The 71,904-nt window shown below is 38.4% G+C and overlaps 5 protein-coding genes across 13 annotated transcripts; 3 read left to right on the forward strand and 2 right to left on the reverse strand.

Annotated features, from left to right (window-relative positions):
* Positions 1-430: 430 nt before the first annotated feature.
* On the reverse strand, positions 431-2,480 carry LOC144628235 (neuromedin-U receptor 2-like). The gene is made up of 2 exons (XM_078486304.1): positions 2,362-2,480; positions 431-1,659 (listed from the first exon to the last, which is right to left on the reverse strand). Exon 2 carries the CDS (start codon positions 1,563-1,565, stop codon positions 543-545), a length of 1,023 nt encoding a protein of 340 aa, XP_078342430.1. The 5' UTR covers positions 1,566-1,659; positions 2,362-2,480; the 3' UTR covers positions 431-542.
* Positions 2,481-8,377: 5,897 nt separating this feature from the next.
* On the forward strand, positions 8,378-12,552 carry LOC144628221 (beta-2 adrenergic receptor-like). 2 transcript variants are annotated; one of them, XM_078486291.1, is made up of 2 exons: positions 8,378-8,475; positions 11,128-12,552. In XM_078486291.1, exon 2 carries the CDS (start codon positions 11,273-11,275, stop codon positions 12,335-12,337), a length of 1,065 nt encoding a protein of 354 aa, XP_078342417.1. In that variant the 5' UTR covers positions 8,378-8,475; positions 11,128-11,272; the 3' UTR covers positions 12,338-12,552. The 2 variants fall into 2 exon arrangements, with proteins under 2 accessions (XP_078342417.1, XP_078342415.1); XM_078486289.1 differs by having other exon boundaries at positions 8,388-8,475; positions 10,977-12,552.
* A 5,174-nt stretch (positions 12,553-17,726) lies between these two features.
* LOC144628012 (adenosine receptor A3-like) lies at positions 17,727-24,431 on the forward strand. 6 transcript variants are annotated; one of them, XM_078486064.1, is made up of 3 exons: positions 17,727-17,823; positions 17,922-17,970; positions 21,759-24,431. In XM_078486064.1, the coding sequence occupies exon 3, from the start codon at positions 21,899-21,901 to the stop codon at positions 23,024-23,026; it is 1,128 nt and encodes a 375-aa protein (XP_078342190.1). In that variant the 5' UTR covers positions 17,727-17,823; positions 17,922-17,970; positions 21,759-21,898; the 3' UTR covers positions 23,027-24,431. The 6 variants fall into 6 exon arrangements, with proteins under 6 accessions (XP_078342190.1, XP_078342186.1, XP_078342185.1 ...); XM_078486060.1 differs by lacking the exons at positions 17,727-17,823; positions 17,922-17,970 and adding an exon at positions 19,075-21,507; XM_078486059.1 differs by lacking the exons at positions 17,727-17,823; positions 17,922-17,970 and adding an exon at positions 19,075-20,285 and having other exon boundaries at positions 21,419-24,431.
* An 8,905-nt stretch (positions 24,432-33,336) lies between these two features.
* On the forward strand, positions 33,337-46,809 carry LOC144627990 (uncharacterized). 3 transcript variants are annotated; one of them, XM_078486022.1, is made up of 17 exons: positions 33,337-33,449; positions 33,638-33,836; positions 36,058-36,194; positions 36,447-36,725; positions 37,587-37,702; positions 38,322-38,407; positions 39,418-39,685; positions 40,620-40,814; positions 42,152-42,443; positions 42,933-43,130; positions 43,611-43,682; positions 44,336-44,392; positions 44,958-44,998; positions 45,174-45,213; positions 45,759-45,818; positions 46,204-46,260; positions 46,627-46,809. In XM_078486022.1, exons 2-17 carry the CDS (start codon positions 33,712-33,714, stop codon positions 46,656-46,658), a joined length of 2,055 nt encoding a protein of 684 aa, XP_078342148.1. In that variant the 5' UTR covers positions 33,337-33,449; positions 33,638-33,711; the 3' UTR covers positions 46,659-46,809. The 3 variants fall into 3 exon arrangements, with proteins under 3 accessions (XP_078342148.1, XP_078342150.1, XP_078342149.1); XM_078486023.1 differs by having other exon boundaries at positions 33,356-33,449; positions 33,642-33,836; XM_078486024.1 differs by lacking the exons at positions 43,611-43,682; positions 44,336-44,392 and having other exon boundaries at positions 33,349-33,836.
* A 14,374-nt stretch (positions 46,810-61,183) lies between these two features.
* Positions 61,184-63,184, reverse strand: LOC144627924 (neuromedin-U receptor 2-like). The gene has a single exon (XM_078485949.1). The coding sequence runs from the start codon at positions 63,016-63,018 to the stop codon at positions 61,972-61,974; it is 1,047 nt and encodes a 348-aa protein (XP_078342075.1). The 5' UTR covers positions 63,019-63,184; the 3' UTR covers positions 61,184-61,971.
* Between the last annotated feature and the right edge of the window lie 8,720 nt (positions 63,185-71,904).

Here is a 71,904-nt window from a genome sequence, read left to right on the forward strand (position 1 = left end):
AATCTCTCTGATAAGAGTTATTTCAGTTAAAGCAAATGAAAGTTGGTCACGCGAAGTAAAACTGTTATGTTTATACATCCTCGCATGATAGTATCGTATTGTATTTAATTTCAACATTTTATGCCTTCAGGAGATAAGTAAGTAGTATTATCTTATAAACATGTATCTTGGTCAGTAATGTTAAAGGAGCTATATACGTCACGGGCAACTCAACTTTAACAAAATGGCAAATGTTTGCTCATAATCGTCAGTCGAAACCATCCTTTTTTTTCGGATCTTTATTACTCCATTGGTGTTTTCCTACCTAAGAGAACTCCTATTTAAAGGTTTCCATCAATTTGAGTATCAAAAAACGACTAAAGCAGCCTAGAGCAAGAGTCCACAAAATTATCCATGAATGAAAAAGTCAATGACGCCCTCGAGCAGTTGCTATCGAATATTAATAAAACCAACCTTAAAATCAAGCTATTGATTGAACTAGTTAGCTAGCAAACTAGATAATTACATTTTTTTTAAAGATCGTCAGCATTTTTCAAAATAACCTAATGATCAGGGCTGCTGTTCCTTGCGGTTTCCAGAACAGACAAAGACACCCGCCTTTCCTCCAACGCTCTCCTGAGAATAACTTGCTTGAATGCAGTAAAGAAGTCTCTTTTAAAGAAAGTGTACAAAACGGGATTTAGGACCGAGGTCATATAACGGACGACGGCGAATACATGGGAAACAGTCTCGTGTATTCCAGTATCATTTGAAGCGTCGAGGGAGAAGATCAAAACCAAGGAATACCATGGTAACCAACAAACCAGATACAATGTTCCCATGGTAACAAAAACCACGAGACACCTTTTTTCACTCGCTGAGCGGCCGGCTTTTTCGGATTCATTATTTTCATTCTTTACCGATTCCATTTTTTTCCTCGTTTTCTTAATTGCCTTAAACATGACAGAATATGCATAAATTATGAACGTGTATGGCAAGAGGAAAACAGCTGCTAGGCAGAAAATGGCATGCGAGATTTGAAGAATGGACGCTTTGGGTTTATTTTCATACACGTCCGACTTCCAAAAGAACGGTACAATAGCTATGATGGCCGATGCTCCCCAGACCCCGCCAAGAACTTTCCAGATTGCATTCTTTGAAATTGGACGTCGAGCATCCCATGCGAACACTAGATACCTCTCTACGGTAATGACGAGAATATGATAACCGGTGGCCACGGCTGTGAAATTGTGTAATACGGTCACCAAGTAGAACACGTCAGGTAGCTTCGCGTATGGCACTACTTGGATGAACGCCATTATGGCTAGCGGGATGTTTACGCTTCCAGTAAAGAAGTCACACAGCGCTAAGCTGAGGAGCAGGTAGTTTGCAGGGGTCCTAAGCATGCTCTTCTTTAAAAAGAGAACAAACACAAAACTGTTCGCCAAGATGATTGCAACAGAAAATGGAACAAGTTCTGGAATAGCAGCCATAAAAGGTTTGTACCTGAGCTGATCTGTAGTCGAGTTTGACTTATTGGAAATCAAAGGTGTCGCAAACGAGCCATCTATTGCTGCGTTTGACATTATCAAATTCTCTGCTGAGGGAACAATGTTCAACTGCTGCCACAATCAGTTTGCTGTCGATAACCAAGAGCTATCCATATCCCACTCTGTTTAACTGTAAACATGACAAAAAAGCATATTTTAAAGTAGAACAATGGTATCTTTCTCAAATTAAGAGCCTGAAATTCTGGCCGTTTTCTGGCATTTAGTTCACCTTGCATAAATCGACCGTTTAGTATAACGCAAACGCCTTGCCAAAATATATATCCAGTGCGAATCTCGCTGAAAATTAATTAAAATATACCCAGGCAAAATAAATATGTATATCCCTTGGGAAGCGCCCGTTTGTTCGCTAAATACATGAGATGTTTGTGAATTTCTTGGATTAATTTTTCCGTGTCCATCTTCAAAAAAGAAATTGCATGGCCTCGTCTAAAAGTTTTAACTGTGAAATGAAGAGCTCGACATTGATTGTTAATCGCGTAATGTTACCGAGTTAACGATGTAGTTTAAAATAAGATGTCAAACTAACAAAGACGCCGTCGAAAAAGGAATCTTAAAAGCAGCGTATCAAACTAAACAAAGGAAACGAAATGGAGATTTGCTCCGTGTGTTATCTGAAAAGCAAAATGGACATGCAGATATTCTTGTGCTTTTTTTGCACGAAAAAGAGAAAACTGCTTTTAAATATAAATAGACAAAAAATGACATATGAACACTTTCGAAATATTATTGTGAAGAGGCCGAACCAAAGATGATTTTATATATTGGTTTTAAATAATTATTTCGCCTTTTATCAGCAATGTTGTCGACTCACCTTCTCAAACACAAGGACTTTTCTTCAAATGAGATCCTCGTTCTCAGAATTAGCAGAAACTGAAAAAGTTTCCTGGTGCAGTTTCTTTATTCGCCGAGAAAAAAAACAGGACTGAGAAGATCATGAATTTAGATTTGTGATACAACGTAAGTGCTGTTTTAAACAAATTTTACTGAATTTGCGTCATTAAATGCCGAGCGTGAGCCAATGATATTTGAGGGAAAAAATTCAATTAGTCAGATGGAAAGTAATTTCCATTTGTTATTTGGTCGGCCGTTCCTTGATTGTCTGCTGTGAAGATTATATTTTGCTGCAATTGTACATGGCTATTAACACGAAGTAATTTACGTTTAATCGTACAAAAAGCTAAAGTGCTGTCAACTGCTTTAAACAAAATACTTCTCGTGTTTCGCTTAATGCAAAAACGTAAAAAGGCCATTAATTTAAAAAACATTTAGTCATTACACCATGGTCATATCCTCGGTAGTGGACTGGAACTGGCTTGATGGAGGCTAATGCGGTGGAACACTGTTTAATAAAGTATCGTGTTATTTAAACGATTCCCCACATTAGCCTCTATTACAAGTTACAGTGTCCAGGCCAATACCGAGAATACAAACGTGAAGTGGAAGGTTCATGAATAAACAAATTAAGAACGATTATTTTTTTTTTATTTACTTACTTACCTACAATCATTGACAAAAGTCGTTGGCCCACCCACCCCCATCCCCCCCGTTTCAGTGTTGGATAGCACAATGTGCCCAAACTCCTCGTGCAGTGCGTTTCAGTTTGCGAGAAAAAGTAGGCAGCAATTGAAGGCATTATTTTTTTGCATGCTACGCAACATTGCAAAGGGGAAGAGGGGAGATTACTTGACTTTTTTATGTTTCAAGTAAGAAAAACAGCAACTGTGCCAAGGTTTTGTCAATGATTGTACTTACTTGCCTGCCCGCCTGCCTGCCTGCCTGCCTGCCTGCCCGCCTGCCTGCCCGCCTGCCTGCCTGCTTGCTTGCCTGCCTGCCTACCTGCCTGCCATTTATACGGTGGTGCTTAAAGCATTGCTTTTATGCATTATTTTTGACAGACATGTAATTATTTATTTATTTTCTACGGGGAAGGGGTAGAGAGATGTACACCATAAAGTTTATAGACAATGTATAGATAGAGTATACTTTTGAAGCTGTGTTGTTACGGCATGTCATTATACGTTTGCAACAGTTTCTGCTTTTCTTAAATACACAATTACTATTCGGCAAGAAGACATTAATGATATTTTTGGCCTGGTAAAATTTAAAGGGGTATAGAATATTAGTTAACATTACACTTTTCATGATATATTTTACATTGAAATGTCTGAAAGCGCTTTTTTCAGTGTTAAGCTGCCATTATTTTCTCTGATAAAATGATCAAAACAACAATTTTCATATTTTTATTATTTTTGACATTTCTATTTTAAGGCCGCCAGAGAAATTACTATTATTTTCTTCATGTCGCGAATGATTTTTTATCACAAAAATCTGCTTCGAGCCATCTGAATGAAAAAGAGAAGTTCCAGGTTTTGCCCATAACAGATTACAGTAAAAACGTGGGACGATTTACATTCTATTTGTTAACAAGATTGCACTTACTGAAAAAATGTTAAACCAAATTGAAAAGATGTATGAATTATGTAGCTCTGACAGGTGACAGGTGAATGCACGGCAAGTCCGTATGGATCATTTCTACTGCTCCCTCTCTGATCAAGTAGAATTTTTAATATTTATCTTCAAGCAGACTTTCAGCGAGCTATCTTCATATTAATATAGATCCAAAACCACTTATTGTTAGAGAACATAGCTGTCGTCAAATCGACATTTGTTATTAGGTTCTACCAAAACATCACGGAAAACCTAACAGTTCCAAATATTCAGAAAAATTAGCATAATACACTGGTTACCTTTTAGCAAACTCGCAATCAAATTGGCTGCACAGGCACCAACTACAGCTCTCCTAGAACACGTGTGGTTTTTCATGCATTTTGGCCGACAAGTATTAATAAATACATAAAAGTCAATTAAACCTATCTTTAGATCAGATTAGATGGTTGTATGGTAAAATCAGTCACTGCTCGCTCTCAGCTTCACTTAGGGCTTCGGCCATAAGTACGCAGGCTTAGTCGCCAGACTTAGGCATTGCGGCAAACAACTATTCGACTTGCATTTTTCTCCACCGTGAGCATCCGAGTCTTAAAGCCAGATTTTTATTAAGGCTGAACTGAAAATAAAACTTTGATAAATTGATAAATTACAGTTTGACAAATTAAGGCTTTACTTTTGGTATGCGCTATTCAAAATACTTGCTAAATACAAACTAACGTAGGCAAACCTCCCTCAGCACAGGATGTGTTCTATTGGAAATCACTTGCGAATCTAATTGGTTTTCCCACTGTTTTCTATTCGCCGAATTAGAAAACAGTCGATATCGCGCTACGAGTAGCTCTTTGATACCATGCGTTGGTCCAAAATTTTCGCAGTGATTTTTATGCTTTAAAGTGCATTCAATATTGGAAGTACGAGTGTTTGGACTGCGGAATCCTTTAGAGTTTCCGATGTACTAAGAACAATAGTCTAATTGATCTCCACGTGAGCATTCAGTCTCAAAGAGATAGGTGGGAAATAAAACTCTATATAACAAATCACATTTGAAAATAAATAATATAAATAGAAAAGGAATGAAAATCGTACAATAAGCAGTGCTGAGAAACCGCTCACAAAGCAAATGCGGTTACTAGACGGAGGCCAGAAATAAAACCTGCCAAAAAAAACCCGATGGGAAAAAATGTGCAGGAAATCTGGGTAGGAACCAAGGCTCAGCGGGGAGCAACAGGAGGACATCAGGAAAATACAGCTGATCCTACCAAAGAATCATAGGCGTACGGGCACTTTCGGACCTGGGGGGGGGGGGGGGCGGAGATCTTATTGCCCGAAAAAAGGCATGGACTTAAAGTTGAATAAAGAGGCATGAAATGGACAACAAAAGGAGCATTAAAATAGTTGTGTACAAACCTTGCCTGCTTGCTAAAAGAAATCGATAGTTCTTTAATTAATTTCGTGGTGTTGCCCGAAGGTGTAAATGCACTGAATCCTTTTTCTTCGGAAATATTTTATTTATTCAATCTAGTTCAGCAAAAATTAAAGTATTTTTGGAGAGCCAATTAACATTGTTTTCCCCCCACTTGAAAGTTATACAAAAGCATGTGAAACATTCATGGATGAGTGGTATAAAACATGATTTTGTTGAAAGTTTTGAGCTAGCCCTGACAACTTAACATCTGAGTCAAAAGCATTAGCCTGGCATTAGCTTCATCACATTTGTAACAGGGTCTTGCACTGGATCCACCGCGCGCAAACGCTCAAGCTATGGAAAAGCTGATTGCAACTAAATCAAACTGAGGGGTCACGCAGAAATTGCGAGAAAAATCGAACATGATTATAGCAATTTGCGAGAGGAAACGAAAGCAGATGAATAAAAAATTTGGACTTTTGAACCACAAAGAACGTTAATCTCTAATACTTTTTCTGTTAGCTTCTGTTGATGTAATTCGCTATAAAAATAATGTTGAGATTTGTTGGGTTATTTTTCTTTGTTTTCTCTAGGCTCCTTGCCCAAATTCTAAGCATTTTCCCCGAAAAATTTCGGCACTGGGGGGGCTGCAGCCCCCCTCACCCCCGCCTCGTACGCCTATGCAAGGAATGGCATCTAAAAAATAAATAGAGAAAAAATTAAACGAAACAAAAACAACAAAGAACATGGGCAGGGGACCATGCTCCTGACACTTTTGGTTCTGAGGCCTAGATGACCACCACGTGCTTTGACCACGTGCTATACCCTACCTAATATACCCATGATGCCCCAGCCTTGTACCCAGGCCTTGCTGTATCCCGTGCCGACAAAGTAGTTAAAATATTTCAGTCTTCATCGCATGCTCATTCGTCATAAATAATCTGTCTCTTTCTGGTAGGCTTTTTTTCGGACATTATATACGGGGGGGAGGGGGGGGGCGCTTATCTTCGGATGGAAATTTGAGTTGTAAAAATCTTTAAGTTTGAATTTGGACGGGATTCTGTGTCTGAAAATTTCTTGGTACACTGGTAGGGTGCATGGACACTCTATAAATAAAACGATATGAAACCTAAAACCACTCGCTTCACCCATACAGCACACATATCAGTTTCTGTACATTATCGGTACACTCGGTACACTCGGTACACTCGGTACGCTCGGTACGCTCGGTACGCTCGGTACGCTCGGTACGCTCGGTACACTCGGTACGCTCGGTACGCTCGGTACACTCGGTACACTCGGTACACTCGGTACGCTCGGTACGCTCGGTACGCTCGGTACGCTCGGTACGCTCGGTACGCTCGGTACGCTCGGTACGCTCGGTACACCGCGCTCGGTCGCTCGGCCCCGGCCCCGGTGCACGGTCCTCGGTCCTCGGTCTGGTCCTCGGTATAATCGAGACACTCGCATGGTTTTTTAAGTTTGACACCTATTGATTGAACATGCAAAACAAACTATTTTTTGCTCGAGATTTGGACGCTGCGTGTCGTCTAATAAAAGTCGTACTTTCAAAATATGAATTGTAATGAAAAATGACTATTTATTGATAAAGAGCAACAACTGCGTTCTCACGTTATGTGTCATACATAACGCGAGAACGCAGTTGTACAATACAAGTTGTATTCTTAATCTCAGAAGGGCCTATTTTATCAAAAGTATACACTCAACTTGCATTAATATCTTTTTTGGGGGGAGGAGGGGGAAATATGCGAGGTGCAAGAAGGTGATTTTTGGGTGCATTACGTCAGCGTTCTTTATTCTCCTTATTAGCATTCTTCTACCGAAAATTAAATAGATTGATGGTGACTCTGCCAACTAATCTGTAGTAATTTATGAAGTATTTGAATGGAGAATTTATGCTAAAAAACCTTTACAAAGTCGTTTAACAATATAATTTCAAAAATATTGTAAAAAGTTGGTCTACGTTGCCTGTTGAATTTAAATTTTCATGCTTAAATGTTAAGGCAACAATAGCATGTTTATACTATCTTTTCCCAGCAGTGGTTGATTCCCATAGTAACTCTACAATTTTAAATGTGACTCTTTAACTAAATGAATACCAAGTGGACTTTATGTCGACAAAAAATATAAATTCGACCAAAAAGCAAAACTACTTACTACCTAGGACTTGATTGTCTGACGTCACGTGATCGCATGCAGACGTCTCTTCCGGGCAGTCATGCAAAGGAAATTGAAGACGTTTGCACCAAGGCCAGCAGATGTCAGCCATCTGGCAGCAAGGAGTTAAAGAGTCTTCGCTGTTAGAAAGGGAAAAGCAAAAGAAATAGCTACACTTTCAAAACTAAAAATGCTAGCTTATACGAGCTTCCTTTGCGGTTATTTCATTTTATAATTTTGATTTCAACGAGAACTAATCATATATCTCATCTTTCAACGAATAATGCTCGTCTAAATCAGCGCAGTAAGGTTTTTAACTGTTTGTAGATTCTAGGCTAACAATTACCGGATAGTATAATCACTATATCAACGTTAATAATTAATTAATTGCTTCTTGATATGTTGTGGAATATTGTCAGTAGCACGGCAAATATTAACTACTGTTTCCATATCTTCAATTTATTCGTTGCTGTTATCTACATGCTTATTTCAATAAATTAGTTCTTAACCATTTAAACACGAACAAAAAAAAATATTGAATTCATTTGGTAAAACTGAAAATATCAATATGTGAAGGGCTGTGCAAAATTTGGTGCTAAACAATGTATTCATATGCAGGTACACAGGTATATTTTATTGCACTCTTTGGCCAGAGATGAATTGTCGTTTCCTGCTGTGGTTTCTATGTTTAGAATATTTAGATTCGCAATTACATCAGAAGTTTGTCGGGTATATACTTGGGAAATTAGCATAACCAAGGTCATGCAAAAAATTTAACGAGTAGTTCACGAGCGATATTGGATCGGTAAAGACGCACGGAGAACTGAAACGGTGCTTGTACATTGCTGACTGTAAAAAACCTTCCCAGTTTATGAGGACATATCCAAGGGAGTGGTACGTAAATTTTTACTTATCACGGGAACCGCTTACCTTTAATCGAAATAATTCTGCTCAGAATGAAAAGTAGAAGTTTCTGGCAGGCGAAACATTGTAGGTGAATGTAGGACTAATACGTTCAGCCTCCTTAATTCGAGGAAAGCATTGGCGCAATACCATCTATATTACGAATGCAAGGACTTTTGCACAAATCGATAGAATACTACTTTTTTGTTATCATGACAATTATTTTGAAAGAAAAAGCGAATTTATTTGCAAGATATAGCGGATTGGTTTGGTTTTGCATAAAATTCATCTGCAAATACCAGGTCATTATCCCAAGAAAAATAGCAAATATGTATTTAAGCTAAGGCATTAGTTCAGTTCTCACTAGCCGCCGTTTTTTGTTAATTACTAAAAGCTAAAATAATAAGGAAAGAATGTGTTTTCTGACGTTCAAACTACACTGAATTTATTGACATTAGGTTTAGCACATGCGAAGACAACTCTACATGAAATCAGCCACACTGCGGAACTTTACGTCATTTTGTCGTTTGTCGTATCTAAAGTGCTTGGGACGCCGTTTTTCTGTCCTGTTTAATTTTATTTTATCAGAACGGTTCGGCAAATGACAAGAGCGGCGTCTAAACGGCACCAAATTTTTGAAAAGTACTGAACATATAGGTCATATAGAATTACGTCGAACAGCCGAGTGTAGACGGTAACCAGCATCAAATGTTATTTTTATTTCAATGTTTGTGTCAGATTTGTTTGGTATAGCAGCTGGGTGACTTCTACCGAATAGAACGTGTTATCACATATCGTTATGGCGGCCATATTAAAATTTTATGGTCCCTCGAGGGTATAGAGTGTTTTTATCATGCAAACACTTCGTGTTGTTTAGAGACACCAACATGGCCGCCGCAAGAAGAAAACTAAGAGAAAGGAAACCGCTTGCTTATCAGTTGATTTCTTGTTATAAGTTAACATGTGAACGCACTCATAGGAAAAATACTAACATATGATTAATTATATATTAATTTTCGGTTCTCTTCCAGCCAACCTTCACTGTAATCAAAGTACTTCCCTTTTCCTCGCTATTCGATGATTAGTGAAATGCCAGAATGGCCCACTATAATGAGAACTGACCAGGATTCAGAACACTCTTTCACGGCTTTAATCAACTTGTAGATTTTTCTTAAAAATCCGTATAGAAATAATTTGTGGGCAAATTTTCGTTTAATCATGCACGCCATCTTAAAATATTTAAAGGGCGAGTTCTGTACAAAACGCAAAACATATTTTATGACCGTGGAACAACTCTCTGTACCTTTATTCTTGCAGTCTTAGTTACGAATGCAGCCTCCACGACTTCTGTTTACATTCAAAAATCATTTTTTATTGTAAATGGAGAAGATAAAAGTTATAACTTGTCGGGAGGTTTGACTAATTTTTATCAGTTTCCACAGTCGTACAAGCGTGCTCTGCTTATGCTGAATCAACAAAATTCTTCTTGGCCTTTCGGTAATGCTTATTATTCTATTCTTATAATGTCAATTCATTGATATTGTTTGTGTGAAGTGCTAAATGTTTCTTTGTTGAATTTTGAAGAGAAGGTGACTACAATTTCCGTTTTGTTTTCGAAATTTATTACTTTTTTAAATTCAGATGGTATTCATTCCGACAACATTACATAACAGAATTGAGTTTGAGCTCTATAATTTTCCTTTCCAGCCTAGCTTGTTTAGCCGGCAGGTTTTCAAACGCGAGGTGCTTTGTTTGGCGGCAGAGGCTCTAACGAGAGCGAGGAAGCTGCATTGACAAAAACGATGTGGAGAAGTCAAGCCTTCACTCGTTTAATAATAGAGTAATTCTAGTTTTTGTGGAAACACTTCAGTGATGACCCCCTGGATGAGCCCCTCTAGCCAAATAACTGCGCGTGATACTTGGCATGATGTTGAAATGTTAGCCAATAGGAGATAGCAAGCGAGGATCATGTTGAAAAATAATTATTTAGTGAAACAAAATTTCACCGGTTTTAATTGGAGAAGTTTGAGAAACATTTAAGATTAAAAACTAGCGAAATAAGTAGCCAAAAACGCTATCCTCATGAAAGCATTTTCGAGTTCAAAATGCAAAAAGGGCAAAATTTTACACGTAGAACAATGCGCTGCCAAATTTTATACCTGTAATTACATTCATGATGCTTCATGCCATTTGCCACTGACATTTTGAACTTGACTGACGCTGTCACCAGGAAGTCGAATTGTTGTTTGGTACTAATTTCTGCTAGTTTTTAAATTAGCAAATTCGTAAAATCAATATCATGCAAACCCTTTTTTTACTACACATTCTAAGTTAGTTAATTCTAGAATGCCATGGATCAGTCGCTGATGACACACCTTTTCCCTAGCGTCCATTCCTGCTCTGAACTTGGCAGTGCCAATGGCAACTGTACATGGACTAGGAGAAGAGCATAATTATGATCTATTAAATCAATACGTTTTCTTCCTTTACAGTGTTCTGGAAGACGGATTGCACTTTCCAAGGAACAGGAGTCTAGCAAGACGTCTGAGGGTCTTGATAAAAAATAGAACGTTTGGTTACTTGGATGCATCAGTTTATCCTACACTGTATTTATTTGTTTGGTGTTCGTTACTTAGCTACCAGAATGGAAGCACAAAGCTGAAGAAAATGCTTCATCTACTCGAGCTTGCCTTCTTGATTAATAAGAAACTTCTCAATCCACTGCCAATTTACTGAAGTTTGATAAAGTACAATCGTGATTCGCCTAAACCGGATACAGGACAAAAACATGATCAATGAAACTTCACGTGAAACAAACCAAACAACTGCAGCAGGACCACTGAAAATAAACGTGACGGCGATAGCTCAACTGGCTCCTATTGCGTCAATAATCGTTGTTGTAAACATGTTGGTTTTTGTCGTGTTTCTCAAAACAAAAAAGCTACGAACACCAGCTAACTACGTTCTCTTTAGTTTGGCAATTAACGACTTCATGACCGGAGCACTGAATATTCCTCTGTTTATCACAGTGTTTTTCACGCCAGTCATTACATCAAGCACAGTGCGATTTCACCTGGGCTTCCTACTGACGGTTGTTCACACACTTACAGCAATTATATCAGTTTACCACATAGCTATCGCCACTTTGGAAAAATACTTGTCTATAATCAGGCCAATAACTCACCGTCTCATCACAAAGACAACTGTTATAAAGGTTTTGCTTATGGTTTGGTTCCTTTCAGCTGTCATTGGATTCATTCCCTTCGCCTGGATAAACAAAACTCGCCATCCTGAAGGAGCTAAATATTTTATAGGCTACGTGATATCTTGCTTTGCAGCAGTGTTTTTGCTGCCGTACAGTTTTATGATGTACGCATTTGTCAAGATTTTTAAAGCCATTTCCAAAGGCGCAGGACAATGTGGAACGAGCGACACGAGAAAAAAACACAAGAAAAAACTTGCTAGAGAGAGGAAGTGCATTATACTATTTGTTACTATGGCGACGACATTTTCTATTTGCTGGTTTCCATGGTTTTTATTGTCGTTACTGTTCTCTCTTAATTTTAACCCTGAAGCTCTTGAAGTACCATCCCATGTATTTGCTCTGGTGAGGTATATAACATCTGTCATAAACCCACTACTGTACAGTCTGTTACGACCAGATTTTTATGTTGCGATGAAAAACTTACTGAAAAGAATGGGGCAATCTCTCATGGCGAATTGTGGATCATGTCAGCAAAGGGGAGGAAGGAGACAAAGAATGGATGCTTGCCACGTTGATCATGTTTGTTCTACAGCATCTGAACAACTACAAGCCCTTTCAAATGAGCCTGAACAAGTAACAGGAAACTGATCAATGAGTACACAAGGGCGTCACTACTGGTCAAGTTAGTGGGGCAATTGTCCCATCAATAAATAGACGGCTCAAAATGACGGCGAGTGGAGATGGATAGTGCAGCAATGTCCTTTGACTCTAGTTGGTGGGGCGCGTATTTCATAAGTTGACGTCGATTTTTTTGGAATAATGCCTGAATTCTAAATTTTACAGGACAAGGGAGAAATAACATTTAATAGCAACAAAAAAAGGGAAAAATGACGGCGCTGGCATTTTGGATTGACGTGTAATGTTTGCCTAATTGTTTCATACTAAAGATCCTCCGCTTCCTAACAATAGCGACAACTATTATTTATTTATTTGTTTATAGTTTATTATATATTTATATTTATTTCACTGTTGTGTTTCTTTCCGATAGACCTACCTTTCACGGTTATGCTTTAGCAGTCACCAGCTGCTGTAACCCATTAATCGTGTGCATAGGAAGCTGCTACAGCTGCTATTGACATTGAATATTGCCTCTGTTTGTTTAACAAGTTACGTGTGACTGAACGTGCGACCACAGCGTGACACGGTCATATATTGAGTGCCGGGTTGAGTGCATTTTACAGTTTACCGTTAACTACTTCTGAGTAATGTTTGCGAGTTTGTGGCTTGATGACACTTAATTGGCTGCTCTGACGAAAAAAAAAACATATATATTACATTAAATAACATTTGAAAACATGCACGTGCGTTATCAAACAAATTTGTTACGGAAGTGATTCGCTTTGTTTTTACACGACTTTAACGACTTTAATGGGCGGTGGTTGTCATTTTTCTACCGTGTTACTATTGTCATGATAATTTCCACGAGGCCCTCAAAGCTGCACTTAAAAGCAGGATTGTTGATACAACACTTGGAATTACCACGTAAACTAACGGAGCAGCTAAATATCTATGAACTATAGTTTTGATCGGGACTCCAAAGCTAATTTGACTTATTCAGAGGTTTAACTAAAGGTAAGCTTGTTTTGCTATTGCTTGTTAAGAATGTGTTCAGTAGTTGCTCAGACTACAAGGCCAGTCGATCTGACTTTTCCCTTCCTTGTTATGGATAAATATTTACGATTTTTTTTGGACTTTACAAAGAGAAAGAAATATCTCAATTACTGTCAGTATTTGTCAGTACAAGAAGTATACCGTTTGCAACTTGAAACAAAAAATCGGGGTTCATTAGGAAGTTAATTTAAGAGTACACTAGAGGTATTTTTATTTTCTCTTTAAAGAATTGCAGAGAAGGAACTTTTTTTTTTTTTTTTTTTTTTTTTTTTTTGGTAAAAAAAAAAAAAATAAAATTTTATTTGTTTTTTTTTTTTTTTTTTTTTTTTTTTTTTCCCGTTTTTTTTTTTGGGGGGAAGGGGGTTTTTTTTTTTTTTTTTTTTTTTTTTTTTTTTTTTTTTTTTTTTTGGGATAAAAAAAAAAATAAATAAAATATATTTAAAAAAAAAAAATAAATAAAAAAAAAAAAAAAAATGAACAACGCTCACACACACGGCCTGTTCGTAAAAAAGTAAGATTATGAGCTGAAAAAAATCAAGCTTCAAGCTTTAAAGGGCGGTCCGGCAAATTTCTCTCAAACGTAAATTTCTTCTCCAACGCCTCCGAGCGTACATTTAAAACCCAGTTGGAACCGAAAGAAGCAAAATGTCTTAATCTGAAAGCTAAGGACATGCGTTTAGAACTTAACAGTTGAAGGAGAAAACGCTTTAATCTACGACACAAACAAGAACTTTTGTTATATTAATCCCGAGCCAACAATGGGAGGGGGGGGGGGTGCTTTCCAGGGGCATGCTCCCCCTGGAAAAATTTGGATTTCAATTTCTCTTAGCTAGCAACTGAAAATGCATTTGAAATTAAAAACTTAAACGTTCAGCGCTTAATTTTTTAACAAAACGTGGTGATAAAGAGACGTTGCTCGACAAAACGTTCGATAGAACTACTCACTGACCCCCCTTGTAGCCCAACCTTTTTCGATTATCCCTTACTGAAAACCGTTAAGACACTTGTCCGCATTTACTTGTTTTTTTTTTTTGTTAAGTTGAGGGCGAGTCTATTTTGGTAATAGTAACTGCTGTTACTTTCGTCCTTTTACAAACTAAATCAATAATATATCATCCAGAAACAAAATCTTTTCAGATTTTTTTGTTTGTTTTTAATTCATTGCAATTTTTTCGTGCTACTGTAAAAAAAGTGGTGGGGGGGGGAGGGGGGAAGCTAAAGTCTCCCTCTCCACGGTCCCTGAAAGGTTAGGCTGATACGAGCTCGTAGCTGCGTTATGAAAAGAATTGAACGTTTTGATCGAACCATTTCAACTTCGGCAAAGTTATTTCAGAAAGGGTAAGAAGTAAGTTTATATCGAAGCTGCGTGAAAGTGTGAGAGTTGCCTGACAAAAAGGTTTCAGCTTCAAAACTGGCAGCTGAAACGTCACCGAAACATTGAGCATAAATCTTTCCTGTATAACAATATTGACGGATAAGTCTTTTACAATAGATGATTACGTCCGGTGCGGTTGGGGCTGCAGGATACAAGAGTACTCGGTTCCTTCTAGTGAGCCCTGTGGGGAGAGGGTTTGGCTGTTACAAGACTATACATCCATGGACTGGACTTGTGTTAGTGTGACGGTTTGGCGCAGACGAAATCACCAAAATGTAGTGGCGGCACTGGACTTCTGGCAGTAGTGGTGTTTGGCTTGGGCTCGTTTGTTTGCTATAGTGTTCATTACTGATGTTGCTTGGCTTCCACGTGGCAGGGCCTGCCTGGAAGTTGGACGCGGGTCACAGGTAAAGCGTCCCATGCTTCCTTTCTGCTGGGGCTAGGGCGTGTCTATCTTGTGGGTGTTTCTGTACAGAAAGACAGCTTCGTGTAGGTTGTGTTTACCAGATTGCGTAAGAATCCTCATGACTGACTTTACCGAGGCTTCCAATCTCCCGTTGCTTTCTGTCCAATAAAGTAAACTTGTTATATGCTGGATTTGGTATTTTTGGCAGTCTTTTATACTCAGTTGCAAAGAACTGGAGGCCATTTTCAGTAATTGCAATTGTGCTGGATAAAGTGTTGCCTGGTTCATCGACTTCGATGAAATCAAAATAATGATCTGTTGTGACGAGGTAGGCAATCTTGACTGACAAACTGCCATGGTATTCATTTATTAGTTGTACCTTCATAGGTTCCTTGGCGTTCTGTGTTCAAAACTGTGCACACTTACCACAGGAGTAGCAGAGATCTGAAATGTCAGAGATGAGCGGCTTTCATTTCCTAAAGACCTCTTCACGGACAAATCTTTCCAAATAAATTGCTTTGTGAGTCTCGAAGAGTGGCTTGAAAACATCAGACAAGTTTGGACAAAAGTCTGTTACGGCTCTTATATTGTTGAGGTCAGGTTCTACACCTTGAGATATCACATGTCCCATGAATGTGATCGTTGACAGCTTGAATTGGGCTATACGCAGCTTTACAAACCATAAGCAAGTCATCAACTATGCAGTAGATATCTTGTAGGCCCTTCAGTGCTTCGTGTATAGGTTGCTGAAATTCTTCTGGGGTTCTGCTGATCCCATAAGGGAGAGGCGTAACCAGCAATATTTACCATAAGGAATGTGCATGGCGGTGCACAAGCTGGCTTTCTCTGTCAGTTTATCTGATCAAAACCATCAAGAGCATCAAAGATGGAAAAGGTCTTGGCTAGTGCTTCTTGCTTGAAAATTCTGGTGGTATCTCTTGAATAGGAGGGATTTGGTAACGTGGGATGATAATGGCCTTGTGGGATGATAATGACCTGGGTCTAGACAAAGTCGTACTACGGTAGTACCTCCTTTCTCGGACGACCATGTTACTGCACCAAACATAACGGGTGGGTTGGTCTGCTCTTTTCAGTTTCCAGCTCTTCAACATGCTATCAAGCATTGCTTTTACCTTTTCGCTTGGTATTCTGTGAATATGAGCATGGCATGAAGTGTTCTTCGGATCCAGTGTTTGGTGAAGAGGTTGACCTACAATTCCTAGGCCTCTCAAAGTTGTCCTTGTAGTGCATCCAATAAGTACTTAATAACTGGTCCCAAGGGAAACAGGGAATGCTGTTTTCCCGATACCCTCACAGAAATTGAGGTTTGAGGTTTGCGGGCTTCGCATTCATTTGCCGCGGTTTCGAGATGCACCACGTGATCACGTGCAAGTCCAAGATTGGGAATTAGTGAGTTATGAGAGTTTTGAGCTGCGTCACGTGAAACGTTCTCGTCCAATAGAAAACTGAGTTTTAGTTGAGGGGTATAACAAGAGTCTTCACTTTTTTGCTGATCACGTGCATCACCAGTTTTTAAAATCTGCCATCTGGGATACAAAATATTTTCCCAAAGTGTCAAAAGATCGGAAATAATTGCAGAGCTGAACATACATTCCTTTTACTTAATGCTTGTCTATGGTTCCATGGCTAACAAAGACTAAAAAACTAATTCCGTTAGTTACTGTGCTCAGAACTGTTTGAGAATGTTTTACGGTTCTTTTTCATTCCTTGTTTGTAGTAACTTCTGATCCTTTTAAGGATCAGAAGTTTTTCTTTCACATAAAGAAAAAGTTTTTAAAATCTTTTTCAGAATCTGGCTCAAAAACGTGTGAGATACTGAAAAAACTCGACCAATGTTCATAAACAAATGGATTATCAATCAAAGATTATCAAACCTTTTAGTGTTTTACTGAACAAATATTGGCATAAGAAAGTGCACATTTGCATAATATTTGTTTTCAATCTCTTAAACCACTTACACCTTTCATCCTGAACGGAGATGTTAATTTATTCTGAGATTTTGAAAAGAAAGCAAGTTAACATTTGTCAATATTTGACCGAAAATCGGACGAAAAGCTTATGTTTTGTTTACATTTCACAGTTTTACGAAACAGTTTCGTGACTGTTTTTCATTTTAAAACACCGCAGTAAAGCGTGTTGAACGATTCCGAATGACTAATCGGAGGGTAATAAAATAAATAAACCCCTTCTGGCTTGCTGGCCGTGTGTTGGAGGATAATGCCCTTAGCTAAAATATTGTCCTCAAAATGGCAGTTGCCATCGAAGCTTCGCTTCTCGGCCAACTGTTCATTTCTTGGACAATCTTTCAGTCTCGAGCATTGTCCTCCTGTGTTATCAGCCGCCTAAAGGTGCTTATTTACTAATTTCCAAGTAAACTGTTGATCCTTTAGTTTGTGATTTGTATTGCTTATTTGTACGTTTAATTGTGTTTTCACTAAATAGCTTTATTTTGTAATGCAAATATGTTTGTATTTTAATTCTTTTAAATATGCAAGCCAAGTTTTTCAGTATTATTAGCATTAAGAGCAAAAACATGTAATACGAACATTTTCTTTCGGCTTATTGCGGCAGCTCGCGATCGAGTAGAACTTTGTTCATAAAAATAAAACTGACGACAAATTTGTTACATGTTAACCGAACTGCGACCCATGCCAACTTCTAGTGAGATTTTCCACACAATTCATCATTTTCATAAATAATGCCGGACTTTCCGTCGGAGTGTCATACTTATTTGCTCCGCTTTATATGTTTTGAAACAGGGACAAGAGGAACTCACAGTGATTAACGGTGGTCAGACCTTATCAGCAGGTTAGTAATGAGGATCTAGTGAGAATCTCTTCTTCAGGTATATATACTTTGCTTTTATGTTCTCGTGGAATAAACCCGCATTATTTACGAATAAACAATTATTCTTCGAGATGAAGGTAAATAACCGACAATATGTACCGAGCCGTTAACTGTAAAGGTACCGTAAAGTTCTGAAAGTAACGACCCCCGAGATTAGCGACTCTCCGATTATATCTCATGGCTGTTAGCATCAATAAAAAAGCGACTCTCCAAAGGTAGGAGTATAAAGAAAAGAAAGTTAATTCCTTTAATATTGCGGAGTTTTATTCAAAAGATTATTGCTTTATTGAGATGGATAGGCCTAAATGCTTCCCGAAAGTCATGGAAGCGACCCCAATCCCTCGAATGTTGCACAGGGATAGAAAAGGCTTTTAAATCCGAAAGTAAAGAGGTAGCTTTATGGTAATTATTCTCCACTTTTCACCAGCACTTAGCAATTGCCAAACTGGATGAGTAGCCAAGGCAAGATGTGAACACTTCTCTTGGCAAATACAACGTTAAATGACAAGGTCTCGCGCAAATCGCAAGCCAGTGAATAGTGCAGGCTATTCTGGCTATTATTATGTAGCCAACGCTAAAAACATTGTCAGTGGTTTAAGTTTTCTATTTATTAATAAGTAATATAATATATATGTAGTTTAAACATCATTATTGTTTTAACCGTATTTGTTTGTTATTCACATCGCTAGTTCTAGTATATCGTTTGGGCTGTTCTCTGAATATGATACTTAGTACTTTTGCTTCGAAAAATCCTCATCTTATGAATTAAAACTATTGACAGGTGTTCTAGTTAAAGCTTTCACCGGATAAAAGAAGCGATAAACTGCGTCCAGTGTTGAAGTGGAAAAACAGTGCATCTGAATCACGATTAAATCGCTCTTCGGCTTATTGTGAGCAAGAATTTCAACCAGTATCATATAAACTTATTAAATCATTTGTTTTCTAGAACGAGCTGGTGTATGCCGGTAAAAGTAAGATAAAAAATGGGATGTGCAAAGCCAGTTTCAGAACAAAGTGGCCAATAATAAGCGCTTATCATTGAAAATTTCATGATTGGCCCTGCATCATGATAATCAAGGCGCGAATCTAGGAACAATTGTGACCGTTTTCCGATAAGACGAGCGCCGAGGGAGCAAGCCCGAAGGCACGCTGGATGTTGGCCAGTTCCCACATTATCCTGGAAGCTTACAAGTCACGTTTTTATCTTAACACTTAGAAATTTACTTGAACTCAAAAAATATATATTCAACATGAAAATCTGATTCCGTTAAGCAGTGAAAGCGGCCTGGATCCGAGCCTGTGATAGTTCAGTGACCATAAATACAAACTGAGAAATGAATTATCACAAATAAAAAAAATTGAAAAAAAACCAACACAAACAATCTACAACAAGCAAAAAAAAAAAACAAGTAAAGCATGCTAAGAAGCAAGTCAAAAAAATTTATTTAAGCAATAAGCTACTAAAATGCTACTGAAGAGATAAGTGTTCATTTAAAAAAGGTTGTGCTGGACCAGATAGGAAAAGATGCTTATAAAGTAGTTAAGATTCGGCTGTGTTGATAAGCAATAAGTCGTATTTTTGTTGTTTTGCTTGATAATTACACACCAAACATAGCTTCGCAAATTACTTTACATTTACAAAGTGATATTTCCGGTGTTTAATCATAAAAAACTGAACAGAAAACGACCATAAACTGCACGACTAAAACGCGACCAACTATTAGAAAGTGCCAAGGAAGCAATATGAATTAAAAGATTTTTGTATTTGAATTCTAGCAGATGTTTCCTGTGATCAAATTCAAATTGAAATGGGTGACATGGTGCCTTTTAAATTCCGACAAAAGATCCTTCGTTAATTAAGGCTGTCAAGATTTGGTTCAAATGAATTGCAATTATTGTCAGCTTTGAATGATAACCTTTCATTTCTGTACCTAAGTGATTTTTCACAAACATAAAACATATCAGCAACCTGCAAAGTGTTTCGATTCTCAACATCAAGCTTCCCTAAACACCCATTCTTCTTCGTACTTTGGGAAAAAAGCATTGTCGATTCAATAGTTTTGAGTATATGTGATTTAAAGATAGAAGTTTGTAGCTATTAGTAGGACTGATAGCATGTGCAGTTTTCTCTTGGAAGGTGAGGCTCAAAACAGTAAACGTTAAGCTTGAAAGGTTATCGAAAAAAAAAATCAGTGAGTGAGTTTGTTCCTGTATTATTCTCTTGGTGTTCTTCAGTCTTACTAAACGACTGCTCTGAAGTTTTCTCATCTTAACTGGTAAGTTTTGTATATTATAAAATCACAGGCGGTTGTCGCAGTTTCATGCTGGAAACTCTTTATAGTTGTAGGTTTGCCCTTTTTACAACCAAGGCGAAAACAAAACAAGAACTACACAACTGAGTAAAATTAGCGGGATCATTTTTGTAGATTTTCTTTTATAAAACTCTTTAATATTGTTCCTTTCTCCAAGCTAAGCGGTTTAGTATAATTGCAAACTCGCGATGTCTTATTCAAATAAAACGACATAGGTGCTCAGTTCCTTTAAGAAATTGTTTAACCTATAGCACTTTCATACTTAAACCCCTAAGGCGAACAATCAAAGACAAAGCATTTTCACTTCCATTAAAAGAAAACTGTCTACTTATTCAGTTGCATAAATTTTATCAGTCGGCAGTGTATTCGTACGTTAAGTGTAGAAGATAAAGAACGGCAATTATTTAAAATGATTTATTTCCCTTTTTTGAATTATTTATTATACTGGAGTGCAATGTATTAAAACTACAGTCAGTCGACCGACATGCATGGTCTCCACGAAAACCATCGAGACCTGGAAAATAACTGCAAACTAACGAAAATGAATTCGGCCAAACTAATGCTGTACATTTTTGTAACAGGACTAACATTTTTATGAATAACTACGTATTTGCATATTGTAGAGAATAGAACAAAAACGATATGTACACAGAATGTAGCTTCTTCTTTTGATCACCTAAACCAATTCGTTCGTGTTAATTTCTTAATACGCGCCAATCATGTGAGCTGGATATATAAATACACGAATAATAATAACCATATTTAATACGATCCAAATTTATTGTGTTATATCCTTTTCTCTTTATCTGCCTTATCAATTTACTCGCACGGAGACAATTTTATTTAGTGTTGCTGAATACCTTTTTTGATTGCGATGCAGACAAATAGACAAATTACAACTATGGATAAATTGGTCCTTTATTTTATATTTGTTTTCGCAGACCAGATCAAATATACTTTGTTGTTGTTTATTAAAGCCAATGTAGAAAGAAGGGTATTTATACCATTTTGCTTTTACTATAAAGCAGGTGTTTCACGTGACAAGCAGATTTTGTTATTTCATGATCATTTTCGTTTTTTTATCTTTAATATTTTAGCGAAGCTCCCGGGTGAGCGGAAACCCAACGTGAGCAGTACGCACTCAATCCCTGACGAAATCCTTAACGGAGATCAAACTTCTGGATAGGTATCGGACGTGGCTAACAGTTAACAATCTTTTAGTACTGCGAAGAGATATATTCTTTTCAAATTATCTAGTATATGAAGAAAATCGAAAATACTGAGTGTCGGATGAAGTAGTTATAACAGTTCTTCTCTCTACATTTATGTTAATGTTGTGGTTTAGTTTCTGTAATTTCTATTTTAGTCTAGTCGATAAAGCCAGATACTTCTTAACTGTTTTTGATAGATGAACAAAATGAATTGATTATCTTTCAGACCCTCAGTAGCTACCAGCATACCAAAGGGCCCAAACTGAAGCGTTACCGCACATAAAGTCAAGGCTAAATAGCGTTGTAGCCTGGTTAACATCCTTCGAAGCCACTTTGAAGGAGCTTGGTTGAATTTCCGTGTTACCAATGGATAACAATCACGAATACTCCTCTTACTTTAACGCGACCGAAAATTTAACAACTCCACCAAGTCAAGGAAATGGAAACAACCAGCCTGCCGAGACAAACTACAAGGAGATTGCAAAGCTTATATCCATTGCCACAGCTATCGTTATCGTTAATAGTTTAGTATTTTATTTGTTTCACAATAAGAGGACACTAAGAACTACTTCAAACTATCCACTTTTAAGTTTGGCTATTTGCGACTTCTTTTCTGGCTTTATCGTCATTCCTTTATTCACAATTGTTTCTTTTACGCCATTGATACAGTCCCAAAGGACAAGGTTCTATCTGGGCTTCTTAGGAACTGTTCTTCACAACTTTGTAGCCATAGCGTCAGTTTACCACATCGTCATTGTCACGGCCGAGCGTTACCTGGCGATTAAATTTCCGCTTAAACATCGAGTGCTTGACCAGAAGATTGTCAAGACAGTCTTGGCGCTTGTTTGGCTTTTCTCGCTGCTCATATCCTCTGTTCCGTTCACTTGGATCAATAAGATATATCCGGTGTTTCAGCCAGACGCTTTAAAATTCACCCTCGGTTTCACCATATTTTGCATGATATTCGTCTTGGTTGTACCTTACATCTTCTTGGTCTACGCATTTATTGGTATGTTCAAATGTGTATATGGTGACCCAAGGAATGGTCGTTGGCACAAAGACGGCTTTTTACGACACACGAAAAGTTGCAAAAGACAGTCATCTGGTGAGCGGAAATGTTTGGTGCTGTTCGTTATCATGGCGTCCGTATTTCTCATATGTTGGCTGCCTTGGTTCGTGATGTTTTTATTGCACCAGTTGCCGCTCGATTACTCTAAAATGACGGTCCCATCTCAAGTGTCTTTGCTTGTCAGATATATGACATCTGTGGTCAACCCGTTGCTTTATACTTTCCTCAAGAGGGACTTTTATCAAGCTGTGAAATTTGTCTTCAGAAGACGCAGGCAAGTTTCCTCATCATTCACCGGTCCCAGTAGAGGATCAGTGCAATCACACTGCAGCCAGCTGTCCACCGAACGTCAACAGACGCCTGCTGTGGCCGTATTAAGCACCATAGAAGAACGCGAGGAGTATCTATACGAGAGTGCGTTATAAGTACCACTGGCGAAAGTGAACGAAACTTAAGAAAGGATATTTACTTAAAAAAAAAATGGGTTAATATAGCTTGTTACGCAAGTCTTTACCAACGTCAGGTAGAATTCCCTCCAACTATCACTTCCGGTTACATTTTCGCGGGCTCTTAGGTGAAGAAGGCGCGGTTACATCGCCTTTTCGCTAATGGCTCTCAACGTGTGAATAGTAGTGTTGTCTTTTATCATCCCAGCAAACCGAGCTTTGCCAAAGCAACACATACAAACTTGTTTATATACATGGAATCTAATCTAGGAGGACAGTATACACAAAAATGCTTATGCACTTGACAGTGCACTTAATTCAGACGACTCCAGTTGCAAGGAATCTCTAAGAAAAAGTGTACCGTTAAGAAACAATGTTTTCATTTTTCGATTACCCAAAAAGCAAGCCAAATACAATGACTTCTACAAACAATTTCTTTAGAAAACACAGGTTTACTTATGCAATTCAGAGACATATAAAGTTGTGTTTGAACAATACTATGGCAACAGCAACAATGACAACAATTGATTTGGAAAGTAAATTTAACTGAATCATGCAGTCGCAAAGTAATATAATGTAGTAACCTTATTGGTGTTAAACCAGTTAGCTGACTTAACAACCTCTATTGTAAGAGTTCTTAGCGCTTTTTATCTTTTTATCGTTGTAACAATTTAGCAATTTAATTTATTTTTAGCGATATGTTTAGCGTTTTTACCTTAATATAGTTTAATGTTTTTATCTACTAGTATTAATGACACGACCCCACAAGCTATGAAGCTTTTTTACTCCATCGTGTCTAAATAAAGGTTTTGATAGATTGATTGATTGAAATATAATTGATTGAATACATAGCGCTGAGATTTGCCCCCAAATTTAAGAAAATGTATGGTCTAAAAAAAGAACATCCTCAGGCTCAGCCAAATTGTACGCGTTCTTATAAAATAGAGTGTACTTCAAGGTGTTTTGAAACAGATTTTGGGGGACCAATACCTAGCTTTTAACTTTTTTTTAACTCCTATTCGGATCAATGTGAAGCTTACTTCTGTTATTGGTCTTGGGTTTATGATATACCTTGCGGTAAAATCGATATTATCACGACAAGGGTAAATATGAAATTAGTAAAACGTAACTTCTGCGCAATCCAGAATTTATCTAGAAAAGCAAGTAGTAACATCTTAAAATATAGGTTATGCCAAGTAAATACGTATCTTTGATTGCGAATGAATCGCGAGAACATTTCAAAACTTAGTTTAGACCGATAGATGAACACTGTTTAATAAAAGATAAACACTCAAAATGACATTTTTTTTTATTGTTTGTATGTTTCTTTAGTTTATATATTGTGCAGTGAAAATGGCTTAAATTAAATTAAAAATTAATATTATACCACTGAAAATGTGTCGAGCTTTTATATATTAATCTCTTTGTTTGAACAGTGCATTGGGGATTTAGACAATTCTTTCATTCTCTGCCATGTTTTGTTAAACAGTGTTGTGTGAATTTTTCATAGGAAGTGTTAACATGATACCGGCTGTACCGGGGCGACTTTCGTACTTGCACAAGTTCATTTCGGTTTCCTTTTGTGGCTCGTATTCATTTACATGATACAACCATAAAATGTCATTTTCTGCTATGGCCCTGCGTTCCGCCACAGAGAAAACGTTTATGTTCTAACAAGCAGTAAAACTACAGACACACTGATGTACGAATGACACGACCAGTTGTGTTTATTGGAGACGACAAATGACAAGGCTTACATACAAGCAATAACATAGTAAGTGGCGAAGAAAACGATTGATCAAAAGAAAATGACAGTGACACGGTAACCTAAGAAACAAAATGCAAACAAAGTACGAAAAACAATTATGCTTGGTAAGGTGCAATCGCGAAAAGTGGTTGTGTCGAGTGACTATGCGCGACAAGAGTTAAATACCATAAACGAAGAACAAACATTCGCTTCGGTATAAAATCGCCTCCCGGTGGACCGAAATGGGTAGCGCATGCGTAAATTATGTCAACCCTCGAAGACTTCGTCAGGTTGGACATGTGACGAGGAAAAAACAGATGCATTTCTTCTGGCATTTAAAAATTCTCGCAAGTTGCCCAAATTTTTACGAAGCAGTCAAGAAGAAATAAGGGTCATACGATGAACTAGCATAGGCTTTCAAATTAAGTGAAAAATTGTTACATAAGAATCTATCGTATGAGCTCAAAAAATACGTTAAAAGAAATAGCTGTCTCTACCATTTCGACGGCCGAAGATGTCAGCAATACGATCCATGTCACTGTTGACTACAAATTTGGAATATGCCTTTTTAATGCTAATAAGTGCGATGACAAGTAATAATTTAGGCCAAGTAAAAAACACATGTTTCTCTTCCGGATTTCTATAAAAGAGAGAGCGGGCGGGCTCATTTTTTGTTATTATTTTTATTATTATTATTTTGTTGCATTCCATACCTGTGTTGTTCGAATATCGATGTTTTATCCTACATCGTCAAATTCTCTAGGCCAGAAAATAAATCCTGCAAGGTAATTGACCTATCCAGTACGGACCTAGCGTAACACGGGTTTAATTTTTTTTTGTTTTTTCCAACTTTTCCAAAAACAAATAATAAAAAAAGAGAGGCGGCCCCAAAAAATGAAGCGGGCGGGGACAAAAACAGTTGTTTTGTTTTTTTACTTGGCCATACTGAAACGTTGTCGCCCCATCAGGTGCTGTGGAGGTAAGTTTTCAATCTGCGCAACGCACTGAATGATCGTTCTGCAGAACACGATGTAGCGGGTATCAGTGCATGGATGTGAACCACGTAAGGAAACTCTGAAAATTTATCAAATAGATCATTCTCTTGCATTGTCTCCAGCATTTCTGAAACAGTTATGTAGCCTAATCCACGTACACGACGAAAACTCGCGCACATTTTCTGCTCGGCTTCCAGAATCTCGCCGTCGATTTTGTAAAATTTAGCAACGCGGAGAAGCTTTTTTTATCAGGTGTTTCACTGTGACAGATATTTGCAGTACAGTGCCCAACAGTAAAAAAAAACTACAAATATGTATATCAACAAATGGTCCCTTTCACTACTAACCAGAAACTCATCAGGTGCTAAGCAACTACTGTCTCATGTGAATTTAGTTTACTGGCTTTAACACGCCGTCTTCAGGTTAAAATAGAAAATATCTATCACTTCGAAAAAAAAAACTTCTTAAAAAACGGCTTTGCCCAAATTTTCTCTTGCTGCCCAAAAAATCTGAGTTGCCCAAAATTTGGGGGGGCTGCAGCCCCCCCTGCCCCCCCGGCCCGTACGCCTATGCACCCCCAGATCCAAACTATGACCCACTCCAATAGAAAATGGTATCTCTTTCACATATTATTTCGTAATTTAATAGCCCCTAAATCGCTCCATCGCTCCATTCTGTTAAACTATTAATTATGCATTAAACCTGAATTAATCCAATTCGTTCATGAGCTGGCTCTTGTTGTCTCTTGTTGCAGGGACAAGTCGTAAGGACTTGTTTTGGAATTATGTACCTAAGCCTGACGTTGCGTGCTTTTCCCTGAGTTAGGATTCTTTTAGACTCCGTGGCGCAAAGTTAAAACCATAAATTAAATAAATTAGACTCCCCCGGCATAATGTTTATCTGTAACCAAAAAAATCCAAAATATCAGTTTTAGCTGTCTAAATTAACCAGGGAACCTTGTGTAATTATCATAGAACATTCGAGCATCTTGCAATGCTACTGTTAAATAACAAACGACTAGGTCCACATTTCGGATTCCCGATTTTCGATCTTTCGTTTCCGTCCGGATGAGATCACTGCGTGGGTCGCTGAACGCTGGTTATCAGTAAAACAAGATTTATTTATGTGTCAGTCAGTATTTGTCTGCTAACTGATTGACTGACCGCTAATTTTCGAAGAATTCTCTGTTTGTATTTGTCTCGATTTTGTTTGTATCTTATCGTGTTTCGAATTAGTAATTATGGACTATGTGGTGGACATTACGCCCGAAAAAATTATAAACCAAACAGATACAGGTAAACCGATCAAAAATTCACAAGCCTTATGACAAACTAATAAAGCCTTATGACAAACTAATATGCCGGAAGAGAAATAAAAACCATTGAAAACAAAGAAAAAGGAAATTTACCAAAGAACTGCATTTCATCAGTATCTTCTTGTCCTTCAATTATCCTGTAGTATGGTGGCCTAAGATTGCCATAGTCAAATTGGTATTGAATTGTGAAAAAAGTTCAAAAATAAAAATAAATTAATAGAAAATAAAAATAGTTTTACTTTCTTTTGTTCTTAAATTTTTTTTTTATAAAATTATTGAAAAATAAATAAATTTAAAAAAAATAAAATGAAAAGCAAAAAAAAGTAAAATGAAATCAAAAATCTGCATGGCCTATCGTTGCCATAGACCAGAATCACTTGCGGTCGTATCACAACAAACATGGCTGCTCGAATTCGGAATGACTCGTGGGCAAGTAATTCATGTTAAGCTTCCATATAGTCACCCGAACCATATAGTCACCCAGATATCCCATAATACCTCTGTATATCCCATAATACCTCTGTATACCCCTGTCTACTCCTGTAAACCGCTGTATACTCCTGATTACCCCTGTATACTCCTGTATACCCCTGTCTACTCCTGTAAACCCCTGTCTACTCCTGTAAACTCCTGTCTACTCCTGTGAACCCCTGTATATTCCTGTAAACTTCTGTATACTCCTGTAAACCCCTGTATACTCCTGTAAACCTCTGTATACCCCTGTATACTCCTGCAAACCTCTGTATACCCCTGCCTACTCCTGTAAACCCCTGTATACTCCTGTAAACCTCTGTATACCCCTGTATACTCCTGCAAACCTCTGTATACCCCTGCCTACTCCTGTAAACCCCTGTATACTCCTGTAAACCTCTGTATACCCCTGTATACTCCTGCAAACCTCTGTATACCCCTGCCTACTCCTGTAAACCCCTGTATAATCCTGTAAACCTCTGTATACCCCTGTGTACTCCTGAAACCCCTGTCTACTCCTGTAACCACTGTCTACTCCTGTAAATGCCCTGTCCACTCCTGTAAACCCCTGTATACTCCTGTAAACCTCTGTATACTCCTGTAAACCCCTGTATACTCCTGTAAACCTCTGTATACCCCTGTATACTCCTGTAAACCCCTGTATACTCCTGTAAACCCCTGTATACTCCTGTAAACCTCTGTAAACCCCTGTATACTCCTGTAAACCCCTGTATACTCCTGTAAACCCCTGTATACTCCTGTAAACCTCTGTAAACCCCTGTATACTCCTGTAAACCCCTGTATACTCCTGTAAACCTCTGTATACCCCTGTATACTCCTGCAAACCTCTGTATACCCCTGCCTACTCCTGTAAACCCCTGTATAATCCTGTAAACCTCTGTATACCCCTGTGTACTCCTGAAACCCCTGTCTACTCCTGTAACCCCTGTCTACTCCTGTAAATGCCCTGTCCACTCCTGTAAACCCCTGTATACTTCTGTAAACCTCTGTATACTCCTGTAAACCCCCATATACTCCTGTAAACCTCTGTATACCCCTGTATACTCCTGCAAACCTCTGTATACCCCTGTCTACTCCTGTAAACCTCTGTATACCCCTGTATACTCCTGCAAACCTCTGTATACCCCTGTCTACTCCTGTAAACCCCTGTATACTCCTGTAAACCCCTGTATATTCCTGTAAACCTCTGTATACCCCTGTATATTCCTGTAAACCTCTGTATACCCCTGATTAATTACCCATGTATACCCCTGTATACTCCTGTAAACCCCTGTATACTCCTGTAAACCTCTGTATACTCCTGATTACCCCTGTATACTTCTGTAAACCCTTGTTTACTCCTGTAAACTTCTGTATACCCCTGTCTACTCCTGTAAACCCCTGTATACTCCTGTAAACCTCTGTATACTCCTGATTACCCATGTATACTCCTGTAAACCTCTGTATACTCCTGATTACCCATGTATACTCCTGTAAACCTCTGTATACCCCTGTCTACTCCTGTAAACCCCTGTCTACTCCTGTAAACCCCTGTCCACTCCTGTAAACCCCTGTTCACTCCTGTAAACCCCTGTATACTCCTGTAAACCCCTGTATACTTCTGTAAACCTCTGTATACTCCTGTAAACCCCCGTAAACTCCTGTATACTCCTGTATACTCCTGTAAACCTCTGTATACCCCTGTAAACCTCTGTATACCCCTGTATACTCTTGTAAACCTCTGTATACCCCTGTATACCCCTGATTACCCATTTAAACCTCTGTATACTCCTGATGACCCCTGTATACTTCTGTAAACCCCTGTATACTCCTGTAAACCTCTGTTTAGTCCTGTATACTCCTGTAAACCCCTCTATACCCCTGATTACTCCTGTATATTCCTGTAAACCCCTGTATACTCTTGTAAACCTCTGTATACTTCTGATTAACCCTGTATACTTCTGTAAACCCCTTTATACTCCTATAAACCTCTGTATACCCCTGATTACCCTTGTATACTCCTGTAAACCACTATATACTTCTGTAAACCTCTGCATACTCCTGTATACTCCTGTAAAACCCTGTATACACCTGTATACTCTTATAAACCACTGTTAACCCCTGTATACCCCTGTATACTCTTATAAACCTCTGTATACCCCTGATTACCCATGTATACTCTTGTAAACCCCTGTATACTCCTGTATACCCCTGTACACTTCTGTATACCCCTGTATACTTCTGTAAACCCCTGTATATTCCCGTAAACCTCTGTATACCCCTGTATCCCCCTGTATACTCCTGTAAACCACTATATACTTCTGTAAACCTCTGTATACCCCTGTATACCCCTGTATAATCCTAGCCTGTAAACCTCTGTATATACTCCTGTATACTCCTTTTAACTCCTGTAAACCTCTGTTTACCCCTGCATACTCCTGTTAACCCCTGTAAACTCTTGTATACTTCTGTAAACCTCTGTATACTCCTGTAAACCTCTGTATACCCCTGTATACTCCTGTTAACCCCTGTATACTCTTGTAAACCTCTGTATACCCTGTATACTCCTGTAAACCCCTGTATGCCCTTTATACTCCTGTAAATCTCTGTAAATCTCTGTATACCCCTGTACTCTTGTACACACCGGTTTACCCCTGTAAAGCCCTGATAACCCCTGAATACTCTTGTTAACCCATGTATACTCCTTTTAGCCCTTGTATACTCTTGTAAACCTCACTTTTGAGTCAAATTCTTTAAAAAAAATTCCAGGCGCTGAAAACTGGAGGTGATGTCATTGTTGTTTTCGGCCGCTGTACAGTAGTTTCCCATCCTTATCTCGACTCACACCACGTACTCGATGACACTTTGCAAAACTCAATTACTTTTATTGGTTTACGACATAAAAACACAATAAAATCATGCATTCCTTGCGTGATTCGGAATAACTGTTTTATGTGTTAATAACTGTTGTAAAGTGAAATGGCAACTTGGATAAAGTGAAAGTAAATGAAGAAGCGTTCTTAAGTAGTGTATGTAAGCCAACACATTAATTCTCAAATCAAAACCAAATTAAGTTTATTTGTATACACGTGACAATGCGGAAAGTGCGTATGGGTTAACAGCTGTATCAGAAAAATACCATTCTGCAAGTGAAACTTGTAGTAAACTCCAGGGAAAATGATGATCGTTTCCCGATAACAGGAGCGCCTAAAGCGCGAACCTCCAGGTACGGGAACATGCTCCCCGACCAAAAAACTTGGATTTTGACTCCGTAAAGTAGCTAGCCTGCGTTGCAGACGAACAAAGCCCCGATATCACTATATCGGGGCTTTGTTCGTCTGCAACGCATGCTATAAAGTGCCATTTCCGGTTATTCTCGGACAGGATGATAACGTATTGTTTCTTTTTAGAATATTTAGACTTGGAAATTTTCTTTAACACTAAAAATATTCTATTATTTGATAATAAAAAATTTGACCGATTTCCGAAAAACGGTGGAAACTGGTCCATATCCGCGCCTGTAAACGAATTCTCGTTAAAGGTTATACCTGAAATAACTCGTGCAACGGATGACTCGCGCGTGCCCCAAGGTGAGCCTGCTGGCAGGCTTAATTGTTTTCTAATTTTAAAAAAGGATCCTTCATTTAAGTATACACGCGTAATTAACACTCAGTGGCAATGTCCTATGGTGCAAAAATTGACAAATGGTTATTGTCACTCTTCAGTTCGTCGAATGAACAGAAAAGTCGAAAAGTTTACACGTGTCGTTTCGAACCCCATCGTTGATCAGTTCTTCCCAACTAAAGTCAAATACAGTTACAAATTATTATATTATGTTTAAATTTGTTGTAACCTTGAGACCTTGCAGAAACCTTGTGAGTGAAACAAATAAAGACATTTTAATTTCACAAGTCACAGACAGTTGTTACTTCCCCTATGGTGGAAAACGTGCTTTTGACTGTGTCAAATAACCATTCTTCGCTGAATCGTCAGGGGACCAATCGGAGATCTTGTTGTGATGTCATGATGATTTCTATCGAAGGAAACGGCAAACCCTTACTTCATGATTTTCTTGCCTTCATCATAGTAAATTTAGTGAAAGTCAAGTAATGAATTTCCTACGCTAAAGTTGCTGTTTAGTCTCAGTCCCTTTTTTTCAGTTAAAACCAATAGCAGGAAACTGCCTTTTCTCAAGTTGGCAGTAGTTTATTGTCATATTCTCTCGTGAGCCCCTGTGGTGAAAACAGGCTCACTGATGAATGGTCAATGTAATTTAAATGAATAGAGCGATTGTTTTCCTTTTCCTCAGCGGTCGAAACGTTTATTTAAAAGTAGAGTTGCGGAGGTGCATGCTTATAAACCTCACAGACTCTTCTGTAAGAAACCTAGGCCTGGTAATAAATCGCCGTAGTTTTAGAAAAATCGACTATATCATTATGGCATGTTCAAGCCAACATGTTCCACTAACTGATCGATCATCTCCTGATTCTGCTGAAACCAGTGGTGACCCTCAGGTTAGTGTTTACAGTTTGTTCATCATGCATGCACGGTTTTACCTTGCAAATACGGTCGCCTTATAAACTTCAAATTTTGAATTTTGAACAGCCAAAATGATTTATATCTTTGTCGCATGAAACCTAGGAATAATAGTCCATTTTTATTAAAAATTGCTATATTAGAGCACTGAAACTGTTAACTAGCATTATTGGCTGCGGATGGCGCGGATGGAAACGGATTGCAATTTCGGAAAACGTTAGGGAAGCGTTTTCAAATTGTTTCATCGTCTTCAAAAAATGGACATTTATAGCCGTAGCTTGATTTCTTTCCACAAAAATTATTAAGATTATATCCGTTCCTCTAGATGTTAAGAGATCCCCGTGACATAGTCCCTTTAACATTTTTCAACATTTAGGTAAATACCGATCCAGATGAGTCCAAGTGCATCTTCGAATCGGACGGCAAGTTGGCGTTTATTCACCATAAGAAGGTGGTTAAAATTTCTAATTTTTTGACATCCGTGAGATCGATGTTTGAGGCGAACAGTGTGGCCGGGTATATTTTCGAGATTGAGTCAAACGACAAAAAGTGGTGAGTGGTATTGTCATTAGTAAACTTAATAGCATTTTAATTAACTTTGGAGGGCATGGTTTATCCATTTTTTTCATTTACGCTCGGACCGCTATTGTATCAGTCCAATTTCCAACTAGTAGAAATCTTTTACTTGCGTTGTCAGTATTTTTCTTCGATACATGACCTTCACGGAGTGTACTTTGTGCCATGGACTGATTTAGCCAAATTTTATAATAGTCATAAAAAAATGACTACTAACTTCGTTGTAATAACCTCTTTAAACATTGAATTGACATCTCAATGACACAGCAATCACAAAAGTAGGTACGGATGGCCAAAAGTGTCTTAGATTGAAATGGATTGCCATACGGGTTTTTGAAATACTGTATTGTTGGGCTGAACAGTTTACAATGGTTGTCACGGCGTTTGCTGGAAACTTACTTTCTGTACTTTAAATTATAACGCCCGGCTGACATAATTATTGGTTGCAGTAAAGCTTTGGTTTTGTGATTTAGATCCATAGATTTAATTTCCTTGTAAATAATAATTTTCATAGGAAGTTTTCGGCTGAAAGCGCCAGAAGTTCGATAAAACATCGCAGTCATCTCTGACAACCACGTGCGCAGGCTCTGCCTGACTGGGGGAAGGTCTGGGGACGAGATTACTGGTAGATACGGGGGGGAGCGGGGGGTGAAAATGAAGGGCTATCAGCCAGCTGAAAATAGACAAGGAAGGGGCGTTTCAAAGAAATTTTTCAAGGCTGCAGTCGTCTTGTGACTCTGTTTTGAATGAGATCAACCAGAGGTGGTTGCCGTTTTCTTTCATGTGCATCGAGTCCATAAAAATAACAGTTAATGCCCGTTAATGCAAGAGGGGAAGTCTTCGTTTAAAACTCAAGTCCACTCAAGATGCTTGAACTTAAGCTTAAGTTTAATAATTAAAATTAAGCTTAATGGTTATTCTGTTTTGTCAATTTCTCTTTTTCTTTGTAGGCAGTGCGCTTTGACATTGGGCCAACTTTGCGATTCAAGGAGCCTCTTGGGCATTCTTCAGAGCCATTGCCAGGATGCGTTATGGTACAGGGTGCCGAGGGACGCACCACATTACGCTGATCTGGGCGCCTACATGTTTACGCAAACCGACGACTATAGGAATGCTGGCAATGTACGGCTCAGGAATGTGGCGACTACTGTATGTACAAATATTATATAAGCTTAGTTTTTTAATGCTCAAGAACTATGCTTAAAATTGTGGCTAGTAGAAAATACGTTTTGGCTAGTGAAATTAAAGCTGTCACTAGCCACTTGGCTAGTTAGCCAAAAAGTTAGTCTCGAGCCCTGATTTACGTTTAAAATCCAGATGAAACTGAACGGTCTGCAAATCATTTAGAATAATAATAATAAATAATAATAATGTTCTTTATATTGGCTTATTAAAAAAAATGCTGTTCTTAATTCTATTAAGGCCTTAATTTGAACCTAAAATTAAAAATCTTAAGTAATCCAGTTAAGATGTTTATCTTGTCTGGCTTATTGGGATGACATTACTTGATGTGGCTGTGTGGCTGAAAACAGTTATGGGAGAGCAAATAACATGGGTGTGTGAGAAAAAATGGGATGGAACGAAGGAGAGCAAAGGAAGGAGAGACTGTAAGAATTTCTTTAACAGGGTTCGATTTGTTTTCGGAGTCACAAACTGTTTTTGGAGTCCAAATTTTCTTATTTTAATATTAAGCAAAGAAGCCGTGCTTAATAAACATGTTTGACAAGTAACATTTGCTTATTAAACCAAAAACACGCTATTTTTTACTTAATTGCTTTTACTTTTTAACAAGTCACAAGAACATAAGGGCCATGGCGTCTTTAGCACAGAAATAATTTATGCACGTCTGTAGATTCTTGTTGTCTTTCCCTTTAAAATTTAAAATGCCATCAGTGATTTGACCTGCTAAAAGTGATATGACTTGCATTTTCTTTGTTATGTATGAGCTTACAAACAATAATTATTGTCCTGCCTGGTATTGAACAGTGTCCAGCACTCCGTTATAAAGTCTCGCTTGCAAACAGATCAAAACGAAAAGTTATCAACTAAAACTGTTTTAAAGTACGCTCCTGTTTTCTCGAATAGTCCTGGAACTCGCTTTCCAAGCCGCATATGAATGTGCAGATTTCATATGCTTAATGGCGGTTCACCTCAAAAATGATAGTGATCGAGTAAGTCCTATCAGCAAATTGCAGAATTGGCCAATTGTCAACAAGTCTTGATTCCTCGACTGAGTTGAAGAAGGCATTATTTCTCCAATGTAACCAGTTTCCGTAACAAAATATTAAAAAATTTGTTTTGTTTGTATAGCCTCTACTCTATCAGGAGTAGAAACTAAAGGTGCATTTCTTTGGGAAAAATCCAAATCCAGATTCTTGATCCAAAAACGGATTTTGTGTTTCTTTACCTATATCCGAAAATGGATTAATCTTGGATCAATGATCTGAAGAATCCACACTTCGAGTGGATACATCAGATCATATCTGAATCCGGATATTTAGGATTCATGATCCATGCGTTTCTTTGGGAAAGGTTTCGAAAAAAGTACCTTGGCCCAGCGGTCTTTGCTGTGAAAATACAGGTTCGCTCTTTTTAAACACTGCCATACGGAAAGTTTTAGGCGGTTATTTCGATCAAATAAAAAAAATATTTCATGATTAGAGGAAACGGTAGCTTCAGATAGGTATGTAGTATCATTTTAGATGGGATACAGGTTTTCTAGAACAGCCATTTTGTGCCTACGGAAGTTGTATCTTTTTAAAATTGTCACGACGAGTGAAATTTGCACTGATCATTTGGCAATCATTCTTCGCTCTCAGATGCTTTCTTGCCACATAATTTGTGCTTAACGCTAAAGAAGATCTACTTCGACGTGTGGTTTTTGTAAAAGATTTTGTATGCTTAAATTAATTTAGCTAGAATACATTCGACGAAAAATAAATTTGTGCTGATATTTTATGTTCTACAGGTGCGAAATGTGTTTACGGGGTTGTCATGGCAAAAAATCCCTTTACGGATTCTTCGTTTCTTTAGGAGCAAAGTATCCGTGTGATCTGAGATCAAAGATCCAATTTTGGATTTTCCCAAAGAAACGGACCCTAAGAGAAAGATTCAAACGTTGTGCCATTTCTCCATCAAGGCAAGCTTCATGCACGCACCAAATATGAAACACTCAACTCAAATTTTAAGGCCAAAAAATTTTGTCCATTTGGCTGACCAGAAGGGGGGTATCTTGGATAGCTCCCCTACCCCTACACAAGGTGGTTCCTTGTCAAATACACTTGTTATGACCATTTCTCTAAGCTATGTAAACTGCATGTATTTTTCAAGATCAGCTTTATGTCTTACCATAATCAATTTTATTCCTTAGTATCCTGCATGGCAAAATTGTGGCACTTTTGTTGTGTCCAGTGAGCTTCAAATCAATGCCAAAACCAGGACGTGTCTGGACATTGATGACAGATATGTGTTATATGAAAAGTCTTGGGGGAAAAAAAAAGGGCAAGGGTAGGTATTTTTAAATTCAAGCAGTGTAGTCTAGATCGGTTAACTAGCCCCTTAAGCTTGTGCAGTTATACCTGTCTGTTACAAGATTCTTTTTAACATTTGCTTGTTACCCGGTAATACCCGTTAACTATCACATATCTTGAGTTATGTTACATGTTCAACTCCGTGATACTCCATTTAGACTAGGCAATTCCCATTTATTTTATTTTATTTATTTTTACCTGTCATCCTTCTTTTATTTTACTTTGTTAGGAGCATCCTCAGATGAAACAGTGCTGTATTTTGACATTAAGGAACCATTTAATGTGAATGGATTTCGTGATTTGTTGTTGGCTATGAAAGACCTTCTCAACAATAATTATCCAGCCGCCTGTTTGAGCCTTGGTGGAACAGTGATGTCTCTCGGTTACCAGAGGATCATCAAGGCAGGTGGGTCGTGCCCCACAATACTCCTCACTGGGGATACGGAAATGTCCAAGACAACTGTTCTCAAGGCCTGTATTTCGATCACAGGAAATTCAGATCTCAAAGGTTAGTTTTCCTCCATTGGAGTGTGTAGATAAAAACATTGAACCAATTTAGTGCACCTACCATATTAATAATCTTTTTGAAAAAGGGTACCATATTTATTCAATTAAAGGCTTCCCTCTAATTATGCTGTATTTAAACGCAGTACTTAATATTAATAGACGCCACAAAAAGCAAATGCAGTAACTGTCAAGCTTGAGCAAGCCTAAAATAAATATTTTCCTTGATGGAAACAATGTTTTAAGATATTGAAAATGACTTTTGAGACAACATGTTCTTGTTTTTTAAAGTTCAAATGTTCTGTTATCATGCTGTTGTTTGCATTTGTTTGAATTGTAAATAAATGCCGCCCTCTAATAAACGCTGCACTGGAATCGTAAAAAAATTAATAAACGCCACGGCGTTTATCGGAATAAATACGGTAACTGATTTGTACTTCCTAATCCCTTTAAACGACCCTCATGGAAGGAACTTTTAAAGTTTTTATTTGAGTTCCCTCCCACCACTATTCGCCGATAGAAAACAGGCACGCGCATGTAGCTCTTTAAGTGATAAATTTTCTAGATTTTTGTTTTCAAAGTCCACATTATTGTAGGTTTTGGACTGCAATCCTTTAGAGTTCTACTAAAACAATTAGATGACTCGCTCTTGTTTTCTATGAGCGAGAAAACTCGGGCTTGTAGCCTAATATTTCTAATTAGCACAAGATTGTGAACCAATCAAATTGCTCGAAATACCATAGACACATCTACTTAGTGTGGAACTTTAATACTAGTTGTCAATATTGTAAAACTGATGCATGTCTACTAATCTGCTAAACAATATCCAATAATGTATTCATTTCGTTTTTTTTACTTCCCGTAGACTTTACTGCTAAAAAGGCCTTGCAAAGGTCAAAGCTATGTGACATGCCATTCGCTTGGGACGACCCAACATCAAAGGATGACGTGAAATTTATTGTTCAAGCTCTCTTTAATCAGGTACACTTTGCACTCTTAAGCTGCATTCACATTAGGCCAAAATGAAACCTGTTTCGTTGTGAAAAGTGTTCATGATTGAAACATGGTTAGTCTGATCATGATTGAAACTACTTCATGAAGTAGTTTCAATACGGTGAGGATGCGAGTGTCCAAAAGCTTCAAATTTGGGCTTTCTATATGTACTCATTTATGATGTCGTTTTCTTTCTACAATACCGCTCAAATGTAAGTTGACAGTCATGACTTGATCCTTAAGACTACATCCTCGCATCTTGAATTTTAATGCGGTACAGTTTTATGAAAGTTGGCAAAATTTGCACATGACAAAACTGTCTTAACTCTTTGGGGCACTTTTGTTTTGCGGTCACCCAGACATTCTTTCTTTGTTTCTTATCTGCCATGATGTTTAAGCAAGTGAAGGAAACTGCTAGCAAGCAAGTGCACCTTGATTAAATTATTTTTCCCTTGATCTATTGTTATTATTATTATTGTTTTTATAATTATGAACATGCTACATGTAGCATGTTTAAGGGCTCATAGATCATGAAAGATTCATGTTGAGCTTTCTGAACTTTATACATAGCAAGTATCATTTATAATGATATATTTTAAATTTGTAGGCTGGCAAAGACACTGTACAATCTTCTGGGCACCCCAGGAGCCCCCCGATTATAAGTGCGAATTTTGCTTGTTCAAGTGACAAGAGGTGTGTTGAAATTCTATCATAAAAAAGATGTTTGTCTGCAAAAAGCCATTTAATTAATGTTAGCTTTTAGTATACTGGTGCTTTAAAGCCACTTTCTCTTAAGCATGCAATAGAGCTTTTAACAAAGTTTTCACAATGAGAAATATTTCTGATCAAAACCGCTGACTGGTTAGCTCGGTTGGTGGAGTGCCGGACTACTGTGCGGGAGGTCTCGGGTTCGACTCCCAGACCGGACCAACACTAAGGGTCTTTAATAACTGAGGAAAATGTGCTGCCTTTGTAATGATATCTGCAAATGGTTAGACATTCTAGTCTCTATGGTCTCGTCTCCTGTATCTTCAGTCTACAGCAGGGAACGTTAAAGAACCCACACACTATTCGCAAAGAGTAAGGCACAAAGCTCCCGGTGTTATGGTCTGGCCTTTGTGTTGTAGTAAATAACAGTATGTGTAAAGCGTATTTGAACATATACTATGGAGGAGCTGACATGATGATAAACCACGAGATGCTCCCATGGAATTATGACAGCGACAATGATTGGGAATGATTATGATGATCCATTATCCTGAAAATACTTCACACCATGTTCCCTTATTCCTGCCTAGAATAAAAGAAAAATAAGTCTTAGCTACTACAACTTGTTCAACATTTTCTGGGTTAGCATGCCCCCAGCCCCCCCCCCCCCTCCCCCCCCCATTTATTTGTCTCCTTCAAGGTCACACTCTTAGCCAACAAAATTCAATCGAGAGTATGAATAGATAATATTTTGAAAACATAATTACGATCACACATTATTTTATGTTGTGCACTCTGTTAGTTATTAGTGGCTATGGATAAATTCGGAAATTTGGACAGCAACATGCAAACCTTGTGAAATAATTGGGACGTGAAAATTTTGAAATTCAGCTTTGTATGATTTTCGTAGAGAATGACTGATTTCTGCCCACCAGTGCTAAGAAATAATGAATTCCTTGTTAATTTAATACTTTCTTTCTTGATTATTTTTGCAGGACTTTTTCTCGTCAGGCAATAATTAAATTTGAAAGGCCTGACCCTCAATTGTCTAGTGAACAAATGGCATTAAAAAAGGCTGCCCTAGATGTGGCTGCCAAAAAGGCCAGCAACAGTTTTCTAGAAGCACTTTGTTTGGTGGAAAACTATCTGGATGAGTCTTCGTTGGAGGACAGAAGAGCGATATCCGCAAGGATGGATGGATTATTTCCGGGGAGAATCAGGAGCCCGGAAATATATTCCAATGTTATGTGGTTTACCACTGAAGTAAGTATATGATTTAAAAATATTATTGATGTACCATAGGCAAACCCAAACTAATACTAGGAGTCACTGCACTACAAGACTTTCCTAGATTTGCACTTGCTCTGTCAAGAAGTAAAACTTGGAATCTAGTCCCTCAAACACTTGTCTCTAAATTTAATAGTGCCATAAAGTAATTTGATTCAGAACACGCACCACCAATTATTGGTACTTAACCTAACAGTTTGAATAAAGCAAACAAATAACCATTTTTCTGTGACAAATGCATCAAAATAACTTTAACTATTAATATTGATGAAAAAAGGATGGCGACATAAATAATAATTGAATACAACATTTTATATACTAGTTATGCAACGCTTTCAAGTGGTATACTATGGAATATCCCACGAGTCACTTGTATTTTCTCGGTATATACACGAGCCTTTAGGCGAGTGTGTATACGAAGAAAATACAAGTGACAAGTGGGATATTCCATAGTATACCACGAGAAAGTGTTGTGTAACTATTTAATACCATGCCATAGAAAATACGCTCACTAAATTTCATCGAGAATAAGATCGCAGCGCACGATGGGAAGGTTGGGTTGAATACCGTCGAATATACAATGGCTTTCCTGTATTCTGATTGGCTGTATTTTCTATGGCATGGTATAAATAAGGATATATAATACAGTGGAACCCTGATTTAATGAACCTCGATATAACGAACAATATTATTTGCCCTTAGAAAAATATAGGAGAAAGAACTGTACCTCAATATACATGTAACGAAACCTCGTTACAGCGAACAAATTTAGCCAGTCCCTTTGGCCTTCGCTATATCGAGGTTCCACTGTACTGTTTCATTGTTCTAAGAATATATTAGATAAAGCCTTCTTACAGTAATTTATTTCTCAAAGAAAATTCTAAGTTAAATCTTTTTTCCCATGATACAGGTTATGAAATTGTCAGATATGGAAGGGGATGTGCCACTGGTTTGGGAGTACCTGGAAAGAAAAGTGGCCCCTTTCATATCTGACCTTTTCTCTGGAGTGCGGGACTCTAGTTCTCTCGCATCGGCACCAGAAGGAATTCCTCTATCCGTCTGGGACATCCTAAATGATTTCAAACACCCACTTTCTAAGAAGCAGGTAACTACTTTATTTAACAAATAAAGAAGCCTAGGCCATTTTTTATACTGTCATAAAACATGACAGGCATTTGAGAACACGAGGGAAAATGTAGAAAACATGAGCCGCAGGTGAGTTTTTCTACAATTCTTGTGTGTTCTCAAAATTATGCCCGGAGTGTTTTATGACAGTATAAAACATTGGTTAGGCTTCTTTCTTTGCTTTATGTAATGTTTAATAAATGAGCAGCAGTGTTTTATCAAGTTTAAAACACGAGGCCGAGTGTTTTAGACTTGATAAAACACAAATTGTGAAATTATTTATTGAACAGCTTAAAAATCTTTTGATGTAGATCAACTCATTCTTGCACTAATATTTAAATTTGGGGTTATTTTGCCCTAGAAAATTGGACGTAAAGTTAAGCCATGTCTTTATCAGATATAAAGACACTCATTAAACATTAATTTCTTTTGTATTTTCTTTATGAATAATTAATGAATTTTTTAAGATATAGATTTTAGACACCGCGATTGAAAAGTATAATAAAAAATATGTACAAGAGCGAGTAAGCGAAGATGAAAAGCAGAAAATTGTTTACGGGAAGACCAGAAAACTGACACAATTTTATTCAGTGTTCGACGTAAAATAAGGCTAAGCATTTCAGGTAAGTTTGTTACCTTTTAATCTTGATCTTGTCTTTTTGAACTTCAATAAACTTCACAGACTCTGTAAACTTGAAAAGGCGTATAATTTTCCAGAAAAGCTAGTGATTTGGATCTTCCCGTAAACCTTAATTGTTGTTACAATCAAGTTCCAGCATGAATAGACCATTTAAGAGGAGATTGTTGTAGAAAATATTCTAAAGGAAACTCTCTCGCTCACTTTCCTTGCGAGTTTCATTCAACTCAAGCAGTGAACACCGCGTCACAATTTTCCCGCCTCACTTCGTTTAAATCAAAATGAAATAATAAACAATTATTCCATTCCCCTTGTTGGATACGAGTGGTTATAGCCAACGAACAGTCAACAACGCCCATAGCACTCGAGGAAAGCTGACGAAAAACAATAAAACATGATTTTTCTTTGTTTTATAATCTCAGGGCTGATAAAACATAGCCAATCAGAACACACATAGACTCCTATATACCGTTATATTATAATTTAAATTACATTTTTTTGTTTGTGAAGAATTTAACAAACTTATCACTGTACAAACTAATTGTTCATTATGGACTAATGTTGCACTTCTGGATAAAATCTTATCAAGAGCCCATTACAGTTTATAGGATTAGCTGCCAAGGTATGTGACTATTAGGGAAGTGAAATTTGACTTTTGCTTTCCTCTTGTCTTGTTTCAGGCTGCCACAGCCTTTAGATTAACCAACACCGGTGGCAGGAATTGTCTGGCCATTGCCTATGATGTGGCAGTGGCCTTCCTTAACAGGAAGATCGAAGGACAATTTCTACTACATGAGCTGAGAAATCTACCTAGGGCAACAAAAGGACGGCTCTATTTTTTAAGTCCAGACTCGGACACAGATTACATCAAATTGAATAGTGGAAAAGTTGTGTATGGGAAAGGTATTACCCGGCAGTGTATCTCCATTCCTCTTAGCGATGTGCCAGGCAATCTGCTGTGTGCAGTCCAAGGTAATTGTGCATTAATTGTACCGTAAAAATACAGATCCTGTGTTTACTTTGTTGAAATTGGCATGCATAAAGTGTAAATTAAAATAAAAAAAAGTGAAAACGTACATATTTTTGTTTTTATTGAATTGAATTTTATGTTCCAAGAAAAATTAATTCTAGTTTGTGTGATTTTGGATTTTACCGTATTAATTAAGAAAATGTATTCAAACTTCCAAACTAATTAATGGTCACACATTCTTGCAACATTTTACAACATTTTACAACATGCAGATAGAATTAATTATTTTTTTCTTCTTCTACCCACAGAAGTAATCGAGCATGTTTTTTGAGACACTGCTTACATTTTACCTCAATTGCAATCAGTACATAGGAAGTTGACTTGACTCTCTTTTCATGGTATTTTGAAAAGACTTTAAAACAGAAACATTTCTCAAAATCATATTGCATTGGATTTAACTATCCTTTTGTAAACATTTGAATTCCTTCCAGTTCAAGAGAAACCCACCACAACTGCCTCAGCAGAAGTCCATGATCCAGCAAGAGAAGAGAGCCCTGACGCAGCTGCAGCCTCTGGGGAAAACACTGATTTAGCAAGAGAAGAGAGCCCTGACGCAGCTGCAGCCTCTGGGGAAAACACTGATTTAGCAAGAAAAGAGATTGTGACCATTGACGATGTGAATCCAAATGGTATTTGTAAAAATATTGAAACTCAATATGCCTGAAAGTAAATTTGAACTGAATGCTACTGAATCATTTTTTTTCTTGAATTTCATGGGCTAAGAAACATGTATCTATTGGTAGTTCACTTTCTGCGAATTGGATTTTACCTTTATTAAAAAAATTAAACTGGGAATGATGGTCTCACATTCTTGAAACAATTTAAAAACTTCAGAAAGAATTGGACTAACTTACCAACTATAATAACTACCTGGTAACAATGATCTAAATCGAATATTTTTTTGAAAAAGTATATATATTTGTCCATTAATAATTGCTCTTCTTTTACCCGGAAAAGGGTCGTGCATGTTACATTTTACCTAGGTTACAATCAGTATATAGGAAATTAACTTGACTCTCTTTTAAGGTGTTTTAAAAAGAACTTGTAGCAGAGTCATTTCTCAAAATCATATTGCACTGGATTTGACTATCTTTTTTGAAATGTTTCAGCTGTGGCCTCTGGAAAAAGCCCTGGCTCATCAAGCGTAACGATTATAGACGTTGACGATGTGAATCCAAATGGTATTTAAATAAAAATATTGAAACTCAGTATACCTGAAAGTAAATTTAAATGATAATATCATAGGTGACAAATTACTCCTTAATTTTGGCGCGAAATTTCAACATCAATTTATAATTTCACATGTGAAATTATGAAATTGCCATGGCAACATAGTTAGCGGCAAGATGGCGTCCAGAATAAAAGACGTTTTGAGGCTTAAACTTTGTACATTTTTGCTTGAATTTTATCTTAGTTAAATTATTTCCTAATTTCACTCGTCACCATTTGATTACCCATACAAATAGCAGCATGTACTTTTATTTTACTTTAATTAAATGCTACTTAACTTCTTTTTCCAAAAATAATGATCCAAGATCAATTGATCTAAGGGTAGTTTACTTTGTGCAATTTGGTTTTTACCTCATTAGGAAAACATCATTGACAGCTACACATTCCTAAACTATTTTATACCATTTTCAGAAAGAAATCATGGATTAAGAAAGTTATAAATTAAACTACTGGTAGTAATGATCCTAATAAAAAGTTCTTTTTTAAGAGTACAAATTGATGCAAGTATGGCCATTACTTTTGAAGAGTGGTCATGCAGGTTTTTTTACAGGGGGCCCAGACATCTATCTTGGTTAATGTTTAACAATTTTCTGTTATTTTTTAGATGTTCTGATGACAGCGGAACTTACAGACACCGACCTTCTTGCAGCTGCAGATGAAGGTGAATTATGTTTACTCATTAGATTAAACAATCATAAGGATATAAAAAATTTTATTGGGTATAAACAAGGTGTTGTTGCTCCTTTAAGAGCATGGGTACCCCTCATTTTTAATTAAAAATTAAAGTTCTTGTAACATGATCAATCAATAAGCTAAATTTGGCAAAAATCTCAGTGTAGGTTCCGTTTCAGTGGAATAACCTTAAGTATATGTCTGTCTCAAAACATTTATCCTTTCCAAGGTAATACAACTCATGACACATAGTTTGACAGATAAGCTCTTAGATTTTAAAACTGCGTTGATCACGGAACCATCCTAGAGCATCCTTATGAAAGGATATATTTATTATGCCACCCCCCCCCCCCACTAGTTCCATCTACAATTACCTGTAATTATTTTGGTTATATACTTACATACCCCTTCATGTGGTGGAGTCAGTTCATTGATTGCTTAAAAGTTTGAGACTCTCCCAACACTCAATCACTCTTAGAGTCAGCTACGTGATCAGAATAAAATAATGGTTGATTTAAAGTAAAATTAAGTATTGCTTTATTTTCATTTATTAGACCCTTATGCGGGGATGGATGAAGAAGACATTGAGAAAATGGTAATTTTAGTTTGTAATTCAGTTATTCATACTGGTAAAATTTGATCACGCACCAGGCACTGTTAAGGAGTCTTGCCTTTTGAATTTCAAATCTTTGCATGTTGCAATATACTGGTTCAGGAATGAAGTTCATTTATCTGTTAGATTTTAATTGTTTTTATTTCTGTCTTTTCAGGAGCTGGATATGGAGTTTTATAAACGATCGGCAGCCTTGGGTAAAACTTGTGCTTTATATTGAAAATGCACTGTGCATTTTTTTTTAATTCATGGATTTCAGTTAGAATTTTGAATTAGAATATGAGTTAGAGTGAAAAGTTGTTTGTTACACGCATGAACACTTTTCCACATTAATTAGGCATGAATATTCATTACAAATATTATTGAATTAGATTTTCATGACTTCACCCCATGATTAAATAAAAGGATCTAGTTCTGATAATTCTAATTTTTAATTCGATGGTTCGTGCTAAAAAGTTGTTCGCCCAGGAATGAAACAAATTTGCATAAAGATCGAGAACAATGCAATTGCATTGGTCAAAAGAGGCAGATCATTCCATTTCTGATTCAGCAAATAAAAGCAGAAAGTCGTTTATTTATATAAATGTTGAAAAACTGGGAAATGTTGAATAGTAATAAATCCATATGTAGTAGTAAGGTGTTATTCGATGTTTTTTTAATATTACCAATAATAATTATTGTTTTTTAGTACTTTTTACTTTATATACATTTGTTTCATCGAGAAATGCTGTTTTTTTTATAGAAGCCAAAGAAGCCAGAGGTGACGTGGACCATGAACCTGCCAAAAAAAAGAGGAAAAAAGGTAACTTATATGTCTACATGCATGTTTTTCAGTTTTTGGAACAGGTATAAGATAATTTAAAAAAAGAAACTGCCAGTTCGCAAACACCAATTCCTAAAAACGTCAATTCCTTATACTGCCCACCAGATTCAACCCTAAATACCGGTAAGAACCTTCTTTTCATTAAATATTGTCGATTAAGTACTTACATATCATTAGCAATAAGCTGAATACAGTGCCTGTCCATTTGAAGGGATCATGTTATTCACAATCCAAGATTTAAACACAAAATTTCACGATCCAATAAGTGATGATGTAAACACAAAACAGATAACTACCCAAAATGCATAAAGTACCAGCAATAAAGCTATACTCCTATGTTGAATTTTAATGATTTTTGTTGCAGGAGGCAAGAAGAAAGGCCAAAACCTTATTGATGACATCCATCCAGGAATATTAGAAGGTGAGAAGTGGTTGTTTTTAGTATTTTTTCGCTGGTTATAGAGAGATAAATAAGTACGGAAATGAGGTCAAAAGGTAAACCTAAAGTTTGTTCGGTTTATTGTTGGCAGCTCCAGTGCTCCAACTTTTCTTAACCACCGGCAATCTTTAACGGCAGAAAATTGAATTGCATCAATTTGACTCTGATCACTTAAAGACAGAAGTATGGCCTTATTTTCAGTTGATCTGGAGATAATTTTCGTATTCAAAGAAGAATGTTAATATGTCTGCGTTAAAAATTAAGGGTTTGGGAAACAGTAGTTTCCAGTCTCTTCTTATTTTTGTCCCCAAAACATTTTTTTAATCCCTTAATGTGTTCACTTCACAGGAAAAAGAACAAGAGCAGTGAACAAGAAGTAGATAACAAGATACCTTGTTCAGACTCTACTTTTGCACCTTTCATGGTTTTAACTTCTTTGTATTGTGAAATTTCGCTTGTTATTTGCCTTTTCGTTATTGTGAAATTTCGCTTGTTATTTGCCTTTTCGTTAATTTTTTTAACTTAGTAATGATGATGGAGAAAATTTTGTTCAACTACAAGTAATTACTGAATTTTGTAAAAGTTAAAACAAGATTCGATTTGTTTCCAGTGTCGCGTAGCTTTTCTTTAATTTAGTGCAGGACTATTACTGTCAAGTGTTCACTACTTTCAATTTTAAACGTTTCGAAGATTGTTTAGCTTAAAATCTAAAATAGCGTTTTCCATTTTCAAATATCAATTTCAATTCCGATGTGTATTTAAGCTTAAATATCTCTAAAACATAGATATTTGGAAAAATTAAAGGAAGTTTTCTTTTAATACTGAGTACTTGTAATTATTTATAAAACGGCTTTGAAAGAAAATATGCGAAACTCATCATAGTAACACTTAAACAAGTTTCTACGTTTTGGCATCGTATCGATAGACGGTTTGTCGCACAAAATATCCTGCAAGCCTTGCTGTTTTACAAGCGCAAATTATATAAAATCAGGTTAGTTTTCTACAAACAAAGTCAGTGACCCTACGTTAACTTGTTTAGGCGCCTTCCCACTGCGCATAAAATGCATGGGTTTGATCTGGCGCTATCTCACCCTCGCGAACTATTTCCCGCCTTAATGACATGGGCATTCGCTGTATGCGCGCTCGCCCAGTCCTTTATTCCCCTTATTTTTTTCAGTTTTTCTCACACAAATGGTCTCCCTTTGGAGTAAGTTTCCATATTAACCGTCCAAGCACCAACCGCTCACTCGAAACCCCGCCTTATCATTGGGGGCTACTCTGTCGGTGCCTCGTTCCTTTTCTTTCCCAGAAAAAGTCCGTTCGTTGCATAGCGTAATAGACAAAAGAGAGGTTAAGCATGACGCTCAAGGCAAACGGCGAAAATGAAACTTTTGCAGTCTCGGGCCATGTTTTGCACGCATGGCACCCCATTTTCGCAACTTATAATGCAACCTTTGCAAGTTGCAGAATATGTTGAACTGTGTACTTTAAACAACTGCGTGTAATACATCTAGCGCAACCTGCAATGAAATTGTGTTGGAATCAGTCAATCAGAGCGCGTTTAAGGAAGTGTTCACCGCTAAAATTTAAATCATTCAGCGGGCGCGTTACAAATTGCGAACCAAGTTTGCACACATGTGACATCTGCGACTTGCAATGTTTTTTTCTCTCCCTCGATGTCTTGCAAATTGAAGAAAAAAATGCTATGCGTGCGTTATGGAGCTACAATCAATTTGAAATGACAAATCATAGCGCGCTTAATTCCTTGGAAATTCTATAGAGAATAATATATGGTTTTGCGGAGAAATGAAATTTATCTTCGAGTGTTTAACTCGATATCTCACGAGTGAGCGAAAAGAACGAGTTGGATACCTATTGGAACACTGAAGGTAAAGTTCATATCTTCAAGTAATCATGTATAATTTTGTTTATTTTATAAACCCATTAATACCGAGGTTTTTATCGATTTTCCGAAGATTTCCGACCATTTTCCGAAGATTTTCAAAATGTTGTCATGTCCTATTGATAAAAGGTCAGACGAGCGTTTTCGACCACTTACCGAACCTTTCCGAAAGTTTACGAAGATTGCCGAAGGTAATCGAAGATTGCTGATGGAGAAACGTGCATGGCCCATCAACCATTGAAACATGGCAAACTGGTCAGCACATGATTGGTGATATTAAACACACGTAAACAATTACCGTAGCTCTACACAAGTTGAGATACTGTTTTTCTCGGTGGTCGAAATCTAAAAAAACACCTCACTTTTATTATAAAGCTCCAAAAAGGACGAAATATAATGCACGCGGCCTACGTCACGAGTTTGAGCGCACGTAATTTTTTAACCGTAAAGAAAGACATGAAAAATTTTCTCCTCGTGCATTCTTCATTGATATAAACACTTGGGAATTTTGAAGAATACTGTCGAAGTGCTAGTGTTCTAAAAAATGTGTTTGTCTGTCGACAAACGGCAAACCAAATACTTCTCACCCCCTGCACCAGCCTTCCCTCCTCTTCCTCACTCTCTTATGACCTCCCCCCCCACCGAACGCACTCCCCTACTAACAATTATTGTAAAGCAAGTTATCCAAAGTGTATAATTTATACAATTTAGTGACAATTTTCTTATGTCAAATATGGCTATAACCATTACTCAGTCATTTGTTTATCAAAATACTCCATGTACAATTATTACCCAAAAGTGTGACAACAACTTACGAACTTTTGTGTGGCGATAGCGGTAAAGTTACTTCTATATCACAGAGGAAAATAAAACGTAATAGCATTCAAAAATACAATCAACTATAAATAGTCTAAAGAGTCTGAGGCTCACTGGAAAATACCATTTAGTTCGGGATTTTAAACATAAACTTTCGCTATAAACAATAGGCCATTTCCGATATATTAAAATTCTAACTTGGCCCCGAGGCTTGGGGGAATAAAACAAAAGATATCACGCCGAGGTTCAGGAATAAATAAATCATTTCTTTTGTTTTATTGCCCCAAGCCTCGCATTCAAGTTAAAATATTAATATATCGGAATTGGCCTATTACTGTGCGAGATGGGTAATCGAGTCCTTTTTCTCGAAACAAAACGACAACGATAAGACACTAGAACTTTTTTCAAAACAACCGGTAATCCGAAATCCATCTACCATTGAAGGAGAATTGTACAAATTGCCTTGCAGGACTGGTTAGTCAATAAAATGGAAAGAGAGAGAAATCCTCGATCACAACCCACATTAGATTGTTTAAAGGAACACTACCTACAATCCGAGACATAATTCCCGACTTTGAACAGAACAGTAAAGTGACATTTCCAAAAGCGGTGTTGCAAAGTGTATCGAATTTCTGCACTTTTGTATGTCCCAAACATTACGGTGTGAGATTTAAGCGCACTATAACAGTGTCCATTCTTAATTATTAAGGTTTGAAATTCCATAAAACAGGTTCTCTAATGCAGCTTGCCTCTTGTGCTCAAAATCCAGCTTTCCTTGAATTTGTTTAACTGTCTTCTCGTTTGCTGTTATGTTCAAATTGTTGGCGCACTGGCTGTTTATGACAAAATTAAATAAAGTTGCAATGTTTTTGGATGTTGCCAGCATGCTTGCTGCATAAAGGAACGACTCAACAGTGTCCAACAGGCAAGTTTCTTCCGTCGTCCATTGTCCGGATTGGACTTCGATCCCACTATTTTTTAAAAACGTTGTCGTGCGTGTCCGCTTCAAAGATGGTGGACTAGATGTCATCCTTCTTCTTCTGGGGGTGAAAGACCTTGTATCAGGGCGAGCTTCTCTTTTTCCGTATTCATTTGCACATTCATAACAAGCACAGAGACTGGTACAAGGCTGACCGTTCTTATAGCAGCCACATTTAGTCTGCCTCTGATTGGCCCCATTAGTGCAAATTTTTTTACCAGAGCTTTTTAGTACGGATATTGGCTGGGATTCGCCACAACGGCATGAGATTTTCTCAGGTTTATTCTCTCGGTTATCACAATTGAGGCACCTGCATTTGGCTTGGCACTTCCTTTTGTTTAAAACACAAGGACAACGGGACTTTGCTTTGTTTGGTACACAAAACCGCTGACTCCTTGATTTTGCTTTCCGTCCACAAGTACAAACAGCTGGAGAAGTTTCATCCGATTCTTCTAAATTTAGTTCAAGTGGATCTAAACAACAAAAAGAAAAAAACTATATCAAAACTAGCTCATTTGCAAATGTTAATTGTTAGTTAAAATTAAACCCCTTGCGATCAAATAGATGTACGCTCAAAAGGTGTAAGACCAGATATTGTGCCTGTGAAGATCATACACTCGAAAAAATAGCGGACAAAAGTCCCAACCCAAACCACAGAACTAAAACAAAGATGTACGTTTACTAGGAACACCTAAAAAATCAACAATTTATTCCAGAACAAGGGAGCACCGCTGTTGAACAAACTACAATATCACCACACAAACACGCTGGTCAAAAACATCGCCAGGACACAAGCAATTTTTCAACCCTTGCGCATCTTATGTGCGTATCGCCGTGATATAAATACGGCGTGTCTCACGAGTAAGTAAGTATGCTAGAAGAGAACGCGTTACGTCGCCGGTGGCGATAAAATACTGATACCTGTGTGCACACCAACGCGTCCTCTACTACATCGTGTTAATGTCTATAGCAAACAGGCATGCATTTGTGACTATGTGGTCTTTTTATCAAAGGTTATTACGACGCTCACGCTCTTGTCGGTTGCTCTAAATCAGGCAATTGAACACTTAATGAAAAGGAGAACCTCGAAACGACTGGAGTTAAACAATCTTATGCGAACATTTTTAACGAAACATTTTGATTTACCACTTGCGATGAGAAGAATGACTGGCAGGAGCGCTCTTTACGCCCTTCGTACCGGATATCAGTCTTCCTTTTCGAGTTTGCTGATCGCGAGTTTCACCTAAATTGTCCACAGCACGGCTTGATAGTCAATTAAAACAAAATGTCTGTAAACGATGCATAGCTTTATTTTTGTAATATTCAACGATGTATTCCGAAAATAGTAGTTCTACTCTAAAGTTTTCGTATTGTAATACAAATAACAATTGTTATCTCTATGTAACCCTTACCTGAAGCTAGGCTTTCTGTGGCATCATAATGTCCAGCTCCATAGTAGTGGAACGCAAGGTAGATTGGCTCGTTCGTCAGGGAATGATCACCTTTAAATGAAAGTGTAGGAATTGTGTGGTTGGAAGTTATCAACAGGATTGGAATCTGTAAAATGTTACAGCATACTCGTAGCACGACATCCCCAATTTCCCGATCGAAGATCCCCTTTGTGCGAAACTCGCGCGCTTTCATCACTACTTCTTCTAAGGACCCTTCAATGAAGCTTGATGTATTGTACTCGTCCGACAGCACTGCTTCGACGAAAAGCTGTCTCAATTTGTAGGTGTCCTCTTCTTCATTTATGAATAGACCTAACGATTTTAGATGAGTTAATATCTGGCCTTGGTCATCGCGTGCTCGTTTGGTGACCTGCCTCACGATAGATCTGAAAGCACAGTCCCCATCTGCTCTCACTTTATCCAGTTGCAAGTTAAACTTTGCCAAATGTCGCTGTAATGTCTGGTCATTGGAATTAACTGTTGGGTCTTCGGTGTCAATAGTATCCTCGACATTAAGAAGTTTTGTCATTTTGTTGAGATGTAGGATGTCAAGAGCGTTAAATGAACGATCACAACTCTTTTTGCCAACACTTTCTATCATCTCTTGTAAATTGAGCATTTCTGAAATTATAGCAGCAGCAACAGGTTCTTTGCAAAGATCTTCTACGCTTTCGGCCATTAGGATGACAGGATCCGGACACTGACTTGCATTCACTTTCGCGCCAATGGACGACTGCGTGGAATCTGTTTCCAACAACGCCGATATTTCTTTAGGGGATGGTACATTTTTGGTCATTGCTGATGAACAACCATTGTCATTACTGATGTCAACTGGGGCCACGGGCGTGACTCTTGTACTGCACGTGTGTTTTTCCTCAGAAATTTTTCTATTATGGTGATAAAATAAAATTGTCAATAGTGCAATGGCCAATTCCACGGAAATTCGAGTTGCCCCTGTAATAAGAGATCTGTTCAAAAGGCGGTGAAGACCTTCATTTCGCTCCGTGCCACACCCGGGAGGAATGTCAGATAAACAGCCTTTCTGTATATGCTGACGCAGATTAGTGACCTCGGTAAATGTTGCATTTGTGAGTGGACTCTGTGGGATGTTGCTCCAGCGATCCATGAACGAGTTCAAATTCCTTTCAATCTTTTCCTTTGAAGGAGTGTTTTTCAAACGCGTTTGTCCTTGGTCACTGTCATCTCTGAATATTTGAACAAAATCCTTGGTGACATCATGATATAATGCATTATTGCGCGAAAATGTTTTCGTAATTCTTTGACAAGCATGGAACAGGTCCAATTTAACGGCTACATTGGGAAAAACTTTATTGTATTTATTACGGACACGGCAACAGTCATCGACGCACACCAGCTCTACTGTAGTTCCCTTTAGCGAATTTCTTTCCTGTAGCTCAACAAGAATGTCTTCAATCTCACTAAACGTTGTAGACTTTGTCAACCTCCAGGCAACAACTTCCCCCAGCTCGTTTAAGCAAATAAACAACTGCTGAAACTGTGTCACAAATGCGTTGTCCGTTTCCCTGACCAAGCCAATATTGCGACTGATCTTGAACGTGTGGTCGCAAGACAAGGAAGAAACCGATAAACTGTTCATCTCATTGACATAAATCGCCCTATTCTGTTCGAAATTGTGAAGAAAGATTCTCATGATCTGATCATTGCTTGGAAAGGAATAGAGAATATTGCTGTGGAAATATGAATAGTCGAACGTATTAGCAAAAACGTCACAAGTACTCGAGTAGAGCCGTCTTCTTCGGAGATATTCACGGTAATTTAATGACGCCAAACCCTCGCTTATTTTCAAAAAATTAACACCCTTTACAATCTCAGTGTCAATAAAGTGAATCACTGTCTTGGTAACGCTGCATCGTTGGAAAACTACGACAGGAAAATATTCTTGAATGTAACTGGGCAGGGTATTATGAACATCTGGCGTGGTTGCCCTCATCACGTGACGTCGTCTGCCATTAGGACAGAGGTATATTCTCTGGATAAGAATGACGTTCCCCATTATGTCATAAACTAGTCGAGCCATTTCGCCACCTCCCTTTCCAGACACATCACTTGTCCAGCTGTCGGGTAGCAGTTCCCGTCCATGCACCGGACACCTCATAACAATTTTAAATTGCTCTTGGGGGCTCCAAAGTATCAACTTTGGCAGGAAATAATCTTCTTTTGGCGAGTTAGGAGGCGGTAAGGGAGGGTGGATGATAGGGCAGTGCTTGAAACGTTGAGAATCTTTTTCAAATTCTTTGATAATGTCATCAACATACTTCTGTGCGTTTCCATTCGACAAGGTGATCGCAAACAAGGTACGAGTCAAAGTAAGGAGAGTGATGATGAAGATAACACCAGCTACAAGATGAACCTTGGGACCTAAAATTCGCAGGATAAAAAAAGAAATATATGGAATTGTCCAGAAGTATCTTGGTAAGCCTGCCTATAACAGCACTGAACTCTTAACCAAACAAGACTTGGACAAAGAGAAAAACACAAAGATCGGCAGCAAATACAAGTGACAGACTTAACATGGTGTTGTTGAAAGTGGCCTAATCAAAAGCAGAAAAATGCAAGGAGGCAAGCCATCAGAAAGGAATGGCACAACTCCTCATGACACAATAATATCTTAATTATCTACTTAATTTTTATTATCGTGTTTCCTTTAATTGTGTAGCTTATTACTCCAAGACCATTAAAATTTTTATGAAATGCGCAAGAAATAAATTATTACAACAAAATTGAATGTCGAAAAGAATGTGCTTTCCAATATATACCAAGGATTTTGAGACACGTCCGGCTGCAACGCAAGGTAATATTTCGCGACGCTTGAATTTCGCGATTTTGTGACAATTTTGTCATTATTTAAAACAATTTAGTTTCTCGTTTTTGGTAAGACACAATTGACATTTCCTTGCCAATATTATTTAATATCTAAAGGAACAGTTGCGTCAAAATTTAATAAAACGCAAGGGCTGGACAAATATCTTGACAACATAGCAGTTCTCAACAAAGTCCACGAACAGGTCATGCTTGAACGTGAATTACTGCTCTTGTCAATTCCCCCCCAAAATTGCTTTCTACAGTCGTACTAACTAATTCTTTCTTGATTATTGACACAGTGAGTCTTTTTGCGTTATGGTATGTTTGCGACACTAAGGGCCTGTTTATATATATATGGAGGAGAGTTGTCCCTGGTAGAAGGGTTACCCTCCATACCGAGGCAACCCGGGCAAGAGGGCTTTTCATACGTTTCTTTATCAATTATCCTGCGAAATCGAGCGGAATTTCGCCTGATACTTAGCCGACGAGGCCGTAGGCCGAGTTGGCTAAAATCAGACGATATTCCGCAAGATTGAGCAGGATAATTGTTTTATTATTCAACAAATTGTGAACGAAACACATTTTGCAGATAGCAAAACTGTATTTATGCAGCGCTTTACAAGAGATCGGACGAATCTTCGCAACCTACGTATATCGCAAGATATTTGTTATGTACGGATGGCAGATAACGTTAACATTTTGACAATATATGGGCAGCGCGACAATTGCGAACCGCTCGGGAGCCTACCAGGGAGCATGCTAGTCCAGTCTCTGAACTCTCTCTTCCACGCGCCCTTTATGGGTTCAGCCCCTATAAAAGGCGCGCGGAAGAGAGAGTTTAGGGACTGGACTAGGAGCATGCACGCGCGCTACAATCGGCCAAAACAAAAAACATGATAAATTGGTTTCAGATTTTCTGTTTTTATAAAAGGTCATCGTATTAGATGTTTTTTTAAAAAAACTCTCGCTAGTCTTTTGAACTGAGGGGGCCAAGTTTTGGCACGGTCAACAGAGACAACTTTCTAATACATGTATAAACGTTTGGCAAAAGATAACTCGTAATCAATAAAAGATAACTTGTGAGGGGAACTCCCCCTACCAGGGACAACTCTCCTCTATATTAGTGTCTATATAAAAAGGCCCTTATTGTATGCGTCACTTAAACTTTCCAATTTTTCGAAATCGCAAAATTGGCGAAAATAACATGTCGCGAAAATTTTGAGCGATAAGATGTTAAGATTGGTTCATTCACCTTTACAAGGCAAACTATGGCGCCAAAGTATCACCAAGCGTGAATTAAAGATGGTGGATACTGGCGAAGTTTTATCTCCTGTTTATGGACCAAGACGAAATCAAGTACAGATCTCGATATAAAGTTCTTCCCGACAATGAATATTTTATGTCCAGGCAAAAGTTACAGTAAAATGTATGGAGCGGAACCCAGATACAACGATCTTCGATATAACGATATTCCCGATATAACGATGAGAATTTAGGGGACCAAACGTAAAATCCTCTCGATGTTATCAGTACTCAGTCACAATCAGTTAGCAAGACATTGAATTTAATCCAATAACATAACAGTAATCGAGTAATCTAAAACGTTTCTGACAACAGTTTTGTAAGATTATATACAAAAGTGATACTGTAATCTAAGCCTCTTTGTCAAAGAAAAAAGTATATGTTTAGGTTTGGCCCGATATAAAGATATTTTCGGTTATTTTACGGTCATGTCGTAATATCGGGAGTTTCGATATAACGACCCCTCGATATAACGATATTATTTTACTGCATATCGTTATATCGGGGTTCACTTTAAATCTAATGAATTGTTTTGCGAAAGTTAGGCATGCGATAGAATATTCATCAAGAGTTACTATTGTTTCCTCTTTGACCGGACTTGAGGGAAACCCATGGTTTCTCTTCTGCTGCAAATTAAATTGTTTACAGAAACTGCTAAAAATTTTATTGCACCAAGTTGTATCAATTTGCCATCGAGTCTCGAATGGGTTCGAAACTCCAAAGCGATCGCGTAATTAAAAAGCTTTTGCTGATTTTATACTCTCGTAGCACGCAGCGATTTCATGCCGATACTATTCCGACGCTTTACTCACGATTTCGCAGAAGTCTTAACAGAGGACTACACTTCATGCAACAAGCGACAAACAAGCGAATAAAACGAACATGTAAATTTGATGTGTGTCGATGTGTGAGCACTTCACGCCTTTAAATTGCATATACTTGATATTTAACTGACTAGTCCTCAGAAGCTCTCTAACTGCTAGACCGCTACACGTCTACATGAAAACATGTAATTATGTGTGTGAAATGTGTGTGAAATGCTCGCACAACAAACTCCAAATACTTTTTGCTTTGAGTGGAAACTTTTTCCATATTTATAAAACTTAATGAGAAAAAATGCATGCTTCATTAACAAGCTTCATTCGCCACTTCATTTACATGTGTCGGAGGTATAACATAATAGGCATTCTTGTTATTCAATGAGATGCAAACAAGTGGCAGGGCATTCCGCAATCTAGCCAAACGGATAGTACCAGGTAATACAAATTCGAAAACAAAAAGCGAGGATGAGATCGCCGTGAAAAGAAATCAAGAGGAACTTCCAACATGACACATTCTGAGCGCGAAGTGGAGCCGGACTATTCTTGAAAAGTATAATATAATAGCTCAAAATCAGGCTACATTCGTTTTGTATAGCGCAAGGAGACGTCCACGTGCAGACTTGTAACATCGTTTCTATAAAAAACAATAAACTAAAAAATTAAACTTACTTAACATGTTCATACTCAAGACTCATTGAAGAGCAGCCACAGGTTTTGCCAGTAAGATCAGTTTCTACAAGAAAGAAAACGACAAAACAAGATTACTATCAATTATAAAACCTGTGTTACAGTGAGCAAAACAAATCGATGCAAGTAAGCCACAAAATCCTCAGTCAGAGAGTTTTTCTGATGTACTCAATAAACCTACTTTGTGTCCTTAAGATGACGAGATATGATTTAGACGATAGCTCACTCTCTATGAAGACTTCAACTTGTTACATTCCTCAAAAAAGCGGAGGAAACGACCAATGCAAACAGATTTACTCGTGTATAAAAAAAACATAACACGGCTGATGGTGAAAAAATTTCACACCTTAATATGTAAATAACATGCGGAAAATAATGTCGCACGGTATCCATTCAACAAAAAAAACCCGACCGTGGGGAATTCGGGATTGTGCAATTGAATGGTATTATAATCTCTAATTCGTATTACAATGTCATGAAATACAGGCAGAAACCCATAACAACCCTTATGGGTTTTCTGATACAGATTTAACAATTGGAAAGGTTACCGGGGTACAAAATACAGGGGTTAATTATTCGCAGAACATTCTATAATTTACAAGGGAAAACAGGGGAAAATAAGGTAAATATAAGGTTATACCTGTTATACGACAGGTAACAAGGTATACATGTACAAGGAGTACACGCGTGAAAATACGTGTTTTCGAGAGGTAATCAGGGGAACACAGAGGTTTACAAGAGTATACAGTAGTCACGGGTATACAGAGGTTTACATGAGTATACAAGGGTATACAGGGGTTAACAGGAGTATACAGGGGTATACAGGGGTTAACAGGAGTATACAGGGGTATACAAGGGTTAACAGGAGTATACAGAGGTATACAGGGGTTTACAGGAGTATACAGGGGTATACAGAGGTTTACATAAGTATACAAGGGTATACAGAGGTTTATAAGAGTATACAGAGGTTTACAGGAGTATACAGGGGTATACAGGGGTTTAAAGGAGTAAACAGGAGTATACAGGGGTTTGCAGGAGTATACAGAGGTTTACAGGAGTATACAGGGGTATACAGAGGTTTACAGGAGTATACAGGGGTATACAGGAGTATACAGTGGTTTACAGAAGTATACCAGGATATACAGAGGTTTACATAAGTATACAAGGGTATACAGGAGTATACAGGGGTATACAGGAGTATACAAGGGTATACAGAGGTTTATAAGAGTATACAGAGGTTTACAGGAGTATACAGGAGTATAGAGGGGTATACAGGGGTTTACATAAGTATACAAGGGTATACAGGGGTTTACATAAGTATACAGGGGTTTACAGGAGTATACAAGGGTATACAGAGGTTTACATAAGTATACAAGGGTTAGGTTTACATAAGTATACAAGGGTATACAGAGGTTTACATAAGTATACAGGGGTATACAGGGGTTTACATAAGTATACAGGGGTATACAGAGGTTTACATAAGTATACAAGGGTATACAGGGGTTTACATAAGTATACAAGGGTATACAGGGGTTTACAGGAGTACACAGAGGTTTACAGGAGTATACAGGGGTATACAGGGGTTTACAGGAGTATACAAGGGTATACAGGGGTTTACAGGAGTATACAAGGGTATACCGGGGTTTACAGGAGTATACAAGGGTATACAGGGGTTTACAGGAGTATACAAGGGTATACAGGGGTTTACAGGAGTATACAAGGGTATACCGGGGTTTACAGGAGTATACAAGGGTATACAGGGGTTTACAGGAGTATACAAGGGTATACCGGGGTTTACAGAAGTATACAAGGGTATACAGAGGTTTACATAAGTGTACAGGGGTTTACAGGAGTACACAGGGGTTTACAGAAGTATACAAGAGTATACAGGGGTTTACAGGAGTATACAAGGGTTTACCGAAGTTTACAGGAGTATATAGGGGTTTACCGGGGTTTACAGGAGTATACAGGGGTTTACAGGAGTATACAAGGGTATACAGAGGTTTACATAAGTGTACAGGGGTTTACCGGGGTTTACAGGAGTATACAGGGGTTTACCAGAGTTTACAGGAGTATACAGGGGTTTACAGGAGTATACAGGGGTATACAGAGGTTTACATAAGTATACAGGAGTTTACAGGAGTATACAGAGGTTTACATAAGTATACAGGAGTACACAGGGGTTTACAGAAGTATACAAGGGTATACAGAGGTTTACATAAGTATACAGGGGTTTACCGGGGTTTACAGGAGTATACAGGGGTTTACCGGGGTTTACAGGAGTATACAGGGGTTTACCGGAGTTTACAGGAGTATACAGGGGTTTACAGGAGTATACAAGGGTGTACAGAGGTTTACATAAGTATACAAGGGTATACCGGGGTTTACAGAAGTATACAAGGGTATACAGGGGTTTACAGGGGTATACAAGGGCATACCGGGGTTTACAGGGATATTCATAGAGTATTATAGGATAGCTGGGTGACTATATGGAGCATAGCATGGATTATATGCCGACTCGTGGATTAAAGATAGAAAACTCAAGGGGGAAATGAAGTAAAAAGGAGGTGACAGGCCTACACAGACAACTACATCGTGACATTTGTACATAATAAGCCGTTATATAAAATTGGATTGGGTCGTCCAATTTATTTTGCTTCAAACATGTGATCGTGTGACAGGCCGGCACGGACTCCCACATGATGTAGTGTAACTGTACATTACCTTCATTTTTTAGCGCTAACGAGCATGTCTTTAAGATATTTGCCTTTTTTTCTTAGATATAATGGGAGGATCTTTGAAGATGGAGTTCAGCAAAGGCTGATTTTGTATTAAATCCCAGTTAAGCATAAGTATATTTTTAAGGTTACGCACCGATGGGTGGTATGTTGTGACAAATAACAAGATCTAAACTGGACAAAAAATAAATATGTCATCCGTGATGAAAAGCAACACACCTTGCAACACTATAAACAGCCGGGCCCGGCGTTACAAATATAGAATGCAAGTATATAATCAACATGTTCACGGAAAATTTAAGACGTGTCATTCCAGAGCGAACATTTTTAAAACATATCTTGCAAATATGAATGAGCCAAGACTAATTGCAATAGCAATAAATACAAAAATTAATACAGAGCTGTCAAAATGTACCAACGGGAAACCGTGCAGACCTATGACCTCTACACATCTGCTGAGCGGCAGTCTTTTGACTCTACTTAGCCTAAAACATGCTAAAACGCCTCCTAATAAATACAGCTGACAGATTGGACTGACAAATTGGACGACCCAATCCAATTTTACAGAACGGCTTACTATGTACAAATGTCACGATGTAGTAGTCTGTGTAGGCCTGTCACCTGCTTTTTACTTCATTCCCCCCTTGAGTTTTCTATCTTCAATCCACGAGTCATTCCGAATTCGAGCAGCCATGTTTGTTGTGATACGACCGCAAGTGATTCTGGTCTATGGCAACGATAGGCCATGCGGATTTTTGATTTCATTTTACTTTCTTTTGCTTTTCATTTTATTTTTTTTAATTTATTTTTTTTTTCAATAATTTTATAAAAAAAAAATTAAAAAACAAAAGAAAGTAAAACTATTTTTATTTTCTATTAATTTATTTTTATTTTTGAACTTTTTTTTACAATTCAATACCAATTTGACTATGGCAATCTTAGGCCACCATACTGTAGTATCACGAATCATAGACTTCCATGCCCGGGCTTCCATGTCATATTTATCTAAAACCACAAACTTTACCTAATATTCGGTCGTAGGAGTATAACAAGTTGTTGATCAATACCTGTCATTTTTACAATATTTAAAGGTGATGTTACACGGAACTATTTCTAAAGAAGATTTCCTACACGACATCTCTGTGTGTTAAAAATGCCAACATTGTGTAATATGGCGCGCTGGACCATTTTCAATGCAGAGTTTTGTTGCGGCAACATGTGCAGGGATTGAACTGCCTCAGAAAGCTACAGCATTTTTTTTACGCATTTTAATGCCGCGTTTAAAATAGTCTCGAGCTTTCTCGTGCTACATGTTCCACTCTAACGTGGATTAAATTCGCCGTTATAAATCGTCTCATGAAACATAACCTTTACACAAGTTTATTTTTAATAGTCGACTTTTCAATTTTATATAACAATGCAAACCAGATTTCGCATTAAAGTGGAGTGAGATGGTTTAGAAGTTGTCATTGGTAAGGCCCCAAAGACCCAGCGGCTCCCAGTGTGCGGTTGACCATGGTCACCGAGGAAGGTAGTTGAACTAGAACTAACGTGGCTTGCAGTAGATGCTAATGAAGAAAAATTTCTTCAAATACAAGTGACATCTGCAACTGAACGATTAAGAAGCATTGTTGTGTCAGCTGTAGACACCGTAAATCAACGGACAAATACTCTATATAGATTAAAAATTGATCTTCTCGCTCCACGGCAAGTCACACGACCACGTGTGTCAGACTTTTAAAAAAAAGAAAACAACGAAAACCGCACAGGACTAAAAATAAGGGTGTTGTTCATGCTTACTTAGTAACCTAATAGGTGCTACTACAATCCCCGTCAATACCCTTGGGAAGGCCGTCAAGTTTTCGCTCCCCTCCCCCCTCATTCAATGTTGAAGTCTACCTACAGACCTCAATCACAGCATATTGTCTATCATAATGTTCAGAAATACTTCAACATTGATATGGGGGAGAGGGGGGTGGGGTGGGGTGGGGGGGGGGGCAAACATCTTGTGTAGGTACCTAGAGACTACATTTATGTCGAAGTTTTTGAAATTGCGGTGTATATGTGCAACCTTCCCAAGAGGTTATGTCTGGGATTGTAGGTTGAACAATCTAGTCCTAAATAAGGAGATTTACATTTGGCGTTCATTACCCTACACTGCTGTTAAATACATGTACTGTGGTTTTTTCTCTTTCATTGCTAGTTCCCGCGCACCATACGGACATTTAAGTTTCAGACTTGTTGCTTGACTCTTCTCCCGCTGAATTCTTCGTCTTAAAATGACAGCCTTGAAAGCTTTGTCGAAATCCGTTTTAAGAAACGTATAAAGTGCAGGATTAACGATTGAGGTCAGATATCTTACGATGAGAAATGCATGCGAAAATTCTGGCAAAATTATGTTAGTTTTTTCACTGATGGGAAACCAAAGATTGTGGAAAAGACTAATTACGTACCAAGGAAGCCAACAGATAGCATAGACAAATGCCATGAGCGCGAAAATTATCAGACATCTTTTGCTATCTTTAGCTTTCCGGTAGACAGAAGAGTCTCGCCTTTCGCCCGCCCGGCCAAAGTTTAGCGTTCCTCTTTTAATCTTTCTGAACATATCGACTTGAGAATAAACAATGAAAGCATACGGCAAGAGAAACACGAAAACAATGCAGAAAATAATGTGACCCGTTTGAATTTGGAGTGTCACAGTTAAAATGCCGTTCTCAGGCGAGTCTAGGAATCTTCTAAACCACGTGACAGGCAAGAAGGCTATTATGATAGCAGCCATCCAAATAGCACCAACAATCTTCACAGAGGATTTCTTTGTCATCAGCAAACGGTGACGAAGCGGACGAACTATTGAGAAATATCTTTCCGCTGTGATGGCAAAGATGTGGTATACCACTAGAACAACCACCAAGTTATGTAGAATAACTAAGAAAAATCCCAATACAACACCAGGCGGTGGAGAGATGACTTTCATTGACACAATTATGGTCAAAGGAATATTGATGAACCCCGTCATGAAGTCGCACACAGCTAAACTGAACAACAAATAATTCGTCGGTGTCCTCAGGCGTTTTTCTTTGGCGAATAAAAGAAACACGACACTGTTCACAACGACAATCAAGACGGCAATCGGTAGAAGTTGAGCTATAACACTGTGGCTTGCGTCGGCGGAAGTCGTCGAAGAGTTTGCTGTCGCCATGGATTTAAGTTAGTGTGTTGTTGATCTTGATCGTAAAGACAAATTAAGAGTTACATTTGTTCTCGTCAGTAGAAAATCTTCGCCAATGGCATATGTCGGCTGTTCTTAACTGCGAGCGTTCTAAATCCCGTGGTATTCCGTGAGCCGTAATTCGGTATTAATTACATGTTGATTCGACTGTGTGCTATATTAAGCTACTGGAACGTTCTAAGCTTTCCATGGAGGTCGCGTATCACACCACGATGTCTGGTTACTGTAGGTACACCGATATGTGGGTGTCATTATAACATTAAAGAAATATCGAAAGTACAAGGAAGTAAAAAATGAAAACATTTTAAGTGTGCGGAGCATTTGTATGTCGCTCGTGTGAGTGTACGAATTTGCCAATGAAGTTGTCCTTGAACTTTTTTTTTATTGAGAACAACAAATTTTCTTACAATACTAACATTACTTACAATACTAACATTAACTACATTACTATGTAATTTATTGACTGAGTGGGAGGGCCGGACGGGAAAAAATAAAAATTTGGCTCGAGGTCAGGACGTACGGACCGAGCGCAGCGAGGTCCGTGCGTCCTGACCGAGAGCCAAATATTTTCCCGTCCGGCCCGACCTAACTCAGTCAATAAGCATTTTATCATATGACCAATAATTTTTTGTTTTGTTTTTCTTTCGTGGATGCAGACGCGGCGGCCCGTTTCGCGCGCATTTTGAAAAGCCAATAGTAGCTCGCATTTGAACTGCGATGTGCGAACACACACTTCTGTTAAAATTGTCAACCAAATCGCCGAGTTTAAGCTCCATTCCAAGAAGATTTAAATCCGACTAAATTCCTCGTACATGATTGCAGTTAGTAGAAATTTCAAAAGAAACGTTTATGAAGGACTACAACGAAGAATTTGCACGGCGTTTCGGCTAGGAGTGCTCATCTCAGCGAAGACTGAATTTATCCTGCCTGATTGAACAACTTAGCGACGTCTCTTCTGACCCGAAATTCACAATTGGTTTGAACGAGAGCATTAATTAATTTTCCAACAAGAAGGACTTTGGATGTAAAAAACAACATTAGATCTTAATCTATGAAACTACACAAAGACTTGGAAAGGAATTGTACGGATTATACTGGCAGTTCAGGATTTTGCTTCGCTTCGTTTCCCTTCGGCTTCAAGGTTTTATGTTTACCACGGATCGTAGTATTTATGAACGTGTGTTGTTGCTGCTTAGTCCTTGAATTCGTTAGTTCCTTGACGATGTTGAGCTCTGCATTACAGTTGATGTCCAAATTGTGCTTAAATTGCTTCGTGAAAACAAGCGGGACACTGTGTCATTGATCAGGTTAGTCGTAAACATGTGCTCGCATTTTGTTTGTTGTGATTTAAAAATTACCCAGCAGGAAAAAAAAATTGAGTTTACTTCGCATTTGCATTTTTCTTCAATGTTTATCATGACTACAAACCAGGATACGTCTTTGTCCGATTATGTTGGTTTTGTTTTGACGGCTTTCATTTCGATTTTATTGTTGTTGTCAGGAGTATTTCTTCATCATTTGCCGAGTTTAAACACGTTTTGTTTTAATTTTTGCGCCTGCAAACTACATCGTTTTTTTGATGGTAAAGTTTTAATAAACATGTTGGACATTCTTTGCTCTTTAGAAAAATCTTAACTATCGCTCATCTGAATTCAAAGCTGTGGAATCAACTGGTTCCAATTCAGGCATCTCGCGGCAGTAGCGGGGCCGTACGCTTTTCTAGTGGGGCCGTACGGCTTTTTTCGGCCCTGCTAGAGCGAGGCGTACGGCCCTCATACGGGACTTTTTTTCATATGGTTTTCCAAGGAAATTGCGCGCGGGTCCGTACGGGTCATATGATAATTACAGTTATTAACAGTACAATAATACATTGTTAACAATACTGACAATACCTTATAATTATATCCTAATAAAATACTGGTGTTACCTACCATATTAACATTACATAACTTACAATACTAACCTAATTTACAATACTATCTTTGCTTATTACTTATTTAAATCTATATATATTTCTCTCTTTTTTCTTTTTTTTTTACTATGCGGCTTTCAGTGATGCTAACAATGCCTCATGCCACAATTACAGTGCAAAAAAGGAAAAACAAAATACAGCAGAAAAACTATGCATGTATACAAATAACAATGACGCTACAGCAACTACTTAGTAAAGGAAACAGTCGACTAGATTAAATTTTACAAAAAAAAAAACATATAATGGCTAGATTGATCTATAAATAAATTTCACATTTGAAAAAAACTAAACCAACACTTGGTTTACAGAAACTAGATTGGTGGATAATTCAAACGGAAAACATGGAGATCATTTATAGGGAAAAATGTGTAGAGGAGATTAACAGAGAAACATCTTCCACTTGTTCGTGAAGGCGGTCAAACGATTACTATGCAAAGCTATTTGTTTTTCAATTTGAATAATAGAATTCAACTTACTCAAGAAAACAGACAAACAAGGAGGCGCTCCGCCTAATTTCCGGGAGTAAAGATGATATCTCACAATTAGAAGCAAAAGATCAACGGCTGTGTTAGTCGGGATTCTTAACAGCCCCATCAAATGGAGATCTGTGAGAACAAACTCAGTCCCAAAGCCCTTTTGAAAGAGAAATTGTTTAATATCTTCCCAAAAACATTGCGTTATGGGACAGTTCAAGAAAAGATGGATGATAGTTTCTGTTTCTTTTGCACAGAAGCAACATTTATTTGAAGGTATAAGATTGATTCTCTGCAGAAAATCATTCGTGGCAATCCTCCGATGTAAGAATTTAAAATGGAAGATTCTTAATTTGGTGGACGCCGTACAATTAAAAGCAATTGTGTATGCTACTTTCCAGTCTACCTCACAGTCGTTCTGAACATAATAGAGGTCTCTCAGCCATTTTACTTGGCTTTCAATGAGTGGGATTTTTTTTTCTCTTTAAAAGAGAGGTATACACAAAATGATTGATCTTACTCTTAGAGGTAAGATCAGCTAAAGATACTCCTTTCATAATGTTCGTGTCTGGCGTCTGAGGATTATGTAGCTTCCTTATAAAGGACCTTATAGCTGAAAGAACGGCAAATGATTCAAACCATTTTAGCTCGGGGAACTTAATCCTCAGCTCGTCGTACCTAAGCAGGGTGCCATTCTCGTCCAATAAGTGGGAAATTTTGCAAATTCCGTGGTTCAACCAATGTTTATGGAAAACAGCTCGGTCGTTTTTTCGAATAAGAGAATTGTACCAGATGATCTGGTCACCAACATTTACATCAGTGATGTCAGTGACATCCGTAAAATGTATCTCTGCCCAGGCTTCCAGTACCTCTTGGACGAAGGAGTTACAGACCCCTAACGTGCGGATGTCGTCTTTGTGAAGATTGCAGGTGAAAATATCCCTTTCCATTTCCCAAATTTCCATTTCCCATCATTTGTCGGATCCAGGTATTTTTGGATCCAGGAGACTTTGAGAGATTGATTGAATTTTTAGGCCGCCCTCCTTGTAATCTTTGGTTATAATTATCCTTTTAACCTTATCTCCTTTACCATCCCAGAGAAAATCGAACAACATTTTATTGACTTTTTGTAATGCTTCTAGGGAGGTGGTTAGCAGCGTTAAAATATAGACCAGTTGGGAAACCAGGAGACTTTTAATGATGGTAATTTTTCCGATTAAACTGAGCCTCCTAAACTACCATGATTCAATTACACTTTCTATCTTTTTGATCCTTTCCTCGTAATTGCAGCGGAGCATTGTCTTCCTGTCTGTTGCAAACCAAATTCCAAGTGCAAACCAGATACCTATCAAGATAATTTGTGTCTATGGCGTTGCATTGCTGTGTTCTCGTTCTTTTGCTGAATCCACCCATAGCACTTTTGTTTTCTCGTAATGCACCTAGTAGTAATAGGTGAGTCAAATGAATAACACCTCTGAATTAACCGCTTTTATCGCGGCTGGAGTTCGTTTTTTGGCAAGTTTTAATGAGTCACGGTAAATTCCCCGACTTTGTTTACCCACGCGGAAAAAAACAAAATTTGCATACCATGTTCAGGCAAGCCCTTGACATGTTCAAACAAGCCCTTGACTGTCACGTCACGCGACGCTTTTTTCACAGCCGATGTTTTGTTATTGGCGATGAGTCATGATATTACAACGTCTAAAAATATTATTCGGGTAAACCCCCGACACCCACGCACAAATTTGCATGCCGCTCGCGGCTTCATGTCAATTGAACATTTGTGCTTTTTAGTTACATGGCTTTCAGCAAGACCTTGTTGACCGCGAACAAAGCAAGTCAATTTGACGAGTTTGTTGAGCAACAAATTGAGCGAATGCCTCAAATGTCGGGCCCACTTCGTGAAGTTGTCCGTAATATACTGGATGAGCCGATCCCTCTTGAAGTGCAAGAGCGTTTGCTAAAACCGTTGCTTTCACAAAAGTATCACCCAAAACCCCCTCAGCGACTTCGTCGCAAGGAAAAGAAGGAGCAAAAAAGGAAGAGCATTCAAAATGAATTTGATCCTTTTGTACCACACGAAAATCGGGTGGTAACAAAGACAACAAATTATCAGAATGAGATTTTAAACCTTCTTGATGTCGCGGAATACGAGGGGGAGGAAAATAGTGGCCGGCGTTTTATTCGATGGCGCTTTATCAGAGGTTTGGAAAAAGACCTTACACCAAACTTTATGGAAAAAATTCGAGAAAATGTAAACACAGCGTTTTATATCAGGCATGCTTACTCGTATCGGTTGCGCAACATTGATGATGATACGGTCATTGTTTACTACATTAACAAAGGCTCACCTTGGATTAATAAGCTTTCTGCAGCGGAAAAATGGTTGACCGAACAGGAGACAAAACACCTGGCCCCTGACAATATTAAAAGACCTTTTACAAAGTGGAAGTTTGAAAGCTTTTTTAATGTTGATGTAAAGGTTGTGCTTGACCGTCAACCGCTGTTAGGCACGGGCCCCTTACCAGACTGGCTGCGCAATCTTGCGCGTGGGCGTGCGGGTCCAATGGTTGCGCTAGATACCTATCAAGATAATTTGTGTCTATGGCGTTGCATTGCTGTGCATCAAGGAGCACTCTCACATCGAAGCACAGCAGCAGCTCGTGGTCTCGCAAAGAGTTTTTTTAAACTCGCAACTGAGCCGACCGACTGTCCAAAAACATCTCTTGATGAATTAGATAAAGTTGAAAGGCATTTGAATCAGGGGGCTGCTTTCTCTGATTGGCTCGGCATTCGAGTTTATGAGCCTGTGCGAGAAAAAGATGAGGAAGTCGTATGGAACCTTACAAGAAACCCTTCAGCTATGCTAAAGAACATTTTGACGATCGGCATTTGGGAAGGGCACGCCTTTGTTATTAAAGATATTGAAAGGTTAGCCAAGACGTATGCATGCGCCCATTGCAACGCGAGATTTACAAAAGTTTGTAACCTTAAACGGCATACCCAAACTTGCAGCCAAGGAAAAACAATAATCGATTGCCCGGGCAAAAAGGTTGAGGAACCGCAGACAAGCTTTGAGAAGGCTTTCTATCCAAGCCATCAAGCTTCCAAAGAATCGCTTCGGTGGCTTGACCAAGAAGCCAAGCGGCGGAAAATTCACATTCACCACGCAATGTGTGGGCATGGTGGCGAGCGTTGGGTTGAGCGCGCACCTGTCGACGGGTACGACCCTATTTCAAAAACTGTATTTCAATACCACGGGTGCCACTGGCACGGGTGTCGAAAATGTTACCCGCAAGATCGTAACAAAATCATTGACCGCAACGACCAAACACGCGAAGACAGGTTCAAAGCCACAATGAAACGTACAAGATTGCTTCAAAGGGCCGGCTACCACGTGATCGAGGCTTGGGCGTGCGAAGTAAGGGAAATCGTTGTTGATCCACCGCGGGCGCAAACAAAAAGCTACCCGCACGCGATCTTGTACGATTTCGAGGCGTATGGCGACAATAATCAGCGAAAGGAACCGACGCCAACACTCACGATCGAAAACGCGCACGTGCCAATCTCGGTAAGCATCGGTGACACTCTTGAAAGAGAGCCCACCCACATCTGTGAAAGAGACCCCACGGAGCTGGTCCGCAAGTTTATGGAAAAGCTAGAGAGACGCGGAAAAAACATCCGGGCTCAAGTAAGAGCGGAATTTATGCCAGAAGACGTAGGCCTGCTTCCAAAATCGCAGCGTAAAAAAATTGAGGAATGGTGCAACCAGGTACCTGTCGTTGGGTTCAACTCTGGCAGTTACGATCTAAATCTGATCAAAAATAACTTTGCTGAATGTCTTGCTGACACAACCGGCAAAGTCAGAGTGGCAAAAAACTGTAACAAAATCATGTTCTTGCTCACTCAGGGCTTCCGTTTCCTTGACATTATCAACTACCTTGGGCCGGGAACAAGCTATGAAAAGTGGGTTAAGGCTTATGAATGCGAGGCAAAGAAATCGTGGTTTCCTTACGAGTGGTTTGACTCCCCCGAAAAGCTTGACTACCCTGGGCTTCCTGACTACCCAGCGTGGTTTTCGAAGTTGAAAGGGCAATTCGTGCTCACAAGGGAGGAGTGGGAGGGGTGTAAGCGCACATTTGCGGAAAAGGGCATGCACACCTTTGCAGACTGGCTGCGCTATTACAACAATCTCGACGTGTCTCCTGGCCTGGAAGCTCTTGAAAAGATGAAAGCTTTTTACACTGAAAAGAGGATCGACATTCTTAAAGACGCAGTCAGTATTCCCGGGGTTAGCTTACATTACCTGCTCAGAGGATCTGTTGAAAGAGGGGCTGAACTTTTTTCCCCTTGCGAAGAAGCGTACGAAATGCTGAAAGGTGCGGTTGTGGGTGGACCCAGCATCGTCTTTACAAGGTACCATGAAGCTTTTGTTACAAAGATAAGTTTAGCACCAAGGGTATGTCAAAGACGCAAAACGAAGTAACTTGGCAGCGTTTCAAGGCAGCTCTTGAAGGCAGCGTTGATAAAGCGAATAACAGAGGCTTCCGTATGAAGGAAGGAAAAATGGTAACTTACGAGCAGGAAAAACTGGGTTTGAGCGCCTATTACGACAAACGTTGGGTGCTTGAAGATGGAATACATACCGAACCGATTGAATATCACCTTTAGCTGGCATTAACTGGTGGAAGGGCGGTATCAGGAGGTACGACGAGCAGCTCCTCGCGCACAAAGCCGCGCTTGGGGCCATCGTGCAAGTAATACAAAACAGGTTCGTTCGGTTTCATTACAGCTCTTTCAAGCGAAAAGACTTTCAAAGACCAGATTGGATCGGTGGCGCGTTTTCCACCACCTTCTAACTCACCCGGCTGGTACAAATATCTAACATTCACGGAGGAAAGGAGCTTTTTTTCGCTCTTACCAACAGGCCTCAAATAAGGAGTCGACGGCTTGGCAGCAACGGCTTTTACTTTAATAGCTTCTGAGGGTTTTTTGCCCGTCAGCCGTGTAACTTCGTTGTTAAGAGCGGCAATAACTTCGGGTAGCCTCTTAACCCACGCTGTCGACCGCTGGCCAGATGGCAGGGTCAACTCGACACTGTACTGATAACCAAACAGGCGCTCTGCCAGTGTGCGGTTGAAACGTTCAACAATGGCCTGATCTCTGTGAATGTTAACACGCCCGCGGCGAATAGCTGTTTTTTGATTTTTCATTTCTTTGGTAACAGTGCCCATGAATTCGCGCCCGGGGTCAACTTGCAGCATTTGTGGCCATTTCAGTGCACTACGCCTGTAAATTGCCCGAAAACCTTTTGCAACCTCAGTTGAATCTTTTGAGGTCAAAGGCTCGGCCTCTTTGTAACGGCTGGCAACGTCAACAACAGTCAACGCGTATTTGTAAACTTTTCGCCCTCGCGGCAATCTGTCATGAGGAAGAAAAAGAAGGTCCGCCTGGTGGACCGCGTTAGGAGAAGATACATCAAACTTTGGACGAGGAACGTATCGTGGTGCGGGAAGGTAGATTTGCCAAAAAGCTTGTTTTCCGAGCCACCTTTTTGCAGTATCTTCGGAAACCTTTGCGGCTTTGGCTAATTTTTTTATTGCAGAAATTCCTTTCCAGTATCCTTGCGGGCTGTAGTAACGTGACTCCAATTTATTATTTTCCATTTGAACTTAAAAGACTTAATATAACATGGAAGAAAAAAAATATTTTGGCGATGACACTTGTTTCCTTGCAGGCTTTAGTAATAATATGATTACGATTTATTATAACTTTGTTGAATCTTTAAGACTCAAGGGGCTAAAAGACAAAAAAAAATTTGGCGATGACCCTTATGGTCTGGGCGTTAAATTAACAAAAAAAGATATCCAAAATTTCTTTTTTGTTGCGGAAAAAAGACCTTTCGAACCAATTGTTTTTCAAGAATGCCAAGATTTCGAAGAACAGGAAGAGACAGAAAGAAGATCGATTCCGCCGGTGGCGAACTTGTCATATTTGAAAACAGTTTTGAAAAAAAAACGGCATTTCTTGGCAGGATTTTGAGCCGGCAAGGCTGCGTTTTTTGGTAAATGTGTTAAAAGAATACAAAAGGCATGCAAAAAACGTTAACTACGTCTGTTTTTTGTATTTTTATTTCAAAAAGCTACCCGATTCTTGGCCAAAAAAAGAAGAAATAATCGAAAAGCTGGCAAAAAACCTGACGAAAAGTAAAAAAACGAAAAAACTGCCGAGAAAAGTTTTCAAGATTTGTGGGAGCGCGCACCGTCAGTGTGATTTGAGTAACGCAGTTTCGTTTTTTTCGAAGAGAAGGCACTGTACTTTTTGACGATTTCTTGGTATTCGTTGTCAGAAATTTTGCCGTCTTCCAAGGCAGCAGACGTGAGAGAGTTGATCGCCAAGAGAGTTTCTTCA

Source organism: Oculina patagonica, chromosome 10, assembly GCF_052425735.1.
Source record: "Oculina patagonica isolate OP01 chromosome 10, crgOcupat, whole genome shotgun sequence".
Lineage (NCBI taxonomy): Eukaryota > Metazoa > Cnidaria > Anthozoa > Scleractinia > Oculinidae > Oculina > Oculina patagonica.

Bases quoted from the DNA above. Each gene is read 5' to 3' on its own strand.
- LOC144628221 (XM_078486291.1), top strand. From the start codon at position 11,273: ATGATCAATGAAACTTCACGTGAAACAAACCAAACAACTGCAGCAGGA.
- LOC144628235 (XM_078486304.1), bottom strand. From the start codon at position 1,565: ATGTCAAACGCAGCAATAGATGGCTCGTTTGCGACACCTTTGATTTCC.
- LOC144627990 (XM_078486022.1), top strand. From the start codon at position 33,712: ATGCGTTATGGTACAGGGTGCCGAGGGACGCACCACATTACGCTGATC. The intron at 45,214-45,758 runs GTAAAACTTGTG...TTTTTTTTATAG, and splicing joins TAAACGATCGGCAGCCTTGG to AAGCCAAAGAAGCCAGAGGT. The intron at 46,261-46,626 runs GTGAGAAGTGGT...TTCACTTCACAG, and splicing joins CCATCCAGGAATATTAGAAG to GAAAAAGAACAAGAGCAGTG.
- LOC144627924 (XM_078485949.1), bottom strand. From the start codon at position 63,018: ATGGCGACAGCAAACTCTTCGACGACTTCCGCCGACGCAAGCCACAGT.
- LOC144628012 (XM_078486064.1), top strand. From the start codon at position 21,899: ATGGATAACAATCACGAATACTCCTCTTACTTTAACGCGACCGAAAAT.